The sequence below is a fragment of the Triticum aestivum genome, chromosome 3B (genome assembly GCF_018294505.1).
Source record: "Triticum aestivum cultivar Chinese Spring chromosome 3B, IWGSC CS RefSeq v2.1, whole genome shotgun sequence".
Taxonomy (NCBI): Eukaryota; Viridiplantae; Streptophyta; class Magnoliopsida; order Poales; family Poaceae; genus Triticum; species Triticum aestivum.
Genome location: NC_057801.1, coordinates 2,520,536 through 2,591,153, shown reverse-complemented (window position 1 = coordinate 2,591,153; position 70,618 = coordinate 2,520,536). Strand labels below are relative to the sequence as shown.

At 48.8% G+C, this 70,618-nt stretch overlaps 4 protein-coding genes across 7 annotated transcripts; 1 reads left to right on the top strand and 3 right to left on the bottom strand.

Moving 5' to 3' along the window:
- The first annotated feature begins 32,764 nt into the window (after nt 1-32,764).
- On the top strand, nt 32,765-40,886 carry LOC123072941 (isoflavone reductase homolog IRL). The gene is made up of 6 exons (XM_044496605.1): nt 32,765-32,855; nt 34,412-34,632; nt 39,764-39,901; nt 39,991-40,234; nt 40,328-40,531; nt 40,631-40,886. Exons 1-6 carry the CDS (start codon nt 32,765-32,767, stop codon nt 40,795-40,797), a joined length of 1,065 nt encoding a protein of 354 aa, XP_044352540.1. The 3' UTR covers nt 40,798-40,886.
- On the bottom strand, nt 37,445-39,437 carry LOC123064214 (uncharacterized). Its single transcript, XM_044487741.1, has 2 exons — nt 38,021-39,437; nt 37,445-37,784 (listed from the first exon to the last, which is right to left on the bottom strand). Exon 1 carries the CDS (start codon nt 39,432-39,434, stop codon nt 38,064-38,066), a length of 1,371 nt encoding a protein of 456 aa, XP_044343676.1. The 5' UTR covers nt 39,435-39,437; the 3' UTR covers nt 37,445-37,784; nt 38,021-38,063.
- A 7,767-nt stretch (nt 40,887-48,653) lies between the features above and the next one.
- LOC123068161 (uncharacterized) lies at nt 48,654-51,271 on the bottom strand. Of its 4 annotated transcripts, none has more exons than XM_044490641.1 (6): nt 51,072-51,207; nt 50,885-50,968; nt 50,082-50,748; nt 49,800-49,979; nt 49,625-49,716; nt 48,654-49,508 (listed from the first exon to the last, which is right to left on the bottom strand). In XM_044490641.1, the coding sequence occupies exons 3-6, from the start codon at nt 50,724-50,726 to the stop codon at nt 48,782-48,784; spliced, it is 1,644 nt and encodes a 547-aa protein (XP_044346576.1). In that variant the 5' UTR covers nt 50,727-50,748; nt 50,885-50,968; nt 51,072-51,207; the 3' UTR covers nt 48,654-48,781. The 4 variants fall into 4 exon arrangements, with proteins under 4 accessions (XP_044346576.1, XP_044346578.1, XP_044346575.1 ...); XM_044490643.1 differs by having other exon boundaries at nt 50,082-50,751; nt 51,072-51,089; XM_044490640.1 differs by lacking the exon at nt 50,885-50,968 and having other exon boundaries at nt 50,082-50,751; nt 51,072-51,271.
- A 7,655-nt stretch (nt 51,272-58,926) lies between these two features.
- LOC123068159 (transcription factor bHLH168) lies at nt 58,927-60,298 on the bottom strand. The gene is made up of 2 exons (XM_044490638.1): nt 59,898-60,298; nt 58,927-59,586 (listed from the first exon to the last, which is right to left on the bottom strand). Exons 1-2 carry the CDS (start codon nt 60,120-60,122, stop codon nt 59,140-59,142), a joined length of 672 nt encoding a protein of 223 aa, XP_044346573.1. The 5' UTR covers nt 60,123-60,298; the 3' UTR covers nt 58,927-59,139.
- Between the last annotated feature and the right edge of the window lie 10,320 nt (nt 60,299-70,618).

The window sequence follows — 70,618 nt, the reverse complement described above, 5'->3', positions numbered from 1 at the left end:
TCGGAGAGGTATCTCTGGGCCCTCTCGGTAATACTCATCACCTAAGCCTTGCAAGCATTGTAACTAATGAGTTAGTTATAAGATGATGTGTTACAGAACGAGTAAAGAGACTTGCCGGTAACGAGATTGAACTAGGTATTGGATACCGACGATCAAATCTCGGGCAAGTAACATACCGATGACAAAGGGAACAACGTATGTTGTTATGCGGTTTGACCGATAAAGATCTTCGTAGAATATGTAGGAACCAATATGGGCATCCAGGTCCCGCTATTGGTTATTGACCGAGAATGGTTCTAGGTCATGTCTACATAGTTCTCGAACCCGTAGGGTCCGCACGCTTAACGTTACGATGACAGTTTTATTATGAGTTTATAAGTTTTGATGTACCGAAGTTTGTTCGGAGTCCCGGATGTGATCACGGACATGACGAGGAGTCTCGAAATGGTCGAGACATAAAGATTGATATATTGGACGACTATATTCGGACACCGGAAGTGTTCCGGGTGATTTCGGAGAAAACCGGAGTGCCGGGGGGGTTACCGGAACCCCCCGGGAGAGTATTGGGCCTTATGGGCCTTAGGGGAAAGGAGAGAGGGGCGGCCAGCATGGGCCGTGCGCCCCCTTCCCCCTCTGGTCCGAATTGGACTAGGAGGGGGGGCGGCGCCCCCCCTTTCCTTCCCCCTCTCCCGCTTCCTCCCCCCTGCTAGTAGGAGTAGGAAAGGGGAGTCCTACTCCTACTAGGAGGAGGATTCCTCCTCCCTTGGCGCGCCCAAGGGGCCGGCCGGCATCCCCCCTTGCTCCTTTATATACGGGGGCAGGGGGCACCCCATAGACACACAAGTTGATCTACGGATCGTTCCTTAGCCGTGTGCGGTGCCCCCCTCCACCATATTCCACCTCGGTCATATCGTCGCGGAGTTTAGGCGAAGCCCTGTGCCGGTAGAGCATCATCATCGTCACCACGCCGTCGTGCTGACGGAACTCATCCCCGACACTTTGCTGGATCGGAGTCCGGGAATCGTCATCGAGCTGAACGTGTGCTGAACTCGGAGGTGCCGTACGTTCGGTACTTAGATCGGTCGGATCGTGAGGACGTACGACTACATCAACCACATTGTCATAACGCTTCCGCTTACGGTTTACGAGGGTACGTGGACTACACTCTCCCCTCTTGTTGCTATGCCATCACCATGATCTTGCGTGTGCGTAGGAATTTTTTTGAAATTACTACGTTCCCCAACACCCGCCCCATCGGCTTCTCAGCCCTATGAGCCTATAAGTAGGCGGGAGGAAGGGAGCGGCAAAGCACGCGCGCCCATCTCCCCTACCCCCCTTGCTTCCTTCTTGCTTCTTCTTCCTCTCGCCGCCGCCGCACCGAGCTATGCCACGCTTGCGACGATGAGCTCTTCCTCCGCCGCCGCACCTGCTGTCGTGCGCTCCGGCATGTGGGACGGCTCCGAGGTGGATGACGACATCATCGAGTTCCTCCGCAAGACGCGTCGCCTCCCCGGCGCAGACCTAGTGCGAGCCCGTGCCGCGCCAGAGAGGGAAATAAAGCCGGCGCCAGATGAGGGCGAGCTGGTCGTATTCCGCTCGCACCTCATGCGCGGCCTGGGGCTGCCGGCGAGTGGCTTCTTCCGCTCCTTCTTGGAGTTCCACGGGCTCCAGCCGCACCACCTCACCCCGAACACGATGGTGCTGCTGGCTGACTTCGCCACCTTGTGCGAAGGCTTCCTCGGCGTTCTCCCCACAATCGAACTGTGGAGAGAGTTTTTTCAGTCAAAGCTCGGCACGCACGTCGCCGGCGTGCCGGCCCAGTGCGGCGCCTTCATCGTGATGCGGAGGTCGGTGGCCGACAATCCGTTCCCCGCCATCCCGCTGATCAAGTCGGTGAAGATGTGGCAGCGTTCTTACTTCTATGTGAAGAACGTCGCCGCAGACAGCGACTGGGTCAACCTGCCGCCTTTCAAAGCCGGCGTGCCGGCTGGGAGGCTCCCCAACTGGTCCCACCGGGTCAAGACGCTGACTCCCGCTGGTGCCACTGCCGTCGCGCGACTCCGAGTTCTGACGCAGTCGGAGGGCTTGACCGGGTCCGACTTGCTGGCCGCCTTCGTGGCGCGCCGAGTCCTCCCGCTTCAAGGCCGACCTCATCTGATCTGTCAGATGAGCGGCCACCGGGATCCGACTCGGCTCTGCTCCAAGGACATGCCCCACGCGGAGGTGGCGGACATGGTGAACTATATCTCAAACTGTAACCTCGCGCTGACTTGGCAGTTCGGCAAGGAGCCGTACTCATGCGCCAACCCCCCGCCTGTCGTAAGTCGTCTTTCTTCTTCTTTTGTCTTCTTTGCAGCTGAATCCGACTTTTAATCTTTTTGGTTTCTCTTGAGTCAGAACCCCCTCATCCAACCTTCAGCCGGCACCGCGGGCTCGGCCCGCCAGTTCGTCCCCGATCGAGCGGAGAGCGACACCAACGACCCGGACTTGGGAGCCGCGGCGATGGAGGCCGACGCCGAAGGAGGAGGAGGAGGAGGCTTCAGGCCGTCGGCTGAAGGAAATATGCCCTAGAGGCAATAATAAAGTTATTATTTATTTCCTCATATCATGATAAATGTTTATTATTCATGCTAGAATTGTATTAACCGAAAACATGATACATGTGTGAATACATAGACAAACATATAGTCACTAGTATGCCTCTACTTGACTAGCTCATTAATCAAAGATGGTTATGTTTCCTAACCATAGACATGTGTTGTCATTTGATTAATGGGATCACATCGTTAGAAGAATGATGTGATTGACATGACCCATTCCGTTAGCCTAGCACTTGATCGTTTAGTATATTGCTATTGCTTTCTTCATGACTTATACATGTTCCTGTAACTATGAGAAATATGCAACTCCCGTTTACCGGAGGAACACTTTGGGTACTACCAAACGTCACAACGTAACTGGGTGATTATAAAGGAGTACTATAGGTGTCTCCGAAGGTACATGTTGAGTTGGCGTATTTCGAGATTAGGTTTTGTCACTCTGATTGTCGGAGTGGTATCTCTGGGCCCTCTCGGTAATGCACATCTTTATAAGCCTTGCAAGCAATGTGACCAAATGAGTTGGTTACGGAATGATGCATTGCGGAACGAGTAAAGAGACTTGCCGGTAACGAGATTGAACTAGGTATTGGATACCGACGATCAAATCTCGGGCAAGTAACATACCGATGACAAAGGGAACAACGTATGTTGTTATGCGGTTTGACCGATAAAGATCTTCGTAGAATATGTAGGAACCAATATGGCATCCAGGTTCCGCTATTGTTTATTGACCAAGAATAGTTCTAGGTCATGTCTACATAGTTCCCGAACCTGTCGGGTCCGCACGCTTAACGTTACGATGATAGTTTTATTATGAGTTTATAAGTTTTGATGTACCGAAGTTTGTTCGGAGTCCCGGATGTGATCACGGACGTAACGAGGAGTCTCGAAATGGTCGAGACATAAAGATCGATATATTGGAAGCCTATATTTGGACATCGGAATCGTTCCGGGTGAAATCGGCATTTTACCGGAACACCGGGAGGTTACCAGAACCCCCCCGAGGGGTTATTGGGCCTACATGGGCCTCGAGGGAGAAGAGGGAAGTAGGAAGGAGGGGGCCAAGCGCCCCTCCCCTTCCTAGTCCGAATAGGACAAGGGAAGGGTGGCGGCGCCCCCCCCCCTTTCCTTCCCCTCTTCATCCTCTTTCCCCCCTTCTCCTATTCCAACTAGGAAAGAAGGGAGTCCTACTCCCGGTGGGAGTAGGACCCCCCCCCCCTTGGCGCGCCCTCCTTGGCCGGCCGCCTCCTCCCCCCTGGCTCCTTTATATACAGGGGCGGGGGGCACCCCATAGACACACAAGTTTGATCTACGGATCGTTCCTTAGCCGTCTGCGGTGCCCCCCTCCACCATATTCCACCTCGGTCATATCGTCGCGGAGTTTAGGCGAAGCCCTGCGCTGGTAGAGCATCATCATCGTCACCACGCCGTCGTGCTGACGGAACTCATCCCCGAAGCTTTGCTGGATCGGAGCCCGGGGATCGTCATCGAGCTGAACGTGTGCTGAACTCGGAGGTGCTGTACGTTCGGTACTTGGATCGGTCGGATCGTGAAGACGTACGACTACATCAACCGTGTTGTCATAACGCTTCCGCTTACAGTCTACGAGGGTACGTGGACAACACTCTCCTCTCTCGTTGCTATGCCATCACCATGATCTTGCATGTACGTAGGAATTTTTTTGAAATTACTACGTTCCCAACAGTGGTATCAGAGCCAGGTTTTATGCGTTGATGTTATATGCACGAGTAGAACACAAGTGAGTTGTGGGCAATACAAGTCATACTGCTTACCAGCATGTCATACTTTGGTTCGGCGGTATTGTGAGATGAAGCGGCCCGGACCGACATTACGCGTACGCTTACGCGAGACTGGTTTCACCGTTGCGAGCACTCGTGCTTAAAGGTGGCTGGCAGGTGTCTGTCTCTCTCACTTTAGCTGAATCGAGTGTGGCTACGCCCGGTCCTTGTGAAGGTTAAAACAACACCAAGTTGACGAACTATCGTTGTGGTTTTTATGCGTAGGTAAGAACGGTTCTTGCTAAAGCCCGTAGCAGCCACGTAAAATTTGCAACAACAAAGTAGAGGACGTATAACTTGTTTTTGCAGGGCATGTTGTGATGTGATATGGTCAAGACGTGATGCTATATTTTATTGTATGAGATGATCATGTTTTGTAACCGAAGTTATCGGCAACTGGCAGGAGCCATATGGTTGTCGCTTTATTGTATGAAATGCAAACGCCCTGTAATTGCTTTACTTTATCTCTAAGCGGTAGCGATAGTCGTAGAAGCAATAGATGGCATAACGACAACGATGCTACGATGGAGATCAAGGTGTCGCGCCGGTGACGATGGTGATCACGACGGTGCTTCGAAGATGGAGATCACAAGCACAAGATGATGATGGCCATATCATATCCCTTATATTGATTGCATGTGATGTTTATCCTTTATGCATCTTATCTTGCTTTGATTGACGGTAGCATTTTAAGATGATCTCTCACTAATAATCAAGAAGTGTTCTCCCTGAGTATGCACCGTTGCGAAAGTTCTTCGTGCTGAGACACCACGTGATGATCGGGTGTGATAGGCTCTACGTTCAAATACAACGGGTGCAAAACAGTTGCACACGCGGAATACTCAGGTCATACTTGACGAGCCTAGCATATACAGATATGGCCTCGGAACATAGAGACCGAAAGGTCGAACGTGAATCATATAGTAGATATGATCAACATAGTGATGTTCACCATTGAAACTACTCCATCTCACGTGATGATCGGACATGGTTTAGTTGATTTGGATCACGTGATCACTTAGATGACTAGAGAGATGTCTGTCTAAGTGGGAGTTCTTAAGTAATATGATTAATTGAACTTAAATTTATCATGAACTTAGTACCTGATAGTATTTTGCTTGTCTATGTTTGTTTGTAGATAGATGGCTCGTGCTGTTGTTCCGTTGAATTTTAATGCGTTCCTTGAGAAAGCAAAGTTGAAAGATGATGGTAGCAATTACACGGACTGGGTCCGTAACCTGAGGATTATCCTCATTGCTGCATAGAAAAGTTACGTCCTGGAAGCACCGCTGGATGCCAGGCCTACTACTGATGCAACTGATGACGTTAAGAACATCTGGCAGAGCAAAGCTGATGACTACTTGATAGTTCAGTGTGCCATGCTTTACGGCTTAAAACCGGGTCTTCAACGATGTTTTGAAAGTCATGGAGCATATGAGATGTTCCAGGAGTTGAAGTTAATATTTCAAGCAAATGCCCGGATTGAGAGATATGAAGTCTCCAATAAGTTCTGTAGCTGCAAGATGGAGGAGAATAGTTCTGTCAGTGAACATATACTCAAAATGTCTGGGTATAATAATTACTTGATTCAACTAGGAGTTAATCTTCCTGATGATAGTGTCATTGACAGAATTCTTCAATCACTGCCACCAAGCTACAAGAGCTTCATGATGAACTATAATATGCAAGGGATGAACAAGACTATTCCCGAGCTCTTCACGATGCTAAAAGCCGCGGAGGTAGAAATCAAGAAGGAGCATCAAGTGTTGATGGTTAACAAGACCACCAGTTTCAAGAAAAAAGGCAAAGGGAAGAAGAAGGGGAACTTCAAAAAGAACAGCAAGCAAGTTGCTGCTCAAGAGAAGAAACCCAAGTCTGGACCTAAGCCTGAAACTGAGTGCTTCTACTGCAAGCAGACTGGACACTGGAAGCGGAACTGCCCCAAGTATTTGGCGGATAAGAAGGATGGCAAAGTGAACAAAGGTATATGTGATATACATGTTATTGATGTGTACCTTACTAATGCTCGCAGTAGCACCTGGGTATTTGATACTGGTTCTGTTGCTAATATTTGCAACTCGAAACAGGGACTACGAATTAAGCGAAGATTGGCTAAGGACGAGGTGACGATGCGCGTGGGAAATGGTTCCAAAGTCGATGTGATCGCCGTCGGCACGCTACCTCTACATCTACCATCGGGATTAGTTTTAGACCTAAATAATTGTTATTTGGTGCCAGCGTTGAGCATGAACATTATATCTGGATCTTGTTTGATGCGAGACGGTTATTCATTTAAATCAGAGAATAATGGTTGTTCTATTTATATGAGTAATATCTTTTATGGTCATGCACCCTTGAAGATGGTCTATTTTTATTGAATCTCGATAGTAGTGATACACATATTCATAGTGTTGAAACCAAAAGATGCAGAGTTGATAACGGTAGTGCAACTTATTTGTGGCACTGCCTTTTAGGTCATATCAGTGTAAAGCGCATGAAGAAACTCCATACTGATGGGCTTTTGGAATCACTTGATTATGAATCACTTGGTACTTGCGAACCGTGCCTCATGGGCAAGATGACTAAAACGCCGTTCTCCGGAACTATGGAGCGAGCAACTGATTTGTTGGAAATCATACATACTGATGTTTGTGGTCCAATGAATGTTGAGGCTCGCAGCGGGTATCGTTATTTTCTCACCTTCACAGATGATTTGAGCAGATATGGGTATATCTACTTGATGAAACACAAGTCTGAAACATTTGAAAAGTTCAAAGAATTTCAGAGTGAAGTGGAAAATCATCATAACAAGAAAATAAAATTTCTACGATCTGATCGTGGAGGAGAATATTTGAGTTACGAGTTTTGTCTACACTTGAAACAATGCGGAATAGTTTCACAACTCACGCCACCCGGAACACCACAACGAAATGGTGTGTCCGAACGTCGTAATCGTACTTTACTAGATATGGTGCGATCTATGATGTCTCTTACTGATTTACCGCTATCGTTTTGGGGTTATGCTTTAGAGACGGCCGCATTCACGTTAAATAGGGCACCATCAAAATCCGTTGAGACGACGCCTTATGAACTGTGGTTTGGCAAGAAACCAAAGTTGTCGTTTCTTAAAGTTTGGGGCTGCGATGCTTATGTGAAGAAACTTCAACCAGATAAGCTCGAACCCAAATCGGAGAAATGTGTCTTCATAGGATACCCAAAGAGACTATTGGGTACACCTTCTATCACAGATCTGAGGGCAAGATTTTCGTTGCTAAAATCGGATCCTTTCTAGAGAAGGAGTTTCTCTCAAAAGAAGTGAGTGGGATGAAAGTAGAACTTGATGAGATAACTGTATCTGCTCCCTTATTGGAAAGTAGTTCATCACAAGAACCGGTTCCTGTGACAACTACACCAATTAGTAAGGAAGCTAATGATATTGATCATGAAACTTCAGATCAAGTTTCTACTGAACCTCGTAGGTCTACCAGAGTAAGATCCGCACCAGAGTGGTACGGTAATCGAATTCTGGAAGTTATGTTGCTTGACCATGATGAACCTACGAACTATGAGGAAGTGATGATGAGCCCAGATTCCGCAAAATGGCTAGAGGCCATGAAATCTGAGATGGGATCCATGTATGAAAACAAAGTATGGACTTTGGTTGACTTGCCCGATGATCGGCAAGCAATTGAGAATAAATGGATCTTTAAGAAGAAGACTGACGCTGATGGTAATGTAACTGTCTATAAAGCTCGACTTGTTGCAAAAGGTTTTCGACAAGTTCAAGGAGTTGACTACGATGAGACTTTCTCACCCGTAGCGATGCTTAAGTCTGTCCGAATCATGTTAGCTATTGCTGCATTTCATAATTATGAAATTTGGCAAATGGATGTCAAAACTGCATTCTTGAATGGATTTCTGGAAGAAGAGTTGTATATGATGCAGCCAGAAGGTTTTGTAGATCCAAAAGGTGCTAACAAAGTGTGCAAGCTCCAGCGTTCCATTTATGGACTGGTGCGAGCATCTCGGAGTTGGAATAAACGCTTTGATAGTGTGATCAAAGCATATGGTTTTATACAGACTTTTGGAGAAGCTTGTATTTACAAGAAAGTGAGTGGGAGCTCTGTAGCCTTTCTGATATTATATGTAGATGACATATTATTAATTGGAAATGATATAGAATTTCTGGATAGCATAAAGGGATACTTGAATAAAAGTTTTTCAATGAAAGACCTCGGTGAAGCTGCTTACATATTGGGCATCAAGATCTATAGAGATAGATCAACACGCTTAATAGGACTTTCACAAAGCACATACCTTGATAAAATTTTGAAAAAGTTCAAAGTGGATCAGGCAAAGAAAGGGTTCTTGCCCGTACTACAAGGTGTGAAGTTGAGTCAAACTCAATGCCCGACCACAGCAGAAGATAGAGAGAAAATGAAAGATGTTCCCTATGCTTCAGCCATAGGCTCTATCATGTATGCAATGCTGTGTACAAGACCTGACGTATGCTTAGCAATAAGCTTGGCAGGAAGGTACCAAAGTAATCCAGGAATGGATCACTGGACAGCGGTCAAGAACATCCTGAAATACCTGAAAAGGACTAAGGATATGTTTCTCGTATATGGAGGTGACAAAGAGCTAGTCGTAAATGGTTACGTCGATGCAAGCTTTGACACTGATCCGGACGATTCTAAATCGCAAACCGGATACGTGTTTTTATTAAACGGTGGAGCTGTAAGTTGGTGCAGTTCTAAACAAAGTGTCGTGGCGGGATCTACATGTGAAGCGGAGTACATAGCTGCTTCGGAAGCAGCAAATGAAGGAGTCTGGATGAAGGAGTTCATTTCTGATCTAGGTGTCATACCTAGTGCATCGGGACCAATGAAAATCTTCTGTGACAATACTGGTGCAATTGCCTCGGCAAAGGAATCCAGATTTCACAAGAGGACCAAGCACATCAAGAGACGCTTCAATTCCATTCGGGACCAAGTCCAAGTGGGAGACATAGAGATTTGCAAGATACATACGGATCTGAATGTTGCAGACCCGTTGACTAAGCCACTCTCACGAGCAAAACATGATCAACACCAAGACTCCATGGGTGTTAGAATCATTACTATGTAATCTAGATTATTGTCTCTAGTGCAAGTGGGAGACTGAAGGAAATATGCCCTAGAGGCAATAATAAAGTTATTATTTATTTCCTCATATCATGATAAATGTTTATTATTCATGCTAGAATTGTATTAACCGGAAACATGATACATGTGTGAATACATAGACAAACATAGAGTCACTAGTATGCCTCTACTTGACTAGCTCATTAATCAAAGATGGTTATGTTTCCTAACCATAGACATGTGTTGTCATTTTATTAATGGGATCACATCATTAGAAGAATGATGTGATTGACATGACCCATTCCGTTAGCCTAGCACTTGATCATTTAGTATATTGCTATTGCTTTCTTCATGACTTATACATGTTCCTGTAACTATGAGAAATATGCAACTCCCGTTTATCGGAGGAACACTTTGGGTACTACCAAACGTCACAACGTAACTGGGTGATTATAAAGGAGTACTACAGGTGTCTCCGAAGGTACATGTTGAGTTGGCATATTTCGAGATTAGGTTTTGTCACTCTGATTGTCAGAGAGGTATCTCTGGGCCCTCTCGGTAATGCACATCTTTATAAGCCTTGCAAGCAATGTGACCAAATGAGTTGGTTACGGAATGATGCATTACGGAACGAGTAAAGAGACTTGCCGGTAACGAGATTGAACTAGGTATTGGATACGGACGATCAAATCTCGGGCAAGTAACATACCGATGACAAAGGGAACAACGTATGTTGTTATGCGGTTTGACCGATAAAGATCTTCGTAGAATATGTAGGAACCAATATGGGCATCCAGGTTCCGCTATTGGTTATTGACCAAGAAAAGTTCCAGGTCATGTCTACATAGTTCTCGAACCCGTAGGGTCCGCACGCTTAACATTACGATGATAGTTTTATTATGAGTTTATAAGTTTTGATGTACCAAAGTTTGTTCGGAGTCCCGGATGTCATCACGGACGTAACGAGGAGTCTCGAAATGGTCGAGACATAAAGATCGATATATTGGAAGCCTATATTTGGACATTGGAATCGTTCCGGGTGAAATCGGCATTTTACCGGAGCACCGGGAGGTTACCGGAACCCCCCGGGGGGTTATTGGGCCTACATGGGCCTCGAGGGAGAAGAGGGAAGGAGGCAGGAGGGGGCCGCGCGCCCCTCCCCTTCCTAGTCCGAATAGGACAAGGGAAGGGGGGCGGCGCCCCCCCTTTCCTTCCCCTCTTCCTCCTCTTTCCCGCATTCTCCTATTCCAACTAGGAAAGAAGGGAGTCCTACTCCCGGTGGGAGTAGGACTCCCCCCTTGGCGCGCCCTCCTTGGCCGGCCGCCTCCTCCCCCCTGGCTCCTTTATATACGGGGGCGGGGGGCACCCCATAGACACACAAGTTGATCTACGGATCATTCCTTAGCCGTGTGCGGTGCCCCCCTCCACCATATTCCACCTCGGTCATATCGTCGCGGAGTTTAGGCGAAGCCCTGCGCCGGTAGAGCATCATCATCGTCACCACGCCGTCGTGCTGACGGAACTCATCCCCGAAGCTTTGCTGGATCGGAGCCCGGGGATCGTCATCAAGCTGAACGTGTGCTGAACTCGGAGGTGCCGTACGTTCGGTACTTGGATCGGTCGGATCGTGAAGACGTACGACTACATCAACCGCGTTGTCATAACGCTTCCGCTTACGGTCTACGAGGGTACGTGGACAACACTCTCCTCTCTCGTTGCTATGCCATCACCATGATCTTGCCTGTACGTAGGAATTTTTTTGAAATTACTACGTTCCCCAACATTGGCCACTTTTGCTGACTGGCCTAATGACGATGCCGAGGGGGAAGCCACCCCACGCCACCCATCGAGGGCCGGCCAGCCGAGCGCGAGTTCTGCCGCCGGCTTGGGTGGTCAAGGCGGCGCGAAGAGGCGCCGGGCCGGGCCGAGCTTTCTTGGTGGCCGGCCGAAGAAGCTCAAGGGGGCAGCTGTCGTGACCCAGAGGGAGGAGGCGATCGCGAAGGCCAACCGCTTCCGCAAGGAAGTGAAGAAGCCGCCACTGGTCTCCGTGTAAGTGCCTCCGTTCTTGACTTGTTTTGCTCTTGGTGGATTTTTGTCCAAATCTTTTACATGCTTTCTTCGCCTCATGGCTCCCCTCACCTTCGAGAGGGTCGCCACCGCCTCCGTCATGGGGTCGGCAGAGACTTCCGCTAGTACTCGGCGGATTGATCCCGCCGCCGACCTTCGGGAGGCGACAGAGTGGAATGCGCGGGAGAAGCGCGATGAGGACGAAGCCGCCCGTCTGGAGAAGGCGGTTGCCTCCACCCAGAGGAAGCTGGACGAGGCCGAAGCCACCGTTGCATCAAGGCGGCTAGCTGAGGAGGCCGCGCACCGCTAGTCGGCGCTGCTTGTCGTTCCGCTAAACTCCACGCCGCCGCCCCTGGAGTTCACGGGGCAGACTGTGGAAGCCGGCGGCGAGCACCCCGTCATGGAGAGGGAGAGCGGCGATGGATCCATGTCGGACACAATCGTGCCGCCACCGCCGCCTCCACTGCCGTCTGGGGGTGCGCAAGGTAAATAGCCGACAGGTCCGCCGGTGCCGCCGACTGAGGACAAGTCTGTGGCGAGGCTGCTCCTTCAAGTCGCCTAGCCAGTGCGCCGCCGCCTCGAGAAGGTGACTTCGGCGCCACGCCCGTTGTAGACCGGCGCCGCCATCTCGGCCATCCCAGACGCCAAGGCGACGAGCGCCGCGCCCGTTGGGTGGGTGCGAGGAGGCGGCACGGGCCCGCTGAATCAGGCGCTTCTGGATGTCCAGGCGGCGCCATCCAGAGCTGCACCAAGGCGCATCTGGCGTCGCGAGTAGCCGTCCGGGTATGCTTCATTTTTTCTTTGTTCTTCTCTGTGGGGGCGCGCCAGCGCACCCACTGGGTGTAGTCCCCGAGTTTCGGGCCGGCTGCTGAGCAGGCGGCTCGGAACTCCTTTTGGCGAGTTCCGATACTTATCTTCGTCTAAAATTTCTTATTGCAGGAGTACCACAACCTCCGCATCACTGCCTTCAACCGCAATGTTGAGGAGCTGAGCAAGCGGACTGCCAACTTGTCAGAGAGTCGGAGTGAGTCTTCCTTCTTCTTCGCGGGGGCGCGCTGGCACACCCGCAGGCTGTAGTCCCTGAGATTCGGGCCGACTGCTGCGCAGTCGGGCCGGATCTTCTCAGCGACTTTCTTGTTGACGACTTAATGTCTTTCTTTTTTATTCTTCAGAGGCCAACGCCACTCTTCAGCAGCAGCTGGGCGAGGCCAATACCGCCTTGCACGCCAAGGGGGAGGAGTGCGGCAAGCTTGCCGCGGAGCGTGACCTGCTGGCCGCGCAGCTGGCGGAGCAGAAGGAGCTGCTCAAGAAGGCGCAGGAGGAGGCAGAGAAGAAAGAGGATGCGCTCCTGGCCGAGTTCGAGAGTGAGCGCTCCTCTTGGACCGACAAGGAGGCGCAGCTGACTTCCGGCTTTCATGAGATTGAGGACATCATCGACGGTGAGTTTCTTTACTTTCTTTGAGCCACCGACTATGGGTCGGGCGACTCCTGATTCTGACTTGCTTCTTTTTTGTATTGGCAGACTTCTTCCCTGGCCACTCGTAGGCAGCCACTCAGGCCATCGAGGCAGATCGCGAGGCGCGGAGGGCAGATGGTGCGGAGATTGCCGCCAACGCCCCTCGGACCCTTGACGAGCAGCTTTTGAGCATCGAGGCTCGTCTGTGGCTGGCCCATCAGATGTTGCGCCGGCTTCAGCGTGTCGGCGCCCAGGCCATTGCCGCCCTGTGGCCGGACATGCTGGTTCTGCGCACTGCCAGTCGGACTACCGACTGGCTGGAGGTCGCAGCCGGTCGTCTTGAGGCTTGGAAGCGTTCCTCGGCCCGGGCTGGAGCGCACCGGGCCTTGGAATTCGTCAAGGCGTGGTATCCAGGGCTGGACCTGGACCGTCTGGCCGCGTTCCGGTCAGAGGCCCAGGCGGAGCTGGTAGCTGTGGAAGACGCCCTCGTCGCTCGTGCTGCGGCGATCGCCGACTACGCCGATACCAGCATCTTCGTCCCGGATCGGTCTGAAGACGGCAGGGAGGCGCCGTCGGAGTGGTTCGGGATGAACCCGGATTACGACGAAGACTCGGCGGAGGTGATTGATTCCAGCACCGAGGAAGAAGGCGAGGCGGAGGACGAAGGTGAGACGGAGGCGCCAGAAGACGGAACGGGCGACCAGCCTCAGCTCGACCGCGCCTCCAGCAACGAGCCGCATCCAGAGAAGGCGGCTGCTGCCGGAGACGATCAAGCCGAGACTACCCAGCCGGCCGCCCCGGCGCCTGACACCACCATCTCCTCCGACCCTCCGAACCCGGATGCCGCCTCCTAGGCTGCCGTCTCTGCCTTCATTTTATCTGCCTTAGTAGTTTTTGAAGAACTTTGTTAATTCGAACAATTCCACCCGCGGGGTGTATTTTGAACTTCTACTTGAAGATTCGGCCAAGGGCCTATGTTATGTAAATATTTATCCGAGTTCTATCTTTCCTTGCTCATTGCTCTTTTGGATTTTTCCTTTGCTGCCTTCCCTTAGTCGCCGCCTTGCCAGTCAGACAACCGCTCTGCGGACTGCCACTGGATCAAACGCTTGGCTACTTTGGGAAGGCAAGTACTTGGCCATTTTAGAGTCTTTTTAACAAGTCGGATAGAAAACGGCAAGCCAACTACTTACGAGTCGGCTTCACTTAGGAGAAGCTAGAAGAAAGCGGCAAGTCGACTAGTCATGAGTCGGCTTTGCTTGATAGAGGCTGGAAGCCGTCTTAGGCTATGTTTGTGCTTTGGGTCCTTAGCCATTTTTCGTGTGGGTGCCCATTCTTCCTTACTCCTGCCTACCAAACAGTCGCTCTGCGAGTTGCGGCTTCTGACAGGAGACGGCTTAGGCGCCACACACTACTTGTCTGACTGCGGGAAGCATTTCATAGCGCGAGGCGGTGAGTCCCCGGGCCGACTAGTCGAGCCCGGTGCCAAGCGGCATAACAAAGAGTAATATACTCGAAGGCATAATTCTTATCATACAGATAACAAAAAAGGGCAGTCCCCGAGCTCGTCTCGGGCGGCCCGAAGTCTTGGTACTTTAATACAAAGGGTAGCGTGATACATACTGCGTCAACTGTAAAATCTTCGGAGAAGATTTGCATTCCATGGGCGCTCCGTCTCTTTGCCAGAGTCGTCCCTCTTGCATGCTCGGGGCTTCTGAGCGTCGATCAGGTAGTAGGAGTCGTTTCCCAGCACCTTGCTGATAATGAAGGGGCCTTCCCAAGGCGCCGACAGCTTGTGCTGGTCGGCTGTTTGCTGGATTAGCCGGAGCACAAGGTCGCCCTCTTGGAAAGATCTCGGCCTGACCTTCTTGTTGTAGTATCGGCGCAGGCTCTGCTGGTAGATGCTGGACCGGCTGAGTGCCAACAGCCAGCCCTCTTCCAGCAGATCGACACCATCTTGACATGCTTCTTCTGCTTCTTCCTCGGTGTACATGGTGACTCGCGGAGAGTCGAACTCTATGTCCATTGGGATGACGGCTTTAGCTCCGTAGACGAGGAAGAAGGGTGTGAAGCCGGTTGACTTGTTTGGAGTCGTGCGCAGACTCCAGAGGACGACTGACAACTCGTCAAGCCAACTGCCGGTCGAACGCTCCAATGGCTCGACTAGTCGAGGCTTGATGCCAGACAGGATGAGGCCGTTTGCTCGCTCTACCTGGCCGTTTGACTGCGGATGGGCAACGGATGCTAAGTCCAGTCGGATGCCCTGAGTCGCGCAGAAACGGGCCAAGGCACCTTTGGCAAAGTTTGTGCCATTGTCGGTGATGATGTTGTGCGGTATGCCATACCGAGTCATGATGTCGGCGATGAAAGTCACCGCAGTCGGACCATTCAACTTCTTGATGGGCTTTACTTCTATCCACTTGGTGAACTTGTCCACCGCGACGAGTAAGTGAGTTAGTCTGCCTCAGGCTGTTTTGAATGGTCCCACCATATCCAGGCCCCAAACCGCAAAGGGCTAGGCGATGGGGATAGTCTTGAGTGCTGAAGCCGGCTGATGTGGCTTGGAGCGGAACTTCTGGCACCCTTTGCACTTTTGAACCAATTCTTTGGCCTCTTCTAGGGCAGTCGGCCAGAAGAAATCGTGTCGAAATGCTTTGGCGACGAGTGCTCTTGAAGCCGCATGGTGGCCGCACTCGCCCTGATGGATATCTTTGAGAAACGCTTGGCCTTGCTCTGGCTCGACGCAACGCTGGTAGACACCAGTGACGCTGCGCCTGACCAACTCTCTGTTGACTATGGTGTAGGCTACCGCTCGGCATTGTACTTGCCGAGCCAAGGTTTCATCAATTGGCAGTTCTTTGCTCACCAGGAACTTGAGGATGGGCTGTGCCCATGAGGGTGCTGCTATTTCTTCGACTACTAGTACTACGACTTGGACGAGGGCGGCTGGGCTGGGAGGCGGCGGGTTGGAGTCCGAAGCCGCTTGCTGGATTGATGAAGTCCCCGGGCCGACTGGAGCAGTCCCCGGGCCGAGTTCTGGAGTCATCGGTTTGGTCGCCACAGTCCCCAGGCCGGGTTCTGAAGTCCCCGGGCCGGCTTCGACTGGAGCGCTCTTGGAGTCGGATCCGACTTCTTCGGGTGGAGCCGGCCCAAAGATGGAGTCTGATTCTGGTGAAGGCTTGACAGATGGCTTGAGGAGGCGCCGAAGGGCGATGCCGGATTGTATTGCTTGGCGGGTGGGGCCGATTCGTGCCAAGTCATCTGCTTGGTCGTTGTCATTCCTTGGAACGTGGAGGAACTCGCACCCCTCGAAGTATCCGCTGAGTTGCTGCACAAGGAAACGGTAGCTCGCCATGTTTGCATCCTTGGCGTCCCAATCGCCAGATGACTGCTGGACCACCAAGTCAGAGTCGCCATAACACAGGATCCGGCGAATGCCGAGTTCTTTGGCAAGCCGGAGCCCGTGAATGAGCGCCTCGTACTCAGCGACGTTGTTGGAGGCGGCAAAATGGATCTGCAGCGCATATCTGAGCTTGTCGCCTTTGGGGGAAGTGAGGATGACGCCGGCTCCCAAGCCGGTACGCATCTTGGAACCGTCGAAATGCATCCGCCAATGGGTGGAGTCGGGCGCAGGTGGCAGATACTGGGTCTCGGCCCAGTCGACGAGGAAGTCGGCCAGTGCTTGCGACTTGATGGCGGTGCGGGGCTGGTAGTAGATGATGTAGGGAGCCAGATTGATGGCCCACTTGGCCACTCGGCCAGAAGCATCTCGGCTTCCGATGATTTCGGCAATTGGGGCTGTGCAGACCACAGTGATTGGATGCTCCCGGAAGTAAGGCTTCAATTTCTTGGCGGCAAAGTGCACGCCGTAGCACATCTTCTGGTAGTAGGGGTAGTTCCTCTTGGAGGCTGACAGTACCTCGCTCAGGTAATATACCGGTCTCTGGACAGGTAGCGCCTTGCCTTCCTCCTTGCGTTCGACTACAATGACTGTGCTGACTACCCGGCTGGTGGCGGCAATGTACAGGAGCATGGGCTCTTTGGGAGTCGGGGCCGCCAGCACAGGGGGCGTAGTCAACATTTTCTTCAGTTGGAGAAAAGCTTTGTCCACCTTGGGAGTCCACTCAAAAAAGGTCGTCTTCTTCATGAGCTGATATAAGGGGAGAGCCTTCTCGCCCAGCCGACTGATGAATCGGCTGATGGACGCCAAACAACCGGTGAATTTTTGCACATCTAGCAGTCGTCTGGGTGCTTCCATCCTCTCGATGGCCTTGATCTTCACAGGGTTGCACTCTATGCCGCGTTCAGAGACCAGGAAGCTAAGGAGTTGGCCGGCTGGTACTCCGAAGACGCACTTCTCGGGGTTGAGCTTGATCTGGAATCGGCGCAGATTCTCAAAGGTTTCCTTGAGGTCTTCCAACAGTGTTCCACGCTTTTCCGTCTTCACCACCACATCATCCACGTATACGTGGGCATTTCTGCCGAGTTGCTTGAGGAGGCACTTCTGCATGCAACGCTAAAAGGTGGCGCCGGCATTCCTCAAGCCGAACGTCATGGTCAGGTAGCAGAAGGCACCAAACGGCGTGATGAAGGCGGTCTTCAATCTGTCAGCCGGGTTCAGCTTGATCTGGTGATATCCAGAATATGCATCTAAGAAACTCAACAGCTCGCATCCGGCTGTGGAGTCTATCACCTGATCAATTCTCGGCAGAGCGAATGGATCCTTGGGGCAGGCTTTGTTGAGGCTTGTGTAATCGATACACATCTGCCACTGCTTGTTCTTCTTTAGCACTAGGACTGGGTTGGCTAGCCACTCTGGGAAAAACACTTCCATAATGAAGCCGGCTGCCAGGAGCCGAGCTATCTCTTCTCCAACAACTCTTCTCTTCTCTTCTGACAGGCGGCGCAAGGGCTGCCTGACGGGCTTCACATCAGACTGGACATGTAACTTGTGCTCGGCGAATTCCGTCGGTACACCTGGCATGTCTCTAGGGGACCATGCGAAGATGTATCGATTCTCACGGAGGAAATCAACGAGCTCGCCTTCCTATTTGCTGTCAAGGTTTGTACCCATAACAGCGTACCTCTCCGGGTGCTCCGGGTCCAAGGGTATCTTCTTCGTTTCTCTGGCCGACTTGAACGATCCTTCTGCTTCCAACTCCTTGGGGTCGGGCGACATCTCGGGCTGCTTGCCGGCCATCGCCACAACCCGATCAAGAAGCCGCTTCTCGGCTGCGATCACCAAGGACTCAGCCAGCCGACTGCTTTCAGCCATGCAAGCGGACGGCATCTTCATCTTGAGATAGGCGTAGTGGGGGACCGCCATGAATTTGGCCAAAGCAGGTCGGCCAAGCAACGCATGGTACGGGCTTTTGAGGTCCACCACTTCAAACCAAACTGACTCTCGGCGGAAATGATCTCTGTCCCCAAAGAGGACATCTATCAGGATTTTGCCAATTGGCGAGCAGGAAAGGCCAGGAACAATGCCGTGGAACATAGTCCGGCTACTCTGAAGCTGTCTCTGCTTGATTCCTAACTTCTCCATGGTATCCTTGTACAGGATGTTGATACTGTTGCCTCCGTCTATCAGCACTCGCGAGAAACGAGCGGCCCGCCTATCTGTGGCGAGTGTGGCGCCTAAGACCAGGGCGTAGGAGCCCGGACTCGGCATCACCTCTGGGTGATCAGCTCTGCTCCAACTGATAGGCTTTTCGGACCAGTGCATGAACTCTGGAGTGCTTGACGCGACTGCGTTCACCTCTTGCTGCTGCAGCCGCCTGCTGCGTCGATCGCCAGCCACACTGGTGAACACCACATAGGCTCCGTGCTTATCTGGGTACTCGTCTTGTATCGCACCGACTGGCCTGACAGCCGGCTGCTGGGGCGGCGGTGGAGGCGGCGGCCCAGCAGGCGGGGGTGGGAGTAAGCCGTCTCCCTTGGCGATTCTGGTGAGCCAGTGGCATTCCCGGTTAGTGTGATTTGATGGCTTCGCGCCGCTGTGGAACTTGCAAGGGCCATCTAGAGTCTGCTCGTAGGAGAAGGCCGGCAACCAGTTGGACTTGCCGCCTTTCTGTTGCTTGGTCGGAGGCTGTCCCTTTGGCTATTGGTCTTCGACTGTCGCCACTTGCCGGCTGTTGGAAGCCGGCCGTGGGGCTTTGCGCTTGTGGTCGCTTTGCTGCTGCCGCCGACTGGTGTCCCCAGCCGGAGTTCTTGGAGCCTGAGGGGCTACTTTGCCAGTCGCACTAACTTAAATCTCCACCTTCATGGAGGAGTCGGCCGTGGCGTACTTGTCTGCTGTGACCAGCAGCTCGTCGAGGGTCTCTAGCTCGTCGCGGAGGAGCTTGTGCTTGAGGAGGGTGCCTTCTCTGCACCCGGCAGTAAAGTACTCGATAGCTCAGCCCAACGCGTGAGGTAGTCGCGAGTGGACTCGTCGGGGCCTTGCACACACAAGGAGAGTTGGCGGGGCTTGGGAGGTTGCTTGTACGTGCTCGTGAAGTTGCGGACGAAGGCCTCGGTGAAGTCGACCCAGCTGTTGATGCTGCGGGGCTTCAGGCTGTTCAACCATGTCCGGGACGTGCCCTGGAGCATGAGAGGAACATATCTTAAGGCAACACGTTTGTTGCCCTTCGCTATATTGACGGCCGTGGAGTAATCAATCAGCCAGTCCTCCGGCTTCACGATGCCGGTGTACTTGGGCGTGTCTCGGGGGAGCGTGAACCCTTTGGGAAAAGGCTCATCTCGGATACGGGGTCCGAAACAGGGAGGACCCAACTCGTCTTCTTCTTCCAGCGCCAGGGATCGGTGGAGTCGGTCGATCCGGTGGCGGGCGTCATTCTCTCCGACTCCCTCTCGGCGGCCAAGGCGGTCACCGAGAATCGGATGCTCTACGGGTGGCGGGGAGGCTCGCCTTTCTCTGCGAGGAGGGGGAGGCAGATAGTCGTCCCGCCGTTCCACCGCTTTGGGGCGGCCGTCTTGGTCGCGCTCGATGGTGATGCGAGTCTGACTGTGGCTGACAGCCGGCTCCTTATCTTTCTTTTCGCGGACTCCGCCAGTCGGCGTCCGAGACGTCGCGCCTTGATCTCGGCGGAGTGGCGGGTCGTCATTTTGTCGTCGCGGCGCCTCCGTGCGGCAGCCGGCTTCGTTCTGCACGGCAGCTGCGTCCAGGAGCTGCTGAACTCGCTCCGTCATCAGGCGGCGCTCTTCGCCCTCGAAGTTGTCGAGCTCGTCCGCCGCCGCCTAGGCGGCGTGGATGTTCTCCGCAGGCGTGGCATACACAGGGCGATCGGCCCCAAACAGATTGGCGATTGCCACGCCGTGTTGCCGAACCGCGCCTAGGCGGCTAGGCCCAGTCAAAGCCGGTGAGCCGCCCACGGCGCGATCCATCTCACGTTGGTAGGCTTCTGACAAGCGTCTCATGCTTGCCAGCTTCTTCGCACCCTCGATGAGCTGAAGGCGACGCGCCTCCAGCGTCTCGACGTCAGCGTCTCCCGGAATCGGTGCGGATAGGTCTTGCAGAGCCGCGTCGAGCGGGTCGCGAGCGCCTTCGCTGGAGCGCTCGCCATGGTCGAGGACAAGAACCTCCGTGACGGTGCTTCCGCCGCTCCCTGCGCAAGGGAGCGGCTCGTCGTAGACCACCACGTTGGTGGGGAACGCGTCGAGCGACGCGGTGTTGGAGTCGACCAGCATTGGGTCGGTGGAGCCTATGGACTCCAGGTCTACAGCAGGCTCGCTGGCGACGTGGAGTTGGTCGAGGAGGCCCGCGAGGAGTCTCTCGGGGTCGCCCGTGCCTACGTCGGATGCAGGCTCGTCGGAGAGGTGAACCTCGCCGATAAGTTCGGCGAGGCAGCTGGCTGCGCAGGCGATCTCAGCACCATGCAGCGCGTCGGTGCAGACTATGTCTGGCATGCCGGGCTGGCTGTGCTCGCCAGGGAGGAACAGGGTTCCCGTCCAGAGCAGGTCTCCGGACGACGGTGCACCTCGCCCCACGGTGGGCGCCAAATGTCGAGGGTTGGGTACGACATATGCCAAAGGATGGATTATCATGGTGGGAGCGAGTAGAACGTCGCCGGTGCCTGGAAGCGGGATGAGGTGAAGACATGCACGCCGACGGATCTTACCCAGGTTCAGGGTTCTCCGAGGAGATAACACCCCTACTGCTGCTTTGCGGGGTCTCCACATGATCACTATGGCAAAGTGAATACAAGGTTGCTCCTAGAGCTGTTTCTGGAGGTAGGAGAGGGCAAGGCTAGCTCCCTCCTTCCTATATGATCGGGTCTAATACTAGAGAAGCTATCCCCCTTGCATGGGTGCCCCGGGGGGCTTATATAGGCCTGCCCCTCAGGGATACAATGGTAATTCGGCTGGGCGCGGGTCCCAGCCGTCTGTCTCTCAGGCCGCCATCTTCTCCGCCGACTACTGGGGCCCGCTGACTGGCGGGCCCCGCTGACAGGCCTGGTACTGTAGCAGTGCTTCTGATGACGCTGGCTTGGTCATGGGGTCATGGCAACAGTGCCGCCGTCTGGCAGACGATCACTGTCGCCATTCCCCGTCTTGTCTGATTAATGGCGTGCGGGGCCCGTGGGAGGGGCCGGCCGACTCTAGGGGGCCGATTCCCATGGGTCCGCCTTCGGGGCGCTCTCGCCGTCTTCTGCTCTCCCGCTGACGGGCGGTCCCGCCGTCTCCGAGCCGTACAGGTAGGCCGTCGTGGGCACAATGCGCCGCCCACTGAGGCTGAGGTCAGGGCAGGCATGGCAACAGTGTCGCGCCACGATGGAGATCTCCAGCGATACGGCGCACTGTAGCCATGCCAGCCCCTCGTAGGCAGGGTAGATACGGCCACGCAATGACCGTACCCCGCCCCGCCATCGTGGCGGAGGCAGTAGATGGTTGGAGTCGCGGGCCGACTCCCATAGTCGTCTTATCTTGAAGTCGCTTACCAAGAGTCGGCTCGTCTCGAAGTCGCCAGCCAAGAGTCGGCTTAACTCGAAGCCGTCCCTAGGACTCGGCCGTGAGGGACAGTCGCCGCCGCCTATTAGGAGGCGGCTCTTCATCGTGGGGTCTTGAGGGGCGCAGTCGGCCCCGATGTTTTGAAAGGTTTTGGGGCTCGGGTTAGCCTACCCGTGGCCCATTACTCCGACACAAGGACATCCACTTTCCACTCAAAGTACGGGTCATATGCTACCACACACTCCCGAATACGATTGAACACATGTCTCGCCATCCGGAACCGGCCACGGAAATGATGTTGTTTGAGGAGTGCGTCATTCTCCAAGCAGTCGGCATACAACATAGCCCGGCCGCTCTCCCTATTGCGGTTCAAGGTGGGAGCATGGCCCGGGATTGACCCCATGTACCGAGGACGCTGCCTACCAATGTGGTCATTCACGACCAATGCAGCCACCACAAGCTCTTCATCATCTAGGAATAAATCGTTCAATGAACAAATGAAGTTGTGAAAAATATATTCATCCCCACTGTTCATGGTACCTTGTGAGCAACGTGTCGAACACCTTGCGGTTGTGGTGGAGACGCGGCCAAGAATACCACAGATTGGAGAAGTTCAGTGCGGATTTTTGGAACCTGGGACTAGGCGAACCTGCTTAGGAGAAACAAATTGTAAAGAAATTAAAAAAGAAATTGAAGCTTTCTCGGAACAAGCATTGTCTAGTGTAAAATTTCATGACAAAATGACTTTTGTGGTATTGTTGGCGGAAAAGGATAAAATTGCAAGTACAAAACCACTGTGATATAGTAGCATCAGTTTTGTTTCTATTCGTTCAGGATGCCACTGATGTCATTTCGTCGCCAAACTTTACACATGAATAGACAAAACTTGTTGAAAAAAAGTCTTTTGGTCTCTTTTGCTGAAAGAAGTAACGGAAACAAATCAATCGGCTGTTGGTTTCTGAATCATGCGTCCTTAGGAACGCTCTTATATTACGGGACCGAGGGAGTAACACACTAACTAAAGTTCAGTGTTAAAGTTCAGAATGCCACGAAGCTCTTCTTCTGTTACACACTAACAAAAACAGAAGAAGAGCTTCAGTGTCCTTCGGTGCACACGAGCAGAGCTCACTCTGCTCACTGATGAGCAGTTGATCAAGGAAAGAGGGCCTCAGCTTAGGGGTTCTTGGCCTTGATCCTCAGCTTCCTCGCGATGGCGGCCGACCTGGGGTGCCCGGCCTTCCGGTCGCCGCCGCTCTGCTCCATCTCCACCCAGTTGATCACCCGGAGCACCAGCCAAGGTGAGATCCCCTCCTTCCTCTGCTCATCGCCTCTTGTTGCTCGAGCTCATGGCTGTCGAGCCATGGATATGTCTGGTAGGCTGCTACAGTCCTTGCGTAATGATGATGGTACTATCTGTTTGGTGATTATGATGCTGGCACTAGCCTAATAGGCTTGGCATGATGATTTTGAATGGGTTGGTTGCTTTATAAAGGAATGAACTCGAGTACATGAATAATGCTTTTTTTTGGCTGATGCATCATTGCATGATTGTAGAGTACACTACATTAGACTCCACAACTTTGTATGTGAAGGGGATGGGAAAAGATGGGAGCAGTAGCCTGACATGGTTTCTAGAAAGAACGAAAGTCATTCACTTTTACAAGTAATGGAAAATAGTTGTCTTTTAGGAACATAGATAGATAGAGATCATGGAGCTTTGGATTGGTTTTTTTTTGGGTTGTTGTTAAGAATGGATGGTGACTTCCTTATTGTGGCCATTTCTTTTTTCAAGATTTTGTATATTGGGCGATTATATTGACCTACTGTTTGTTTACTTCATGCTTGCCTTTTGTTTAGACCAACAAGATCAACTAGTACTTTTATTTTTTGCCCATAGATTTGTTTGTCTAGTACGCTCAGAATTGGATACATATTGATAACTTGCATCAGCCAACTCACCGACTGATATGATGTTTCATTCAGACTTGGTGTTTGCCAGAGTAAAAAACACTTGGGGTACTATGCCCCCGTTCTAGAATTAATCCTTCTGATGATAAAATTACTTCCATGCAGTGTTGGACTTTATCTCTGAAGTGCTTGATATGCACTGCACCTTTGTGGATGTGTGTGTGCACGTGCCCATACTATGCACATCCCATGAGAATGCCCTGCTAGTTAGTTTGTTCGTTAAGTTTTCAATTTGTCATGTGACATGATAAATGCCATATGCCTTTTAAGACTACCCAGTTCATGACATATTTGGATCTTCCCATAAATGTAATGGTTTTGTCGTTCCGTCGAACATCACATGTATTTGTTTACACTCTTTATACTTGGGGTACTGTGTTAGTTCACTAGTTTTGATCTTAGACTTCTGGATATGTTGGTTGGGGTACTTGTCGAACATCACAAGCAGGTTGCAAAACTACTTGCCCTGCAGATTATTGTGAAACCGCCAGATCATACTTCCATATTTGTTTCTTCCCTGTCATGTTTACTGAAGTCCTTGCCTTGATTTGATTTATTTTTCAAGAAAGTGGAACCAAGGAACCTTACATGTGCTCCTCTTTGTCCTCAACCCCCCAAGGACGCAGGCCCCCAGCCTTGGCTTCTTCCACGACTACCACACCAACCTCGGCGCCCAACCCCCTACAGCCCCCGCCAGCGCCGACTCCCAAGGTCCGGTCTGCCACACATCATTCCTGCTTTGATTCTCTCGAGGTTTTATTAATACTAAAAAAGTCTTGTCCAGAACTTGTGTTTTTTTTCTTTAGATTAAGACTGAAAAGAAACAAGTATGTGCAAGCAACAGTCAGTAGGTTCTTGGCTATGTTCCACTATTACAAATTTTGCTTTTTCGTGGTTCACTTTGTCATTGAAAGTCCATTTCACACAAACGATGATGGTGGTACCAAGTCAGGCTCATGAACAACCTTGGTACCATCACAATGATGATGAGCAGTATGTGTGGGAGTCCCAGGCTGGTGGCTCCTTCGCTATGGCACATATTTGTAATACGATAATATTACTAGAGAGCCCATTGGAAGGGGTAATACAAGTGCATATGTATAATTCCTGTTTATCCCGCCTGACTTTGGAAGTTCCTATTTTTTGTCCCTTTTTTTTATCTCCATGCATTATGTCATTGCAAAGTTTTGGATGAGCTGAAATAGTCTATCTTGCTTGGTTAATGAAGGCATTACTATGAAGTTGTAGCAATAGACTTGTTGTTTCGCTTCAAGAGTATATTTGACTTGTATGGTTCAACTTGATCTAGTGGTGGAGTATATTTGACTTGTATGGTTCAACTTGCTAGCATCCTAATGTTCGACTTACATAGTTTTAGAGGACTGGCCTTCCTTTTGGAAGTACACTAGGTGTGTGTGGGCTCCTCTGATATTATTTGTTTTGTTTGCAAGCGCAACACTTGCAAGTTTGGAGGGAGCTTGTCAAAGACGAGATGCTGTGATCGTGTGTCCTTGCTTGCGCAAAGAGTGTTTCTGTTCTCGTAGTCTCCTGCTAGTACAAGTCGACACTCACTTGGTTTTGTTGATGAGCACAATCATCTCTATTAATTCAGTTGCTGAAGAAAAGTACCAGGATGGATGGATTCATTGGCATAGTTAATTAGGTTCTTAGATTCTTTTTTTTTTTCAGAATAGATAGAAGACATATAGTTCTACCATGTGTCCTTTTGTTTTATTTATTTTGTTGTGGAACAAACAAAGATATCAATTGTGTTGGTATAATAAAATTTCAGAATTCCCAAGAGCAGATTGATTCTTTGTTGATTTGGAGGTGCATGGATGGATGAATGAATGAGAATTGCCATGCCTCGTTATCCTTGTGAAATGCTACTACTTGTTATTCAGATGGTGAAATAAGAGAAAAGATGAGGTTGCTCATGCCCATGAACATGAGAGAAGAGTAGGCTTGGACATTAGAAAGAAAGATGAGATGTTGTTAGAACAATTAACAACAATTACTGTATCTATGAATGAACTGGAAACAAATTGGCAAACAAAAACCGTCTTGAGATGAGCGGTTCTAGGTCCAGCACAAGCCTTTTTCATTTTATTTTGAAGGAATGGATCCACCAGAAGCTGAAAGTCAAAGAGTTCAAAAGGGGTACTTGCTCGGTTCTTAAGTTTGTCTGTTTGCCATATAGATATATTCCTATAGAGGAGGCGCAGAGACAACATTAATTGCGAGCAGTTATGTCACCGTCCACTATTGGCTGCATGCATGCACTTTCCACTTACCTCCTCCTCCCAAGTAATTAATCTTTCCCGAGGCCACGAGGGAGAAACGCATCCATCAGCCAGCCATCCATCCATCCATCCACCTAGGGCCTGGATCGCGCCACCTCATCGATCCACGGCATGGCCACGCCCTTTTCTCCCTCCTCCTCTCCACCATGACACCCCATTCTCGCTCTCTATATATACTAGAGAGGGTAGTCTGTCCGCGTGCGGGGTGCGCGTGTCACTTGGACTTTGGGGCTTGGGCGACGGCGAGAGGCAGGAGCATAGACAGGGCAGACAGACGAATCGGAAAGGATGCAGTAGTTAGCGCATCCGGCACTCCACTTGATCTACTAGCTTAGCTAGGCACAGCCTCCTGCCGTGTGAATTCGCCGGCGTCGACGAGCGAGCGAGTAGATCCACGCGTGGCCGGAACAGCACGACCTGGAATCAAATACGTACGCCGTGCGCTTGCATCAGGTTTGATTTACCACCGTAATCTATCTATCTATCTGATTTGTTGTGAGTTTTGCCATTGATGAGGCGCGTGGCCGGCACAGCACTGCTTGGACTCGTTGTCTGATACTGTTTTCGATCGCTCGCTCGCTCGCGCGGAAGAAGGAAAAGAAAACCCCCACGAGAACAACCACACGCACGCATAGATATATGAAGATGGCGAAGAGACGTCCGTGTGCTGCGCGGAAGGAATTAACAGATTAAAAAAAGGTTCGCTGGATCCTACTTGATCGCACCACTTGAAATTGCAGCCAAGGCCTTGTAGTTGTAGCACACCGAAGCTAGCAGAGCATTTGGTATTTGAATCGGGAGGAAAGGTCACATTGGGAAGATTTTTTTTCAAAACTATCACCTTTTTTATAGCATTTTCGGAAACTATAGGACGTAATGCAAAAAAAACCAAAACTAATAGCCCGTCGGCCATCTTCTGGCTGAAGTAGTAGTTTTCGGCTACAGTTAGGCCGAAGTAGGGTTCTCGGCCAACACTTGACCGAAAAGTGGGGCACCTGGCCGAAAAGATAATTTTCGGTCAACTCTTGGCCGAAATAGACTTTTTGGTCAAGTCTAGGCCGAAAAGTACTACTTCGGTCTCGTGTAGGCCGAAGTTGCATGGCTCATGCTGAAATGTATTTTCTCGCCACCCATTTCCCGCCAACCCCTTCCCACCACTCGTTTCTCGCCAACCCCTTCCCGCCATATGTTCCCGCCACCCATGTCCCGCCAATCCCTTCCCGCCTTATTTTCCCGCCAATCCCTTCCCGCCTTATTTTCCCGCCAATCCCTTCCCGCCTTATTTTCCCGCCAATCCCTTCTCGCCTTATTTCCCCGCCAACCCTTTCCCGCCATAACGCAGTTATTGTTTCCCGCCATTTTCTCCTCTGTATCTATAAAACCCCCTTCAGCCGAAGGTGGATAAGCATTCCAGTATAGTGTAGTCGAGATGTCCCATTATCCGTTCGATCGTAGTTTTCACCCTGGGATGAGCAGCACTCTTCTGAGTCTAGTTACCGATTTCAGGATGGACAATAGGATAGTTCCATGGGACGAACTCATCTGTAGTGACACCATAATGAATGAGTTGGCTCACCAATTACGTAGGTCTGGGTGGCCTGAAAGGACCTATGAGGAGGTACGTCAAGAACTTCTTAGGTTGCATGAAAGGTGGAAGAAGGTAGTGGAGCCGAAGAGTGAAACTTTTAGAAGGACTGCAGCAAAGAATACATTTTTATGGACTGAGGAGAGCGAGGACGACGAAGATATCTTCATGTCGCCGCTTCCGGGTTCTGCATCGTCGAAGGGCAAGAGTTCTGCATCGTCCAAAGGCAAGACTTTTGCATCCTCGAAGGGCAAGAGTTCTGCATCCAGCAAGGGCAAGAGTTCTGCATCGACGGAGGGCAAGAGGACCGCATCGTCGAAGGGCAAGAAGGCTGCATCAACGGAGGATGACGATGATGACTTCATGTAGTATGTAAGATGTATTCCAGTTGTACCATTTCATTCAGATGTATTTGCATTATTAGTTTGTATTGTATTATTGTAGGGCATTATGTTCTATCTGAATTTCATTTTGTAGTATGTAAGATGTATTGCACAAGTTCAACTGGAATAAGAATGTGAATTAATAGTAATATATCTCTCGCATACATAAAACAATATATGTCTCCTGATCAGATAGAAGGAAGTGCGATAGTAACACATACATGAAGCATGTCTCATACATAAATACTGACACACATATGCGAATAGTCTGAAACTAAAATAGATAATGAGTCATACATAGATAGATAAGCATATCACTGCGGGGGATGGCGACGAGTCTGGGTCTTCCTCGGGCGAGGACCAGAAGGCGATAAGCGCTGAGGCGGTGGTCTTCCACGACCATAGTTAACCTCGTCTGTCACGGTTTGTGTCTCCTGCGTCGGTGGTGGTGGTGGAGTGTGAAACACTGTCTGCGAGAAGCCATAAATGTTTGTAGCATGGTCATCATCCTCGCGGTCGCCCTCAAAGTAATCAGCACCACCACTAAGGATGGGTGACTGCTCTGAATGCATGAACGGTTGCGACTGGTTGCCGCCTGCGGTAAAGTAAAACATGTAAAATTGATACAAATGCATGAACGATTACTACTCTGTTGAAAAGAATGTAGTGAGTAGGGTTACCTAGTTCCATCTGCTGATGCCAGTAAGCGCTCCCTAGCTGTGAAGGAGGTGGCTCATGCCAGGAAGAGCTCCCTGGCTGTGAAGGAGGTGGCTCATGCCAGGAAGAGCTCCCTGGCTGTGAAGGAGGTGGCTCATGCCAGGAAGAGCTCCCTGGCTATGAAGGAGGTGGCTCATGCCAGGAAGAGCTCCCTGGCTGTGAAGGATGGGGTTCTTCACGGTGCACAGAAGGTCGTGGTTGTGAACGGTGCACAGAGGGTCGTGGTTCTGAATATTGTACAGAGGGACGTGGCGGACGATGTGCTGGAGGAGGAAGTGCAACATCCGAAGACCGTCTACACGTAACAGCTGCGTAAATCCCGCGTAGCTTGTCATCAAGACGCCTCAACCATGAGACGCCCTCTCGCGGTGGGATAGTTTCTCCCCTCTGATAGCGCCGCATTAAAGCGGAAACCTCCTCTCGCGCCTGTACTGTAAAGTCACCCTGTAGATGAAGAGTTAACCAATTATATCCTCGTTGTATGATAGACACCACGAATAGACATCCCAGTTTAACAAAAGACTCAACATATAAGAACCAAGGCATTTACCGCGTGGTGTCTGGTTCCCACAACAGAGGAAGTTGGGTACATATCGCTGGTGAGAGGGGCTTCGATCTAATCAGGAGCAGCTGATGGAACCAAGTAGATCCTCGTTGTATGCCGGTAACGCTGCAGATACAACCCGAACATTTCCCAGTTATAGGCCTGAACCTCACCCCAGATATTTGTCGCAGCGGTAGTCCATTCGTCAACGTAAGGGGTAACGCTCTTAAGCCAGTAATCCATCGACTTGTTTCCTCCTAGGCGACTGTCCCTGATATTGACATGCGCGATACATGATTAGGTATATTATGAATGTATAGCTGACAACTAAAATAGTATTAGTACTTACTTGTGCACGTGGTCTGGCAAGTGTGGAATATCTGGAATCTCAGGCTCTTGATATAGACCGAACTGTCTCATCACCCTATGAAGAGACATCTCCTCAACCGTCACATCGAACACCAACTTGCCCTTGGTCATCCAAAAGTGCCGATCTCTAGTGCATAATCCAGAAATCCCAACTGGGTACCTCGATGATATAGCCTGAGCCGAGTATGGCTCCCAGATAACTTGATCCTCGTGCAAACTATCAAACTGCACCGTGAAGGACGGGTAGCATCCCCTAACCTGACTATGCGCAAATTGTCTCTGTGCATGACAACAAATAAGCATTAGTAATACTATTGAATGGCAAGAAATAATTGAATTAAATATTACTTAATATAAAAGTACCTCTCGTCGTGCCCAAACAGATCCCATAGTAGGTAAATCGCCGATAGCAGGCACATAAGCCCCAGCTAAGTCCTCCAAACCAAAAGGTTTATCAACATAGACATAGGGTCGTCCAATAGGGAATCTCTCGTATGACCAGAGCTGCAACAATAATGGACATCCAACAACACCAGATTTTCTAGACTTCAACAAGCAAGCTTTGCACAGGCCTCTGTACGTAGCAGCTAACACAGCAGAACCAAAACTCCTCTGTAGAATATCCGCAGGGCAACGTGCGTCAGCTATCTCTCGTGCAATACCGATGAGTCGTGCATCGACAGTGGTCACGTGGTTCTCCGTAAACATCGTCTTGCCGAACAGCCAAAGAATATATGCCTCTAGGGACCGGTCAATCTGTGCCTCCGACAACTGAACATCGGGATATCCTAACGAGACAATCTACATAGAAACGTAATAATTGTATGAAAATCGGGCAACTAAAAAACAACATTTGTTCAAGTGGCCTGTGATGGTTACCTGAAACTGGCTCAACCATCTAAAAAGAGGTCCATGAGGATCGTTGTCTATGGCCCTAGCAGTCGGGACCGCAGCCAAAAAATGGGTCTGCATCGCTGTTTGCCACCTAGATTCTGCCTCTAAGGGACCTATGGCAGCACCGGCCAGAGGTAATCCCAACAAGTAAGACACATCCTGTAAAGTAGGCGCCATCTCTCCCCATGGAAAGTGAAACGTATGTGTCTCTGGCCTCCATCTATCTACTAAGCAGGTAAGGAGTGACTTGTCATAAGAGAAACGTTTCACTTGCCTCTTTGTGTAACTGCACTGGTTCACCTGCCTCATCTAAGTCCGGACCATCAATCCACTCATCTAATGTACCCTCAACCAGCCGTGCCAAGGGTAGAAGTCCAGCCCAACTTAACCTACAAAATAACAAGATTCTTAGCGGCTATGAAAAGTATGTCAAACATAGTAAGTCATTATATGGACTCCATTATATGCACACATACCTATCAACCCATGAATCGTGTATCAGCCAGTTAGTCTTTGGGGTACGAGTGACCAACACGTCTAAGTTGTTGCCCGCTTCCAATAGGGCGCCCCGGTGCTTTCTATCGATGTTACCATTAAGCAACGGATACAAAGACATATCTGCAATTCAAACAACAAATCTCAGGTGCAAATACAAACATAGTCCTGACATATTACAAATTAAAACATAGTCCTGACATATTACAAATTAAAACATAGTCCTGACATATTACAAATTAAAACATAGTCCTGACATATTACAAATTAAAACATAGTCCTGTGAGTTATTTCTTCCTCGTTCGCCCTACGACACATTATATAGCTTGTGAGTTATTTCTTCCTCGTCCGCCCCTTCGGCCTCGACTGCCACGACCACGTCCGCCTCTTGCTCTTGTTGTCGCACCCGTCGATGTGGAAGCACTCGTCGATGCGGAAGCACCATCTTTGTTCAGGTCGGGACAATATTACATCCTATGCCCATAAGCCGCGCATAACAAACATTGCCTGGTTGCTCCACCAGCTTCAGACTGGTCCATATCGTTCCGGATGCGACGGGCCTTTCGTCTGCCCCTACTTGTTCGCCGAAGGTCTGGATGCAGGATGTATACTCTCTCACCGTCGTTTACCTTGTTAAAATTGCCGACGACTCTAAACCCTGTCATCTCGCCTGTCCAGGTGTTGAGCACTGCCTCTTTTAAAAAGTATGGGGACACGAAGGAGATAGCATCCAATTCAATCTGGCCACAGGCAGCCAACACATGAGAGCAAGGTAGGTGCAACAACTTTGGTTTGTTGCATGTACACTCACACGTTGGATAAAATTCCGTTCCAATTTTTACCTCGTGTGTCTTCACCTCATTTCCAGAACCAAAACCATCGGTAGGAAGCTGAACCTCATACCTCCTTTCTTGATTCCCTATGAGTTTGACAGTGTGCTTCTTTGCTTTCTCTATCTTCTTTGCCATGTATTCCATGACACGGCTACAATAAGGTGTGTTCTGATTATCTTCAATATGCTTCTTTGCTAACTCGTGCCTTTCTCTGAAATATCTCAAAGTGTCGTGGAATACAGCCTCCACAATAGCTGTGAGTGGCAATGCTCTATTCCCTCTCAGCACAAAGTTATACCCCTCTGCAAGATTGGTTGTCATGTGGCCATACCTAGCTCCATGTGTGTCATGCAGCAAAGACCAATTCACTGGAGGCTCTTTCTCTATCCACTCAGAAAAATTCTTTATTGCCCTTCCCTTCTTTCTCTTAGTATTAGGAGGGTCAATTGCTGGCAAGTCACAAAGACCTACTGGCTCCTCTAGCTCCGTGATGAGTGCTGCTAATTTAACTTGATCTTCTTCCATTTTCTTCCTCGCACGGACCTGCTTCTTAGTAAACTCATCTAGTTTTGACCAAATAAATTCGTATTTTCGTTGTTGGCTCTGCTTGCATAATTTTTTGAACAAGTTCATCAACCGCTTGTTCTTGAACTGTGAGAAAAAATTAGCCCCAAGATGGCGCATGCACCACCGGCTCTGCAAGTCCCTCCAAGGTGTTGGTTCGTCATCTGTTGGATTACGAAGTGTCTTCACGGCCTTCAATATACCAGCATGTCTGTCATGAATGACACACACGTTTGGTCAGTCCTTCACGATGGCAATTTTCACTTGGCGGAAGAACCATACCCAGCTGAGAAAGTTCTCACCCTCCACAAATTCCATGGCAAGTGGGATGATTTGATTGTTCCCGTCCACACCAATAGCAGTCAAAATTTGCCCTCTATACTGACCGGTCAGGAATGTACCATCAACAAACATAACAGGAGGACAATGCCGGAAAGCTTCGATGCACATACCAAAAGAGAAGAACACTCGTTTCAACACCTTGAAATCTGGTATACTCAGCAACCGCATGTGTTGTACATTCACATAAGTGCCGGGATTCCTCTCCTTCAGTATGCCCAGGAGACGGACAACATTATCATATGAGTCGAAGAACGTCCCAAACCTTTCCTCCATAGCCTTCTGCTTAGCCCTCCAAGCCTTCCCATCAGGAATGACATAATTCCATCTGACCTTCACTGCTGTCTGGATGTGTTTTGCTTCCATATCTTTCTTCTCTACTATCTCAGTATACATGAGTTGCGCAATGAGACTTGAAGTCAGGTTCGGATGCTTCACCAACAGGTTCTTCCTCACACAATTATGTGGGACGACAATGGTGACAACCCAGTGGATGTCATACTTCGGCACATGCCCGTGCACCTTCCCAGGACAACTTGTTTCAACACATTTCACGGTATAGTTTGTTGGACTTGATATGTGTATCCGGAAAACCCTCTGCGTAGACATAGCCCACTTTATCACCGCATACTTCAATTTTTTCTTTGTATCAAACATAGCCCCTATCTGTACTTGGTTCAGATTATACTGCCATGGAGTCTCATGGCCATCGTTGACCGTAAGGCCAGTGGATATGTCCTGCTCCCATGCAGAAGGAATCGGTACCTCCACTTCATCCTCAGAATTTTCAGAATCCAGTTCCTCCACCAATCCATCCTCGTCCTCTTGCTCCATCACCCTCTGCATTTCATCCCCTTTCTCATCCCCGTCAGCAAAACCAGAACCAGCTAATATTATCGACTGGCTACTCTGCCCAGTATCAGGACCACAAACATTGTGTGGCACGTACTCCGACTCTTTCTCGGGTTGGCTAGCATACACATCTTGTGGTTGTGACCCGGATAAAACAATCTCGGTCGCCACTTCACTGCCCTGACCGGTTTCATACCCCCTGTGGAGTTGTACGGCATTCTCCTCCTTCGGCACAGGTTGCACAAGTACATATGGGTGGATTCTTCGGTCTCGGCAGCGTCTTAACAGGGACAACCAATGTTGGCTCCTATCTACCGGCATCAACTCCCACTTGACATTTTTACAAGATTTGGTCCACAATGCGTGAATACTGACGGAACATACTTCAGGATCAAGCCCGAAACTAGTTGTCAACCAGTACTTCAATTGTCTAATGTCCAGTCTGTCCGGGTCTGCTAGTGTCATGACGCCATTTTTAAACTCGCTAAGATCAACTCCCAACTCATTATATCGAACGTTACCAGCGCCGTAGTAAACAGTCAAATTTACTGATTCAGACATTTTCACCTGTCAGACATTGTCATCTTCTCATTAATCACAACGAACACTAATATTACCCGCTACACTGACTACGCGCTAAAATGCCACCACAAACATATTAACACTAATATCATTGCTGCGAGTGTCCGCCGCGGCCACCCGACCTCTGTCCTCATCAGGGATGCTGCACCGGCTGATCTGGCCAAGGCGCAGCTCCTCAAGAGCTTCATTGGTTCCGGTGTTGCTCTCATCAATGTCGTATAAGATTCATATCATTTGGTGTTGTCTGCCTTCCTTTCCGTAGAATGTATTTAGTGTGCATAAAGAAGAAGTAATCAGCGCGTTGTATTCATCATCAAGGGGTACAATATATAGAGTTACAGGAAGGATGAGGAGAAGAAGATACACACTCACGCACACACTGTAACCAATTACAGTTAGAGATCCTATCTAGTAGGACTGGCCGACGTTGCATGCTGCATGGATAGATGCAGTCGTTGAGTAGCCTGTAGAAGCGGTATTCAGTCTAACACCCCCCCCCCCCCCGCAGTGGCAGCGGGAGGCTCGCCGACGGTGAGACTGTTGCGGAAGTCCAAGAACGCCGTAGAGGAGAGGCCCTTTGTAAACACATCGGCGAACTGCATAGACGTGGGCTCATGGAGAACACGAATGTCGCCAACCTGAACCTTGTCTCGAACAAAGTGAATATCGATCTCAATGTGTTTGGTACGGCGGTGCTGCACGGGGTTGGCACTGAGGTACACTGCAGAAATGTTATCGCAATAAACAACGGAAGCTTTGTCGAGCGGCCGGTGAAGTTCCTGTAGGAGCTGTCGGATCCAACATGTCTCAGCCACGACATGGGCGACCGCGCGGTATTCCGCTTCAGCACTAGACCTGGACATGGTTAGTTGGCGTTTGGACGACCACGAAATAAGATTGTCACCGAGATAAACACAGAAACCGGTGGTCGATCGGCGGGTGTCGGGACACCCGGCCCAATCGGCGTCCGAGTAAGCGGTGAGGGAAGTGCTGGAGGAGGGAGTGATTAAGGTGCCAAAGTGGAGTGTACCTTTGACATACCGGAGGATACGTCGGACAAGATTTAGGTGCGCGGAGCGGGGAGCATGCATGAACAAACATGCCTGCTGAGCGGCGTAGGTAATGTCGGGACGGGTAAGAGTTAGATAGAGAAGGGCGCCGGTGAGACTACGGTAGTCGGAAGGGTTGTCTAAAAGATCGCCGTCGTTGATGGAAATTTTTGAACCGGAGTCGATGGGAGTAGTGACAGGGTTACATTCAGACATGCCCGCGCGCTGGACGAGTTCAAGGGCATATTGGCGTTGAGATAGATGAAGGCCGTCGGGAGAGCGAGAGACAGCGATGCCGAGGAAATGACTAAGAGGCCCAAGATCTGTCATGGAGAATTCTGAGCTGAGAGTAGAAATGACCTGCTGAAGAAATTCAGTGGAAGATGCTGTGAGGACTATGTCGTTGACATAAAGAAGAATATAGGCAGTGGCTGTAGAAGAGTGGAAAGTAAATAGGGAGGAATCGGATTTAGAAGCAGAGAAACCGATGGTAGAAATAAAGGAAGAAAACCTGGTGAACCACGCGCGAGGAGCTTGTTTGAGGCCGTATAAGGATTTTTGAAGAAGGCAAACGTGGTGGGGACGAGAGGGGTCTTCGAATACCTGTGGCTGCTGGCAATATACAGTCTCTGCTAAAGTGCCGTGAAGAAACGCATTTTTAACATCGAGTTGATGAATTGGCCAATGAGATGAGACGGCGAGGGACAAAACGATACGAATTGTGGCTGGTTTGACGACAGGGGAGAATGTTTCATCATAGTCGATGCCGTGTTCTTGAGAGAAGCCGCGAACAACCCATCTAGCTTTGTGACGAGCGAGGGAACCGTCAGAATGGAATTTGTGTCGATATACCCATTTACCAGAGACAATGTTGGCGCCGGGAGGTTTGGGAACAAGTGTCCAGGTGTGATTCTGAAGAAGGGCAGTGAACTCGGCATGCATGGCGTCGGACCAATTCTGGTCAAGGAGGGCGGCGCGATAGTTGCGGGGTATGGGGGAGGGAGGCGTGGTGATGGAGAGATCGAAGATCCGTTTGGGTCGGAAGACGCCGTGCTGTGATCTAGTTTGGATAGTAGATGGCGCCGGTGGCGGTTTAGTGGGGCGAGAGGGAGGGTTGCGGCGAGGGGGAGGGACGCTAGGCTCGGGAGAAGATGGACCAGAGCGAGAGGAAGAGGCGGTAGTCTGGGCTGGGCTAGGGGACGCTGGGCCAGGCTGCGGAGACGTAGGCGGTTCGGTGGGGCGTGCATGGCCACGGGAATCGAGGCCATGCAGAGGGGAAATCGCGGCGGGTAGGAGTAGGAGATCGCTGTGATCGTGGGCGAAATTGTAGGAGGGAGGATCGGGCGTGTGGGTTTCGGCGAACGGAAATTTATGCTCATCGAACGTGACATGTCGAGAGATGTGTACGCGATGTGTTTTTGGGTCGAGACAGCGGTAGCCTTTGTGCTCCGTGGCATAGCCAATGAAAACACACGCAAGAGATCGTGGTGCAAGTTTGTGCGGGGTTTGGGCGCTGATGTTTGGAAAACAGAGGCAACCATATACGCGTAGATGATCATACGATGAAGGGACACGAAATAGGGCTTCATGCGGTGTGGAGAGAGAGAGGGGTTTTGTGGGGCGAATATTAAGAAGATGAGTGGCGGTGGTGAGGGCTTCAGCCCAATAGGGCGGTGGCATGGAAGCTTGGATTAGGATGGTGCGAATAACGTCATTAGTGGTTCGGATAGCTCGCTCCGCTTTGCCGTTTTGTGGTGAAGTGTAGGGACAAGAAAAGCAGAGAGAAGTCCCGAATGGAGCGAGAAGGGTGCAATTGGCGATGTTGTCAAACTCCTTGCCGTTGTCGCATTGGATCGTGCCGATGGAGCAATGGAAGTGAGTGCGAACAAAGGCATGAAAGTTTGAGAGAACGGGGTGTACATCAGATTTGAAACGCATGGGAAAACTCCACATGAAGTGTGTGAAATCGTCAACAATAATCAAATAATACTTGCAACCAGATATACTAGGAATCGGTGCTGTCCATAGATCACAGTGTACAAGCTCAAATGCAGCGGAAGTCAAACTGGTTGACGAGCTAAAGGGCAATCTCGTGTGTTTTCCTAATTGACAAGCATGGCATAGGCCGTCGGTTTTATTACAAGGGAAAGATTTATTAAAATTGGAAGAAACGCCGGGATGGCCTAATCGACGATGCCATAGGTCGGAGGTGGCGGCGACGAGCGCGACGGGCGGGTCGGTAGATGTTGACGGAAAGATCGGGTAGAGGTCGCCGCTGCTGTTACATCTGAGAAGAAGAGCCCGGGTTCGCAGGTCCTTCACAGAAACACCGAAAGGATCAAATTCCATAAAAACGAGATTATCAGTAGTAAAGCGACGGACAGATAATAAATTGTGGATGACGTTTGGGGCAACAAGGACATGTTGTAAATACAGGGGACGGGAGAGGGAAGGAAGAAATGAGTAACCGAGGTGGGTGACAGGAAGGTGATCGCCATTACCAACAATAACTGGTGCATGATGAGCAACAGGGCTAGCGTGAGAGAGAATACCTTGCGTTGCCGAGAGGTGGGCAGAGGCACCAGAGTCCGCGTACTAGCCGCCGGACTGGGCGAGCGACATGTCCTGCAGCGCCCCAATCAAAGCGGACTGCTCGAAGCTGGGTGCAGTCGGCGGGGCGAAGGCGGGTTGGGGAAGACCATGCTGGAACGTGGGCGGTGGTGGAGGCTGGCCGTACTGGAATGGCGCAAAGCCCACCGGACCACCATAAGGCGCAGGAGGATGGAGCGGCGCGTACATGGTGTACGCCTGGGGTGGCACGGGCCGAGGTCCAAGGAGCCCAGGAGCACCGCCACTGCCTGGACGAGGTGGAGGAACAAGCTGCTGCGGCCATGCTTGGACGACACCAGTCCAAGGACGGACGCCGGTCGGTGGAGACCAGCCATAGCCACCGTGGTTGCTGAACCGTTTGCGCTTCGGTTTACCTTGATTGGGCGATGGAGTACCGGGCGGGAGGCCACTTCCGCCGTAGCTGCCGGGGTTGGGGGCGCCGCTAGAAGAGCCACCGGAGACACCAGAGGACCCCTGGCCGCCGGAGACACCATAGGACCCCTGGCCGCCGTGACCACCGGAGGGCGCCGACCGATTGACGGAGAGGAGCGCGGTGTTGGAGGTGAGCCGGTCGGCGGACTTCTCCATCGTCTCGTCCTGGACGAGCATGTTCTGAGCCTCCGCAAAGGAGATCGTGGCCGCCTCCCGCTGGATGATTTTGGCCGTCATCTTGTGACGGGCGTGGAGGCCGCGGATGAGGGCGACGATGAGCGCGTCGTCGGACTGGGGCAGCGCGACGTCGGCGAGCGCGTCGCCGATGGCCTTGATACGGCCGCAGTAGGAGGCGACGGGCTGGTTCCCTTGGACCTGGTGGAGGAGCTCCGTGGTCAGCTGCATCTGGCGAGCGCGTTGGTTGCCGGTGAAGATCGCCTCGATGGCGGCCCACACATCGCGCGCGGAGGGCTTGCCCTTCACCATGGCCTTGAGCTCGTCGGAGATCGTGGCCAGGATCCACGATTTGATGTCGAGGTCGAGGAGGCGCCAGGTCGGATCACCGGGCGGGGCAGCGGCATCAGGTTCAAGGTGATGGAGAAGGCCGAACTTGGCAACCTGCAGCTCCATATCATCGTGCCAGGTGGAGTACGGACCGGTGTGGAGGTCGAGCTTGTAGTCGATCACGGAGCGGATGCCGAAGAGGCCGAGTGCGTACGGGTTGGGGCCGGACGAAGTAGAGCCAGCCAACTCGGACGAGGAGGTTGAGGAAGTGGAAAAGGATGCAGTAGTGCCGGCGGCCGTGGAGGCGCTGGTGCCATCGGAGAGAGCACCGAGGGTGGCCGCGCCGGTGGCAGGTGTGGTAGGAGCCATGGAGGCCGAAGGATCTAATCTGATACCATGTAGAATGTATTTAGTGTGCATAAAGAAGAAGTAATCAGCGCGTTGTATTCATCCTCAAGGGGTACAATATATAGAGTTACAGGAAGGATGAGGAGAAGAAGATACACACGCACGCACACACTGTAACCAATTACAGTTAGAGATCCTATCTAGTAGGACTGGCCGACGTTGCATGCTGCATGGATAGATGCAGTCGTTGAGTAGCCTGTAGAAGCGGTATTCAGTCTAACACTTTCAGCTACTCTTTGTTTTTCACAGTTTTATGTGTGGATTCTAATTTTTTTTTTCTGTCAGCTGATGAGTAGGGAGATTTATTTATTTATTTATATTATTTTTTGCGAAAAGAGTAGGGAGATTTATTTGACCACGACAGCCTCGTAAATGCCATCAAGGGTGCAGATGTCGTGATCTCGGTTGTGGGGACCTGTCAGCTCGACGAGCAGACGAGGATTTTCATGGCCATCAAGGAGGCCGGCAACGTCATTAAGGTCAGTGAGATTATCATTTTGTCTTCTTTATTTGTTGATCGAACGATGGATGCAAATCGATCAATTGCTGAATCAGAGTTGCTGCACAGAGGTTCCTGCCGTCTGAGTTCGGCTCTGACCCAGAGCGGGTTCACACCGTGGATCCAGCAGCCACACTATACGCTGGTAAAATCAGCCTTCGCCGTCTGATCGAGGAGGAGGGTATACCTCATACATATGTCTGCTGCAACGGGTTTGCCGAAACCTACCTTGTGAGCATCGGCGATGTTACGGCTCTTGGCGTTGGTCCTCCGTCCGACAAGATCACTGTCCTAGGCGATGGAGATGCAAAAGGTAATCACGCATCATATCCTTTTTCCTGCCACTGTAAATCCGCGCTGTCAGTTACATCATGTGTTGATCTGTACTATTGATGCACGCATGCAGGGGTGTTTGTGGTGGAAGAGGACATAGCTGCCTACACGGTGAGAGCGATCGAGGATACGAGGACCCTGAACAAGATCCTGTACATGAGGCCGCCGGCGAACATCGTGTCCCACAACGAGCTCATCGCACTGTGGGAGAAGAAAGCAGGAAGGACTTTCCAGATCGCACGCATCCCAGAGGCGGATCTCCTCATGTTGATCAAGGGTAGGGTACATCCATCCCATCATTGTGCCTCCCTTGAGAATGTACTCGTAGCATCTCTGACTGACCATTCTTTGTTGACATGCATGTGTGACTATGCAGAGGCGGCATACCCTCTCAACATGATGTTGTCCCACTCGCTCTCCGTCTTGGTGAGGGGCGACCAGGCCAACTTCGACATCGAGCCGTCCTTTGGCGTCGAGGCCACCGAGCTGTACCCTGACGTGAAGTACACCACCGTCGACGAGTACCTGGACCGCCTCCTCTGACACTTCTTGGCTGGATGGAGCAATAAAGATGATGGAGCAGTGGCCTCTCCAAATCCAATCATGTGTGTGGTCTTATGTGTAAATTCACCAGAAAGAAAAAAGAACCTATGCGTGCCTTGCTAAAAAAAACATGATTTGTGGCCGTGTATAGGCTAGTTTATATATCCTTCCCCAATAATAAAACGATTATCGCTTCTGCCCGCCCGCTCACCGTCATCGCGCTTTTGCTAAAACCCCTCTGTATTTTTCAGTAATACAACCCGCAGTCCTTTTAAATTAAGAAAACGTTTCGAGGCCAGATCTTGCCCACCCAGGCCCAAGTGCCGCCGCTGCCTGTACGATGCCACCACCAGCGCCCGACCCCGAGCTCCTCCTCCCGGCCTCCCTCGTGCGGCGTCTGGCTCTGTGCTGGTCATGACTGCAACCAAACGATGGTGATAGTTCATGCAGCGTAGGATGAGGTCTTTCGATAGTGGTTGAAAGTAGATTGTGATGCCGCCATAATTTGTGCATTGCCCAGTGGAGAACCTAGAGAGGATGGAAAGCACATCAACTTACCTAGAGAGGATGTTAAAATGGGAGTGACCGGCTCGGTCTGACTAGGAAATAATTAGAGCACTTAGTCCTAGCGGGTCATTGAATCAATATTATAGTTATCTCCCGGAGTCCCGGTCCTCTAAAATGTGCTAGCAAAATTCAATTGAAACACACGTGCGACATATTTTTGCATGTCATATAGAGATGCGAGGCAGTTCACTCAATTGCTCACTACGTACAAAGGCAGGCAGTGGTAACTAAATATCGACCGGTGTCAACCACTCCAATGATCGCATCCTACGTAGTACAAAGTTGGATCATCTATTTTAGAACGAAGGGAGTACGTACGAAGCAGACAGTGGTTCTAACCCACTGCCAGCCAGAAAGATTAACTAGTGTGGCTCGGACATTTCATCGAACACCTCATGTGCATAGGAGGTGAGCTAGAGCACCCAAATGCCCTCCCCTCGCCGGCCAGAAAAAACAGAGCACTGTGAAGTGCTCTGCTGTGTCGATGGGGTATATATAGGCAACTCATTTGTTCCGGTTCGTGACAGAAACCGGGACTAAAGCCCAGCATTCTGTTCCGGTTCCAGGCACGAACCAGGACCAATGGTTGTGGGCCAGGAGCGAGGACCATTGGTCCCGGTTCATGCCTGGAACCGGAACAAATGGGTCCATACGAATCGGGACCAATGCCCACGAGGCCCCGGCCGGCCCCCGGGCTCACGAACCGGGAAGAATTCCCCATGGGTCCCGGTTCGTGACTGAACCGGGACTAATGGGCTGGCCAGGCCCGAACGAAAGCCATGTTTTCTACTAGTGCGCCTGCCCGAAAATACTCAATGTTGTGAGCGCAACTTGATCACCTGGCAATGGTAAGCAGACAAGGATTATCCCTATTACGTCCATGCCATTAAGTACATCAGCAGTACACCTAAAAGTGCAAAGTGAAGTTAGCTTTGGAATTGCCCCTACATAAAAAACAAATAAACAGGTAGCTGAATTAACATACGGCTGGTTAGTAAATTCAAGATCTGTGAAACTACTCCCGGATAAGTTCTTGGCTTGGTAATAGAGGGATTGTCCCTGCAAAACAGAACGGCGAGAGTTAGTTTGCTGAAGAATTTTAATGTATACACTCCCTTGTGGTTCTTTAGATATGTTCATGTTTCCACCATCAATTATGTAGGTACGTACCACTACTTGTTGCTTGTTTCTGAGCGTGATCACTGTGGGAAATGACCGATCAACCTTGCTCGTCGCCATGGTGATGACCCATGGCGAAGTATTCATAACCGTCTGTGGTTTCGGACCGTCGTTGCCACCTCCATACACCACCGTTATCCTCTTTTGAACCGCATGCAAAGCGCCAAATGAGTTCTTGTCTATGGAAATGAGGGAGATACACTGTTAGGAAAAAGTCTATACACAGAATCTTACCAGCAGTGTGTTTTAAAATAAGGCGCTGCTGCTATGTAGCAGTAGCGCGCTCCTCTATCCGATCCACTCACACTCACATTCACTCGATCTCCCGCTCAACCCCCCACGCCGGTCCTCCCCCGCCGGCCGCCCTCGACCTCGCCGGCCGTCGTCGCCTACCCCTCCTCCCTCTGCGCCGCCGTCACCTCCTCCTCCTCGCTGGACTCGGTACCGCCCTCCTCCTCCGTCCTCCCTCCACTCGCCGCCGGCCGGCCCCTCCTCGCTCCGCCTTCCTCCTCCGTTCTACTCTCTCCTCCCTCCTCCAGTCGCCCCTCCTTCTCCCTCCTCCCCCCTCCATCCACAACCCCTCCTCCCTGCTACATTTTGATTTAGTAGGCTATTTCATATGCAACATTTTGATTTAGTTCATATGATTTAGTTGATTTAGTTGATTTAGAATATTTTGATTTAGTTGATTTAGTAGCCTAGTTGATTTAGTTGATTTATAGAACATTTTGATTTAGTTGATTTAGTGCTAGTTGATAGCTCTGAAGATTTGGCACCACCTAGCTAGATCTTAGGATTATAATTGTCCATCAAATTGCTTCTCGCGGAAGAATAATCAAATTGCTTCTCGCGGAAGAAGAACCAAATCTTACTAGGAAAGATTTGGCATTTGCCTGCTAGCTGTTGGTTCTATTCTAGAAGGTGTTAGTAAGCTATGAAAATGTAACTGAAGAAGAACCAAAAATATCACATGCTACTGTTTTTCTTTCCTGTGAAATGGGTCGTTAATACTTTGCTCATATTGCTTTAGAAAAATGGCATCACCACCACCACCACCATGTCGACTGTGCAAGTCAAGGTGCGCCAACAGCCTTACAAGTGGCAAGTTGTTCGACATCTACTTCCAGCCGACTTTTCGTCATGCGGCGGTAAGAAATTATATGAAATGTGACAACTATTTTATTTTTAGTGTTGGCAATACTGCATTGTGTCATTTTGCTTTTTTTTACACAGATCGTCCCATGCAATGTGAGGTTAAAATTCAACAAGCTGACAGGAGACACTGTGACATTTGAGGCTCCTAGGGGGGTCGTACACTATGGAGGTCGAGAAAGGACGCAATATGTCACAGATTGGAGGAGATGGATGGGCCCGTTTCCTCGCCCGCATGCGTCTTACTGGTGGTGAGTTGATCAGCTTCTCCTTCAGAGCAGAACACCCAAGCTGGCTGTCATTTATATGACCCTGGTCGAAGATGATGAAGATGACGAAGATGATAAAGATAATGAGGACCCACTCAATGAAGATGATGAGGACCCACTTCATGAAGCCATCGTAGCTCAAATAATGAGGCTGAGCGAGGAGGAGGTGTGCAATCTATGGGACATAATTCCGCCACGTGATGACTTTGTCGGGGTGCCATTCGTGACCCGCCTGACAAGTACCATGGTCGATTGACATGATATGGTATGTTATACTTACAAATGCAAATTATACGATGATATGCTTAGTGTAGAGTCCAATGATATGCTGTGTGAAATCTAGTTGATGATATGCTTTAGTGTAGAGTCCGATCACATGCTTATTAGTGTAGAATCTAAGGAACTATTAATAGTGTAGATAATCAATATATACTTATTAGTAGAATTCGTGCTTAGTACAAATGTGTAGTACTGTGTCTTTTGATAGTGTAGAAATCCATACTTAATAGAAATATATTTGCAAGAGTATGTGCGAGGGTATTTATTAATTGATATGTTTCTGTTATTCAAAAATTGCCAAAGAGTCTATCTGTGAGTTGTGGTATCGAGCCCGATGAAGAAGGCTCGGCTGGACTACGCCTTATCGCAAGGGGCTCCGTCACAACCTGTACTTACCGCATGGACACGGACGGTCGCATACACTTAAACTCGGTTGGTTGGAAGAGATTCCTCATTGGCAATAATCTTCATGTTGCACAGGTCATCCTAATTACTATCAGGAACACCCACCGCCCAGGCTTGAGGATGATGATCGTCGTCGATATCATCTAGAACTACATATGTGTGTGTGTGGCTATATCATCTAGAACTACATATGATGATCGTCGTTGATATCATCTAGAACTACATATGATGATCGTCGTCGATATCATCTAGTACTTCTTGAGGATGCATGTTGACTATATATGAAATTGTTATCTAGTAATACTATCTAGTACCTATAATGCTTTATGAAATTGATATCTAGTAGTATCTAGTATCTGGAAGTTGCAGTTTATTGAAACAGAAACGGGGTAGGAAGCGGGGGGAAATGGCAAAAGATATAGCAGTAGCGAGGGGCTAGGAAACCGCTACAGCTAATTAATAGTAGCGCATTCCAGAAAAGCACTGCTGATATAGTCAACAGTAGTAGCGTGAGTGCGGACAGCGCTACTACTAACAGTTAGCTGTAGCGCCGTAGTAGTAGCGCGGCTGCCCGCGCTGCTGATAGCCTCAAAACCCGCGCTACTACTAGGGCTTTCCCTAGTAGTGAGACAAGACGTCCGCTCCATCGTAGATCACGTCGTCGATGGCCGCGAGAATGGCCACCGTGCTACCAATGGTGGTGCCGGCCGCGGTGGTCCAGAGGGACTTGTACACCGCAATGCGAGCGCGCGGGGCACCTCCCCGTGCTAGCCCCTCGCCGAGGCCGCGGAAGCTGGCCGCCTCCACAGCCGGTCCCGCAGCCGCTGCCATGGAGGACTCCCCTGTTGATCTCTGCTTCTTCACCCATAGCAGAGCATGGAGGCCAGCAGCAGCCGCCGCCATGTCGGTGGTTTCGATTTGGCCCGATGCAGCATGGATGGACGTCAGCACCACCTCCGAGTCTGCTCCGACTCTGCAAGGTCTCCCTCTCCCTCTCATGCTCTACGCTTGTGTTCTTGATCTGGCTGAATTAGTTAGTTAATTATCTGTGTCAAAAAAAACTGAACCTTTCTTCAGAGACAAGTGATGCATCTTTATGTATGATTTTCTGCACGTTCTGATTGTTCATCCTTTCCATGTCATGTAGTCCCTAATTGGATCCCTGCCGCCTTGTTGCCCATCACGTTCTAATTCTCTTGTTACCAGTTCTGCAGTATGCTTATGTCCCTTTGCTGTCTGCAGCCAAGTGGTGAGACTGAGGACACATTCTTTGCTGATTTGGCCATTGGTTTGTCCACGGTATGATTCTGTAATATCCGCGCATTTTACTCATAACACTCGCTACCTTCTCCTTTGGATTGATGACTGAGCAGTGTTTCTTCGTCTGCAACAGGGGCAGATTAAGACCGAGAGTGTCTTGCCAAGTACTACAACCATGCAAATAGCTCTCCTCTAATTCTTTATTCTTGTATGTGGTGCTGAAGCAATGCTGGATACTTTGTTGGCCAAAACCTTCTTGCAAATGATTAAATAAATTATTTAATCCCATGGTTCATTAGCGTAATCTGTCCATTCAAGCCTCGTCGTGTTCATGTTTTGTTTCAGCAGCATTTTTTTTAGTTTAAAAAAAGTCACACTAACCGTTTTTTCTTTTTCCAATCGGAACAGCTTCTGAGGATCGAGGAGGAGCTGGGCGATGCTGCGCTGTATTCAACATGACACAAAAAAATACAGATGCTACGAAGCATTCAACATGACACAAAAAAAATACAAGGAATGATCTAAAGAAAACAAATGGGTTTAGTCATAACAGAGGGACTTATTCTCCCATTCTAGAACTGTTCCTTTGTGAACCAAACAACAACCACAAAGTGCGGTGTTTAATTCAGTACTATTTGTGCATACCCTGTGTAAGAGATTATTGATTTCAGGCAAAGAACAGCAAATATGTTGAACAAAAAACAACAATCATAAATTTTTAAATGGTTCATATTTTTGAACAAAAAATCACAAATCTGAAAAAGGTTTCAAAACTTCACTAATATCGAAAAATTAAACAAAAACTAAGATGAAATTTGAAAAAAGTTCATAGATTTTTGAAAACAAATTCATGATTTTGAAAGATTTTCATTGATTTTAATATAAAGTTCATGGATTAAAAAAAATCATGGATCTGAAAAGTGGTTCACATGTTTGAGGGAAAAAGTTCATAGCGTTGAAAAAAGTTCAACAAATTTTAAAAAAATCTTACGAATTTGTGAAAAAGTTCTAAATTTGAAAAATAAAAATAAAAGTAAAAAAGGAAAAAATAAAAATAAAATTTAGAAAGTAGAACAGAAAATAGAAAAGCAAACAAAACCGTTCTAAAACAAACAAACAAAAAAGAAAAAGATAACTGACTAGAAGCTCCCTCAATTGTATTTGGGCGCACCGTCTGGACCTAATACCCAGCATTCGGTAGCAACAGGGTGCATGCCTGTTATTTTCTCTTCGCATGTGGGTAACTACTTATTTTCTTTCTGTTGTGCTTTATGTAAAATGTTCTTGAACTGTCTTTAGTGTAGATAAAATGCATGAGCTTACGCTTTTGAACGAACACATAAACTGAGCAATAGCAGCCGATCTTCATCATGATGATTATTGAGCCAGCCAATTGTTGATATGTTTTTTTGTTAAATTATATTCTAGTGTGCAGCGGTAGAGCTAGACGAAATCTGCCGAGGAGGGCCAAAGACAAAATATGAGTTGCAAAATCAAACTTATTGATACATTTTTTCATAAATTGTATACTAGTATGCAGTGCCGGGGCTAGACGAAATCTATCGACGGAAGGCCAAAGACAGAATACGAGTGTTGGGGTGAGGAGGGGCGCCAAATATATTCTCATCTATGCTCTCCTATAAAAGGAATTCTTCATAAAATTTGTTCAAACCTTGGGGGGGGGGGGGCATTTGCCCCCTTCGAAGACTTCTTCCCCATTCCGCTGCCCGCCTCTTCCACTGGCTCTTCGGGACGGACATGTGCCTACAATCACAGAGTCCGGCACTGACCTGGTGCCTGCTGCTCCGGTGCCTGTGACCGTCACTCCTGCCCGCGGGCCTTGCAGAACCGCCGCCACTGCCCATCACCATGCCGCCGCCACGCGCCGCCAGCGATCCAGATCTGGGCAGGTGCCCCCACGCCCATGGATGCCCCGCATACAAATTTAGATAAAGTTGAGACATCCTGTTCGGGACGGAGGGAGTACATTTTTTAGATCTCTCTTTCAAACATAATGTGCCCACGTGCAGTTATTAACACTAAATTAAGAACACACGGCGGCGACGGAAAAGACGGTGACAAAATACAATCATTTGGACGCGCATGAATGGATCATACGTTCGTTCACCCACCGCGATTGGATTAAACTAATTTGAGCAAATCTGAATAATATACATATTTTTATTCAAATTAAGTCACATCACGTGAAAGCACTTTTCATACATCTCTTGCGTACATGAATCTATATCAACCAACTCTCACGCGTCTCTTGTTTCAATGCCCCTTCAAGACACGGGTCAACAAAGAGTGAGAACTCTGTGCGGGTGGGAATCCAGCTAGCGATATCCTCAGACATGCTTATTTTTCTTTGGATTCTTGATGCACTAGATGATCAACGGCATATGTAAAGTAGCATTGTTCCAAACTTAGCAATATGTTTGTTTTGAGTCAAACTTTCTTGTGCCCAAGTTGTTTTAAGTCACACTCCTAGGATGGATTCCTGTGCCTAATCACCATGGAATTTTGTCAAGTTTCAGACATTTCTACTGACTTACTCTAATCATAAAAAAATCAAGAATTTCTACTGACTTGCTCTTAGGAACACCAAACTGTTTTGATGTTAAAAACGCTCTTATACTACGGGACGGAGGGAGTAACACTCAACTTTAGTTGGTATGTTGTGACAACTCGTCGAATTTTGGCTCATTCATACAACAAAAAACAACGCACAAGCACAAAATTAGCTGTGGAAAGAATAACGAATTTTGATTTGATTGATTCATACATACTCCAAAGAACCGAACAAGAGCTTCAGTGTTCCTTCTTGAGTGCTCACTGATGAGCAATTGTGATCAAGGAAAGAGGGCCTCAGCTCAGGGGTTCTTGGCCTTGATCCTAAGCTTCCTGGCGATGGCGGCCGCCCTGGGGTGCCCGGCCTTCCGGCTCTCGCCGCCGCTCTGCTCCATCTCCACCCAGTTGATCACGCGCAGCACCAGCGACTGCGGGCAGCTCTGCGCCCCCGTCGCCCCCGGCTTCCCACTGCTGCTCGTGCGCTTCTTCTTCAGCCCGGCCTCCAGCGCCGCCTCCAGGAACTCCATGAACCAGCCCCCGGCCTCCGCCTGCATCTGCCTCGCCATCCTCAGCGACGACCCCAGAGGCGACTGCGCCACCGCCACCACTGCTACTCCGGCAGGAGCGGACGACCTCTTGCTCTTGTCGTCGCCGCCGTCGACGGGCGTCCCGAGGCACTTCCTGCTGGCGCTGGAGCTCCGGGCGCCGCCGCCGTCCTGCCGCGACGAAGGGTCCTGGAGCGTGCCCGGCGCGAAGGACACCGACTTGGACACGCCGCCGAACCCGAGCAGGCCCCGCCGCCTCGCCGGCGTCGTGGCCCTGTTCTGCGCGATCTCCTGCAGCACGTTCGGCGCCGGCGTCGCCTCGGCGAGCACGTCGCTGGTGGCCGCAGCGGCCATGGAGGTGGCCGCCTGGATGGACTCGATGTCGGCCACGGCCTGCGCGGCCTCCTGGTGGAAGCTGAGGAAGCCGTCGAAGCAGGCCGCGGGCGCGTCCGGCCTCGCCGCCTTGCTCACGTCGGCGAACATCCTGGCAACAAAACGAGACCAAACACATTCATTCATTCTGGTGAGCTCAGCTCGTGGCAGACAGACAGACAGACAGTGTCACTCAAGATCGCAATGAGGAATTGATGGAGGACATACTTGTAGATCCTGACGACGTTGTCCGTCGCCGACGCGTTGCGCAGCGCCTCCAGCGCCGCCTTCTGCGCCTGCTCCCGCTGCTCCATGGCCTCCTGACATGACAAAATTTCAGTTCAGAGTTCAGAGTTGAGATAGAACAACTGACAGAAATTCTGAATATCTGACGATCGCACACCTTGCCGAGGGAGCTGAGCTTCACCGGCACGGGCACGCGGGCGGCCGACGACGAGGGCCGCCGCTTGGAGGACGTGGCGGTGCTGCCGGCGTCGTCGTCGGAGACCGGCGAGGAGGGCTCCTCCTCCCTGGGCCTCCTGCTCATCGTGCGCACGGCCGTGCAGCTCATGGAGCTCTTCTCCTGCACACACACACAGCTTATCTTCAGTTAACTTCAGCAGCTTCAGAAGCCATGGAAAAAATGTTCAGTTCAGTTCAGGTGTGCAGAGCAGGAGGAACATACGGGTGCCAAGGGGCTCTTGGGGATCTTGTTGGGCGGCGGAGGGGGGTCGCCGCGGTCGGCGACGAAGCTCCGGCTGCGTGTCACCAACCTCGGCATGACGCTGGTGCTCTTCCTGACGGAAGACACCGAGCTGCGCGCCGGCGAGGGGCGCTCCTTGACGGGCGTCCTCTCCTCGAAGCAGAGCGCGATGGGCCTGACGACCTTGGGCGACGCCACCGTGGCGCCACCATGGTTCTCGGGGCCCCAGGAGCCCCTGCGCGGCGCGGCGGGCTTCCTGGCGAGGGGCTCGGGGGTGCCGACGACGAGCGGGTGGCGCCCGGGGATGGGCCTGGCGCCGACGACGACGGGGACGGGGGAGCCCGGGTCGAGGCGGTCGACGTGGAGGAACTGGCCGAGGCTGAGCTTGTTGGCGAGCACGAGGTCGGCCTGCGCGGGGGGTAGCGTGGCGTAGATGGAGTGGGAGGAGTCGGAGACCTTGACGTAGAAGCGGCCGTGCTTGGGGAAGAGGTCCACCTCGTCCATCTCCGCCGGCACGATGTCCGTCACCTGCAGCACCGCCGTCCGGTGCTCGCCCACCGGCTTCGCCGCGCCCGTCTTCATCCCGTCCAGCAGCTTCAGGAGCACGCCCGCCGACAGCGTCGCCATGGCCGGCCGCCGACGATGTGATCTGCTGAGATCGGAAAACTATTGGTGAGGGGATCGCAAGAAAGAAAGAAAGAATGAAATGCTCTGTTCTTGGACAGGAAACAGCAACGCGTTCTTGATCCAGGCTGAATTTTACTGCGGGGCGCATGAATTCGCACCCGATCTTGCCCCTGAACGACGCGGATCGGAGGAAACCCCGGCCGATTCGGGGAAAGGGAAGCCTTGGGCGGTTCAATTCTTGCCTTTTTCAAGAAGAGGGCAGATCAGAAATCTTCTTGCAGGAAAGGAAATCGATCAATCATGGCGGCGTCGAGCGGGGCAGACAGGGGATGGACTGGTCAGTACCTTGGAGAGGAGACGGGGTGGCTGCTTGATCTCCTCGCCGGTGAGCCGTCCGCCGACGAATTGACAGCCGGAGAGAGCCTCTGACGGGAGCTTTCCGCCGACGGGGAGGGGACGGACGGAGAAGCTGGTGGCGGGGGGTGGGGGAGGGAGCTGGAGAGAAAGATTGGAGCTGCTCGGGGGAGGGAGCAACGAACGGTAAAGAAGAATGAGGCGGGGCGTGCGGCGGCGACTGGAGAGGGGAGAAGAAGAGGAAAACGAAATTGGAACGTTGCTCAACGGTCGGCTCTGAGCTCGGGCCGAAATGACGGCGCTGCCCCTGCCACCTGTCACGTGACCTGTGCTCTGTTTTTTTCCCTATAAAAATGCAACAATATATGTTTAGATGCTTCTTTTTGATATTTCATACACGTTGCACATTTTTGTATACGTATATAACATCTTTATATATCCCCTTAAAATATGAAATACATGATAAACATGTTTTTCAAACATATATTCTGATGTAAACTTTTTTCATACACGTGCACATTTTTCTTACATACAGGAACATTTTTTTGTATACACAATACTATTTTTAAATGCATGGTCAACATTGTTTGAAATATTAATTTCGATATCTACTTGTTTCCATATACCTTGTACTTTGTTTTATACACCGGGAACTTTTTTTTATACATGTTTAACATTTTTCTAAATCACATTTTCAAATACACTGTACACAAAGCCAGGCAGAGGCGCACCCGTGAAGTAGCAGGTATTCCACCCAGCCTACGGGCTTTCTTATTTTGATTTCTTTCCCTTTTAATGGGGCTTTCACGGTTTTTTTTCTATGGGCGACTCGCCTTGAGGGCTCTAGAACCGAGTCGGCTAGTAGCGCTCACTACATGGAAGGCTCCGTTGATTTCCTAATTGGCGCTTCACAGCCACCTGGTCCTGGGCTGGCCCATGTGGCGAGTGCCCGATCGCTTCACCGGTCGCCCCCACCTGGTTGCCCACACAAGAGTTGTTTGATTGGTTGCTGTTGACCAATTGAGTGGTCAACCGTTGACTTTAGAGAAATGAAATAAAATAGAAAAACGCAAAAAGAAAAGAAAATGAGAATTCAAAAAGATTCACGAACTTTTGAAAACCATGCATTAAAGAAAACAAAAAAGAAATAGAAAAAAATAAGGGGAAAGAAAAAGAACAAACCGAACTGAAGAAAAAAATGAAGTAGGTGTGCATAAGCAGAAGACTGGGCTGGTCGGCTGCACTTCCCTTAGAATGGTAAGGTCGGCAGTTCGATCCAATCGCCACCTTTTTTGGAGGTTTAAACGACCAAATAACAGAAATGAGCCAGCGCAGAGCGGATTGCGTGGAGGGGGGGGGGGGGGGGGGGGAGGGGGTGTGCCCGTTTGCACTCACTAAAAAAAGTTTCTAGGTCGCTCGATTTCCTAGTTCAATTGCTTCGGTTGGTTCCAAGCTTGACCGATCGCTGCTGGTGTTGACTAGGCTCATGTAGACCATTGACTTTTTAGAAACAAAGTTAAGAAATTCAGAAAAAACTTAGTAGAAAGAAAAATAATCATAAATTTTTAAATGGTTCATATTTTTGAAAAAAAATCAAAACCTGAAAAGGTTTCAAAATTTCAAAAAAAAAATATCGTGAATTTGAAAAAAGTTCACTAATTTGAAGAAAAAAAGTAAGAAAAATTTCACAAAATTTCAAGAAAGTTTATGAATTTTTAAAAAGCAAATCACTAAATTGGAAATAGTTCATGAAATAAAAACTTCGTGGATATAAAAAAGTTCACTAATTTCGAAAAAGTAAACAAAAACTAAGATAAAATTTGAAAAAAGTTCATGGATTTTTGAAAACAAATTCATGATTTTGATAGATTTTTATTGATTTTAATATAAAGTTCATGGATTAAAAAATCATGGATCTAAAAAGTGGTTCACATGTTTGAGGGAAAAAGTTCATAGCGTTGAAAAATGTTCAACAAATTTTAAAACAATCTCACGAATTTGTGAAAAAGTTCTAAATTTGAAAAATAAAAATAGAAGTAAAAAAGGAAAAAATTAAAAAATTAAAAAGTATAACAGAAAAGAGAAAACCAAACAAAACCGTTCTAAAACAAACAAACAAAAAAGAAAAAGAAAACTGACTGGAGGCTCCCTCAATTGTATTTGGGTGCACCGTCTGGACCTAATACCCAGCATTCGGTAGCAACAGGGTGCATGCCTGTTATTTTCTCTTCGCATGTGGGTAATTACTTATTTTCTTTCTATTGTGCTTTATGTAAAATGTTCTTGAACTGTCTTTAGTGTAGGTAATGAGCTTACGCTTTTGAACGAATACATAAACTTGGCAATAGCAACTGGTCTTCATCATGATGATTATTGAGCCAGCCAATTGTTGATATGTTTTTTTGTTAAATTATATTCTAGTGTGCAGTGGTAGAGCTAGACGAAATCTGCCGAGGAGGGCCAAAGACAAAATATGAGTTGCAAAATCAAACTTATTGATACGTTCTTCCATAAATTGTATACTAGTATGCAGTGACGGGGCTAGACGATATCTATCCACGGAAGGCCAAAGACAGAATACGAGTGTTGGGGTGAGGAGGGGCGCCAAATATATTCTCATCTATGCTCTCCTATAAAAAGAATTCTTCATAAAATTGGTTCAAACCTTTGGGGGGGGGGGGGCATTTGCCCCCTTAGTTTAACACATAGCTCCGATTGTCCACGGTGCCGAGGAGGACCACTTCAAGCTTCTCCATGGTACGATCAACATCGTGGGCTGCTTTAGCTTCGAAGATTTCTCCCCCAATTCCGCCGCCCGCCTCTTCCACCGGCTCTTCGGGAGGCCCGTTGCGCCGCCGCCGGCGGTGCCTGCTGCACCGGTGGCTCGACAACGACGATGATGTCGTCATCGTCCTCGGCCGCCGCGTCCAGGACGACGGCGTCCTCCTCCTCGCCGTTCTCCGATGCGTCATCGTCCTCCTCGCCGTGCGCGTCGACGACGACAACGACAGCATCGTCCTCCTCGCCGAGCGCGCCGCCATGGACGTGTGGGACTCCCACGACGAGGTGCGCGGCCACGCGGTCCATGCATTCGTCCGTCCTGACGACGCACCTAACCACGGTGTACTACGTACCAGTTGGTTGTTGAAACTTGCCCACAAGATCGATCACATCAAATCACGATAGAGACGTGCACACAATAATTTTTGCCAAATTAACCTACAACCTGACACGTACTAAACTATTCCTGTACAAGGACTAGCACCCGTACATGAACTAGTACTCGAATCGGACACAAGGACTCCTACTTGCTAATTACTAATCAAGATTACTCTAACATTCTCTTCCTAATCTTGACACACTTTGTCTTATGTGCTTCTTCGGTCTTGGCTCATTGATGATTCACCTCTTATCGATTCATCCGCTCGCACCACGACAAGTCAAATTGATGGTCTTGATTGCTCGCAACAACTTCTTCTCAATCTTGACTTGGCGAATTTACAGATCACCTCAAATATGCCTTGGACTACCCAGTCTTGCTAGTAACCTGTGGGAAACACCACCCGGTGGACTAGACCATCCACCCTAGCAAGATACATGCTGACTCATTGTGGATCACACCACCCTGTGCACTACACCATGCACTCTAGCCTCATGTAGAGACATGGCCTCATTGAAGAGACTTACCTTCACTGATTTACCGCCCCACATACTTGAACTTGATCCTCTCGTTGAGACACATAGACGACTTGGGCACGCTTCATCTTCAACGCCTCCTCACAGAGATGAGCACTTCAACATGACGACGACGACGGCAACTCACTGACACGAGCTAAAAATGTGCGAGCAAGCACTGTGAGCACAAAGCCCCAAGGATATTTTTCCACGATATAATTTGAATCATGCTGGTTTTGTGTGCCAAACAAGGGATAGTATTATTTAGAGATGGAGCTGGTCTGATTTATGTAGAACAAAAAAAAACATAGAAACGACGGTTTTCCCTGTTGAGTATGTTGCAAGCAATATTTCCAAAGGGAATTCTCCGCTCAATCTGATTTCACAACAAATGTCCTGATTGTTTCGAAAAGTTCTTTCGACTTCTTTGTGGTGTTACAACCAAAACTACCTTTTGTCATGCACTAGTCTATACATTTAAAATTCCTTTATTATCTCCTAATTGTCGGGAGAGCTCCTAATTGGCGCCTTATGCGCCTCTTGGGGAAACTTGCGCTCACGCACCCCCGCTGATGGGCCGGTAAAAAAAAAACGTTTCGAGCACTCGCTAAGAGAAAGTTTCTAGTTTGCTCGGCTTTTATTTCCCTGGTTCACATGATTCGGTCGGTTCCCAGCTTGATTGATCGCTATTGACGCTGACTAGGCTCATGTAGACCGTTCACTTTGTAGGAAAAAAATTCAACATTTTTAGACAATATTCTTTAAAAGAAAAGCAATATTTTTTTAAACTCATATATTTGAAAAAATTGACAAATCTGATTTTTCCCCATATTTTGAAAAAAACTTTGCGAATTTGAGAAAAGTACATGAATATGAAAATCTTCACTAATTTGAAAAAAACAAGAAATTACCAAAAAGTTCATGAAAATTTTTAAATCACAAAATTGGGAAACGTTTATGGAATAAAAACTTCATGGATCTGAATTTTTTCACTAATTTGGAAAAGTTCATGGACTTTCATAACCAAGGTTCATGATTTTGAAAAAACTTCACTGATTTTAATTAAAAGTTCATGGATTTGAAAAAGGGTTCGTATGTTTGAGGGAAAAAGTTCGTAACTTTCTAAAAAAGTCATGAATTTAATGAAAACATTCACAAACTTTCAGAACAATTTCATGAATTGGAGAAAAAGTTCCAAATTCAAAAAGGTAAAAGTAAACGTAAAACTAGAAAAATAAAAAGGTAAAGTAAAAAAAATGAAACTGTTCCAAAACAAACAAACAAAAAGAAAAAGAAAGCTGACTGGAAGCTCCCCAAAACCGGCTTGGATTTTTCTAGAGGCTTCCCAAGACCAGCGATTGAATCTATCGAGTACCTCTTAAATTGGCCGGCTCGTAGAGAATCAATTGGGAGGGTGGGGGTGTGCACCAGGGAACATATCTGGTGCACCAAGGCAATTGGTGCTACTGGTGCACCGGACCCTGTTGCACATTCAAAAATATTCAGAAAAATCCGCAAAAAATTTAGTGTATCAACACAACATCAATGTATGTTGTCGGAAAAATCTAAATCAAAATTCAAAACAATGCTCAAGATACAAAAATGACAAATTTGACCTCAATGTGCTAATGGGCCAAAAATGAAGCCCAACATGTGTTATGTACTACTCAGTGTCAAATTTGTTATTTTTGTATCTTGAGCAATGTTTCAAATATTGATTAAAATTTTTGTGACAACGTACATTGATGTTGTGTCAATGCACTAGATTTTTTTTCTGAATTTTTTCGAACATTTTTGAATGTGCAACGGGCGACTGGTGCACCGGTACCACAAATTGCCCCGGTGCACCAGATACATTCCAATGTGCGCCAGGTTGTCAAAACGCCCTTAAACGGCGCTTAAGGCGCCCCATAGGAATCGTGGGTTCAAAGTATCTTATTTTTTGGATTCAGAACACTGATTTTTTCGGTACTTTGGTTTCATTCTATTTTCTCATTTAATTTTCTCTTTGTTTTTTTTCTTTCCTTCTCCTTTTTTTAATGAAAGCATTAACATTTTAAAAAGGAGAGGAACGGAAATGAGAAAGTAATAGGATTACTCTGTGCATCCGTGCATGAAAACGGCGTAGAAATGGAGAGATATGCTAGAGCATGCGGATAATTGATCTAGCGGAAAAGAGGGTTGTGGGTTAGTTAGTTTGGTCTATTTCAGCTCGACGCCTCAGTGTATAAACAATTCTTTCTAGTTATGTATTAGCACCATAAGCATATGCTCGCTTATACGAAATGAAGGACAATATCACTCATTTAGACATGTATCGATGCCTAAAATGTTAGTTATATGCAGTGAATGGGTAAATAGCTCGTAAAAAATTGTATGCATAAGATAAGAAAGGTGATTAACTCTTTCAAAAAGGTAAAACGTGGTGCCCACCTTGCTAGTTTGAACAAAAGATGCATGTTTTGCATCACGATGATGTCGGATCAACCTCTTTTTCAGAAGAAATTTGCACATTTTGGTGAGACAGGACGGGACACGATGACCCATAAATTTGACTCGTCGAATGAACATTTAGCAGGTGGCAGAAGATTAAATAAATTCTGACTGAGTTTGTTCCAGAGAGAGAGAGAGGGGGGGGGGGGGGGGGGGGTTCACACATGATGGGTCAGTAGCTACCGTTAGGCTCCCCGCACCTGATCTCGGACAAGATCATCCATGGAAACGAGAAGCCCTAAATAATTGCTTGTGTGCTGCTTTGCTTGTCTATCGCAGTCACTTGTGTCATACGCGTAGTGTCAAAAAACGTCTTACATTATGGGACGGAGAAAGGGAGTACTATATAAGAAAAGAATCAGAGCAAATTTGTTTGGTAAGCAACAAGATAATAAAGCTCCGTACACACGACCAGACAAGATGCCGTGGAGCTTTGGCGGGATTCGTAGGGAATCGATCCCCTCCTCCAATGGCGGACACGGTCGAAAGAAGCTGGATGTAGGGTATTACTCTTTGAAGACCCAAACCTGGGTAACCTATGTGTGCAGACTCCGCCCCGATACTTTCGACCTAGTCATGAACCGTACCGAGGGATCTGACAGTATTTTACGCCGTCATCCGCTATTGCTCTCTTTCGCCATCCCAACTTTAGAAGAGATCAACGCATTCACCTTGCAAGAATGAACTCACCAGACTACGCCACCATCCTGCGCACTTCCATCAACACGCATCCGCCACCGAGAGCTCCATGATGACTACGAGACTAGCCGATGTTGATGCGGTAGAAGCCCCGCCGCTCCACCCTTGCCACCGCATGAGAACACGTCGAGACCAGGGCCCTCCATGAAGCCATCCATTAGTCACTCCGGCCAGTTTACAACTCCAAAGATGACACCCCAAGGGGTGGTGGGACGCAGGCACGCCACCATCATCCGATCCAGGAAGTACAAATCTGGTGTTTCCCCTGGAGCACATAGGAAGCAAACGCAGCCCCACAACGCCTCCAACGAGGTCATGACGCCCGCGGGCACTGTCCTCCAAGGGCAGTCCGGCAGCGGCGCGGAGATCGAACCCTAGATGAAGCAGGGGGTCACCGCCGCGAGCAGCGTAGAACCGCCTCGCGCTTTTGCCTTTTGACTCCTCTGGTGAAGTTTGAACATGTGGCAGAATCTATCTGTGGTAAATTATGACTGAATTTGTTGCCGGCCGCAATTTCTTCTTGTTGTTTTGCACTACAATAATAGAGAGATTGTTGACACACGGTGGGTGGGTGGGTAGCTACCTTACCCTCACGCTTTCTTGAGTTTGTTCGCTGTTGACGCACGCACGCAGCTCAGACTCCCTGACTGCAGGTGTGATATACATTATCATGCAGCTCAGACTGTCTGCACGTGGTGTGGTGTGGTGTGGTGTGGAACAAGATGATCCATGGAGAAAAGAAAAGAAAGAGAAGCCCTAATCCAGCACGTGTGGTAAAGCGACGCGGCTTTGGCTTTGCTTGCTTAAATTATCACAGTCGTTTTCACATAGCCAAACCTTCTTGTGTCATACTCATACAGTATGGAAAAACAGAAGCAGAGCGATTACTTGGCAAACAAATTTGTTTCACTAACATGCAGAGGAGCCATTAGTGAACCAACCTACTACTAAGCCTAACCCAGCCAGCCAGGAAGAACACTTGTACAAGGATCCTCTTTAAGCTGAAACAAACATCACATAGAACATTGCTGCCCCAATCGATGAAAAAAAGATCAACTACCCCCCTTGCAGCACAACTGCAAAATCAGTAATCAATCTACCAGCTCCATCCACCCTCCTTGCATCCGCGCGTCAGCTAGCCTCCGATAAGTCGGTACGGTCGCCATGGCAAAAAAAAGCTAGAGAGAGGATATCATGTCAGCAGCGTCGAGACGGTGGCTGCGGCTGCGGCGGCGAGGCCGCGCAGCCTCTGGGCGACCCGACCGATGCGTGGGCAGAGCGCCTGGGAGTGGAGCGTGTAGAAGATCTTGTCCCCCACCACGGAGAAGCTGGCGCTGACCACCTCCGCGCCCTCTTGCTCCAGCATCGCCATCACCTCGTGCAGCCGGAAGGGACGCCCGGCCTCGCTCGCCAGCGCCACGTCCAGCGTCCCGTCCTGATGCCTAACCTCGATCACCGGCAGCGACGTCGTAGTGTGTGCCTTGTAGTCGCCGGCGGAGACGGAGGATGAGCAGCCGCCGGTGCCGCCGGAGAGAGAGAGGGCGGCCTGCTTGCGGCGTTTCAGGTCGTGGATGCGGCCCCGGAGCTGCTTGATGTAGGCCGCGGCGCTGTCCAGCTGGTCCAGCTGCGTCGCCGCGTCCTGCACAGACACAACCAAAGCCGTCGTCGTCAGGCCATGCGAGAATTGATGAATTTGCATAGACACACACAAACAATCTTGTGTTTTTTAGTGTATAATAGTAGTAGTAAAATAAAGAAATGATCCACTGATAATATTGTACTTGTGATCAATAAGTGTAGTGATCCACGCACAATTAAAAAACGAATTCAGATTTTGTCAGGAAGAGAAAGGCATGTGCTTCGACTCAGAGAAGTGATCTGCAATCTTGTGTAGGTCAGTAGGTGGGTGAGAGGATTATTGTGAAGAGATCTTTTGACGATTTTGTTTACCTTGTTGCTGGACGGCGGCGAGGAAGAATAATGGCGGAGGTGGTGGTCGGAGGAGGAGGAGGAGGGGACGAGGGAGGAGAGCTTGAGGCAGAGTCCCTTCATGTGCAGCCGCCGGTTCTTCTCCACCTCCTTGCGCTCCATCTTGCAGCCGCTGCTTGTGGTGTGGGTGTGGCTCCCGTCCACCGCCATGGCTCCTCCGCGGCCGCTCTGCCTCCTGCTCTTCATTGCTGAGTGCCTGAGTGGAGTTGCGCTTGCTGTCTCTCTCTCTCTCAAGGTCAAGGTGGAGGAGGAGGAGGAAGCTACAAGGATTGGGTTGAAGCTGGTGTTGGTGTAGGGATGGATTTGATTATATTGAAGCTGGAAGCTAGCTCAGGTGAGGTGGGGATGAAGATGGGAGCTGGTGGTTGAGCTTATTTATACAGCCGGAGCGGCTTGCCGTGCTCTGTTCTGGAGGTGGAGGGAGGAGCAAGACGGACGGACGGCGACAGATTAATAATTAATAAAATGGAGCAACCTAAAAAGGAAAAAGAGAGCTATAAATAAAGAACGAATCAGTTGAGTGAGGGATGGACGGAGGGAGTAGCAAGTGGTCGTCCGAGGTCAACTCCCTCTCCTCCGGGTCCATCGGAACGTGTATGTTTGGCTGAGCAGCTGAGGTTGCTGACAGCCCACCCGAATTCGAGTCCTAACTCGGACGCGCGGTGCTCGTGGAGTTTCTCCTATAAAAAAATATCAACGCCTTGGGTTGGTCTCATTTATTTTTTTATGTTTCTGTGTGGGACCCATCCATGATCCTCGGCTTTCTTTCCACTACAGCCCGCCACGCGCAACCAGATTGTTGATTGTTGCTTTGCTCGGCCATGTGAAATGGAGTGTGGCGAGGGAAACGGTTCACCGCGGCTTCTGCAGAAAATCACAAAAAACCGCCAACTCGGCGTCAAGCGAGTAACACAACACGCTAATTCGGAAATGAGCCGTGTCCAACACCAGAGCTGACATGTGGGACCCGTCTAGCCAGTGGCGGAGCTTGAAAGAAATCTTTGGAGGGGCGAAGCTGTAAAAAAAAATACGAAATCATACGTATTCAACAAGTTAGATGTTGCAAATATCAAGTAACTTAGATAATTATATTGATCTTCTCCAGATTAGCTTACAAAATACATTTCTAATCAGTAGAGAATTCGGTTCACTACAAAGTGCTATTTAACCGTGGAACATTCAGTTTACTATTGACCAGCTCCAGAACAAAAGAAACTATACCCAAAATACTATTTAACCATGGAGCATCCAGTTCACTACAGATCAGCCCTTCGTTTCTTTACACCCTTAAAGTGCACAAGAACATCTTCATAGCTGTACTTCTCCACAATTTCACTCTCTATGTTTACTAGCAAGCTATTGGCTAGATAATCATCTTCCATAGTATTACGTAGCCTTGTCTTGATGATCTTCAAAGTAGAGAATGCTCGCTCGGCACTTGCTGTAGAAACTGGAAGAGTTAGAAGCAATCGCAACAATCGATCAACCAAATTGTAGATAGAATGCCTCCCTGACTCAAAGAGATATCGACAAAGATTTGTTAAGGTTGACACATTTTTCAACTCCTTATCATTGGAGGCGTCCACAACAAAGTGTTTTAGCTGTTGCTCCAATCCATAGATTTCCTGTTGAGTGAAATCTGCTGGATAATATTTCTTCACCAACTCGCAAATATCATCAGCTTTGAAAGATCTGAATTTATTTTTGGGGATCAGAGTAGCACTTGTGGTCAAAAGATCCAGTACCTTGTCATTGAACCTGAATTCTAATTCATGCAGCTGAATATCAAGTGTTGCACGAAATACTTCCACCCGGAAATAATGTTCCTTCGTAAAACGGTCTGGTTGGCGACGAGCACGACCACCACGCATAATGTAAGTTTCCCCCAGATCTGGAATATCAATGGAATGATTTACACAGAACTCAACAACCCTATCAAAAAAGGCTTCCCAACCATCATCTGATCTCATTTCATCAAGAAGAACCTTTGTTGTAAACACTAGGCGCATGGCATTTACTATGTCCTGTGATTTCTTTTGCAAAGCTTGACCAAGATCTTCAGTTATCTCCAATATTTCTTCCATCAGACATAAGATAAATATGAACTCAAAAGAGGACAAGTAGCTAAAAGCAGTGTCTCCATCTGCACGAATTGAGCCAGCTGACCCATCGGATGCTATATTTTGAAGTACTGAATTTACTGCATTAAACATTTTCTTTAGGCTTGATATAGAACCTAAGTGAGACCCCCATCTAGTGTCTCCAGGTCGTTTTAGTGTGCAGATTTGATTTCCCCCTTTTCCAGTTTCAATGTCATCAATAGCTAGTAACCGAGCTAGTTCCTCCAACTGGGCATCATGAAGCTCATCATGGCGCTTTGCGGAGGAGTCAACGGTGTTTACAATAAAAAGAAGTTTCTGGAAGAATTGCGCAATAGAGACCACTTCCTTTGATGCAGCCACTAGCGCAAGTTGCAAACGATGAGCATAGCAGTGGACATAGTACGCATACGGGCATTCTCTAAGAAAAAGAGCTTGCAAACCATTGAACTCCCCCCTCATATTACTAGCCCCATCGTACCCCTGTCCACGAAGGTTCTGAACATCAAAAGCATGTTTGGATAACAAAGAACTCAATACCTCTTTAAGTGTTGCGGCTTTGGTGTTCGTCACATGTATCAAGTCAAAGAACCGCTCTTGCAATATACGATCTTCATCAACGAATCTGAGAACCAATGCCATCTGCTCTCTTTTTGCTACATCACATGTCTCGTCCACTAGAATAGAAAACTTAGAATTCCCAATCTCTTCACGGATATGTTTCCTAACTTTAAATGCATAAATACCCAATATCTCTTGTTGGATTTCATGTGATGTGTACTTTGAACTGTATGGAGCATTCTCCAAAATAACTTCAGCAATCTCAGGATTGAATTCTGCAAGGAGCTTTAATAGTTCAATAAAGTTCCCTGTTTCCACTGTTTCCACTTTCCAGCGACCATCCTCTGTTTCCACTTTCCAGCGACCGAATCAGTTGGTACCAATGGTGCCGTTCGCTGTGGTGGCCGTTCTCCGCATCATCCCTTTGCCTTCAAACAGGATTGAGATTTTAAAGTTTGTGGAGGTCTTCATGTTAGAGGAATATCTGATGCAAAGTAAGTATCAAGGTTCAAGGAACTCAGTTTGACAACAGTCACTTTAGTCCTGCGGGATCTTCATTTTACAGTATTTTTCCTGAAGCTCACGCGAAAAAATACTGTAAAATACTATAATTATGATACTCTGCATGATAAATCTCTACCCTAACAAATTAATACTCTGCATCAAGATTATGCACAACTATAATTATGGAATTTGTAGTTTTCTTACTTTGTAAATTAAATTGGTTATCCCGAATTAACCATATAGATGGTTTTGGTAGGATATTATTTTTCGCTTATTGGCTAGTAGTATGCATGATGATGATGATGCGAAGTGTTGCTTTCCATCCGTTTCCTGGCGTCCGTCCCGTTCCACCACGCTTGATGATCCACTCGCAACTGAGAAAACCGCACGCGGTTTGAAATGGGTCAACGGAGCCCGGCGGTCGTCGTCTTGCTCCTGCCGTCCAAATTCCATTTTCTCACTCCAACGCTGGCTGCCGGCCAGATCGGGGACGACCGGTGCATTGTTGCTTCAAAAATTTACGCCATGGTTAAGTGGTGATCCAGGGTAAGATTAGCTGACCTTTTTGTTTATGGTCCCACGTGTTAGTTTCCCACACATCATCGAGAACATCCCTCGTCCTCTCGTCCTCTCGCGTCGCCCCCCTCGCGGGCGACACGGGGGGCCAGCCTCTGCCGCCGCCAGAGACCCTCCCCACGCCCCGTCCTCCCCTCCGCCGCCGCAGGTAGTCCGCGCCGGGCAAAGCCCGTGCGTGCGATGGGGTGGCGGAGGGCCTCTCCCCCGGATCCATGGGTGGCGCGGGCACCAAGATCCGCGGAGGTGCGACCCCCACTTCGGCCCACAACAGTGCGGCGTCCCAGCGGCGGCGGCTGTGGTGGTGCCGGTAGGAATCGACCGGATGCACAAGGAGCGGCGGCGGCCGGGGCGGCGGCGGCCGGGGCGGCGGCCCCATGGCTGGGTGGCGGCGCGCCCGTTGGTCCGACCGGTTCCGGCTCGTCCCGGATCTGGTGACCACCGGATGACGCGGGGGGTGGCGGCGGCCCGGCGTGGCCGGCGATCTGGACACGGTGGTGCTGGCAGCTCGCTGGTCTGCCGGAGATCCAAGAGTATCATCGTGTCTGACTCGATTTGCTCCGGTTCGTGCTAGCTCTGGTACAGGGAGACTGTCGTCATCTCCCGGTGTTGACTGCATGGATCTGGCGGCGGCTGGATCCTTTTGATCTAGTCTCCGACAGAGAAGGCGGCGGTCCGTGCACAAGAAGTTGGATGGAGTTCTTCGAACAGATCTAGGTGAAAACCTGCTCTTGGCTAGATGCCAAAGCCGGCGATGGTGGCATTCACGACGTCGTTTCCTTCTTGAAGGCATCGCAGTGGAGAAGTTCTAGACTACTATCTACTACCTCCGGAGGAAAGCCTAGATCGACAGATCAAAAGACGGTGGCGTGTTTGTGTCGTTTCCCCTTTGGGGCGTCTTTCTTGGAGGTGTACGCGGGCTCGAGGGACCAGTGGACGACGTCTTTGGTGGAGCGGTGCTTCATCATACACATGGATGGTGACAGATCTCGATGGCATGGCGCCCTGAAAATTAGGAGTCTGATGTGCGATGATGGACTCGTGCAGGAGGTCGACGCTGTCTGGCGTCGTGGTGGCGTCGGCGGCAGCTAGACCGAGCAAGGTCGATGCAGCAGTACAGCTCTAAAGATGGACTGGTGGCAAGTGGATGCGGCGGCCTCATACCCGGCAGGCGTCCTGGTTGAGGAACACGCCGGACTGGTGGGTGCCCATACCCGGCCGACGTCTTGGTTGGGACCTCAGCTCGTAGATGTTAGGTCTGGCTACGATGTCTGTTTGGTATTAGGCCCAGGCTATCAGCGCTCCTTTATCAATTGGATAGGTGTAGCGACAGTTGTTACTTAGACGGTGGCTTTAGTCTTACTGTTGTATGACTTTGTAAGGTCTTGTAAGAATAATTAATAAAGTGGTCGTATGCATCGTCCAGATGCAGAGGCCGGAGGTCCCCTTCCTTTTCTAAAAAAAAAAAGCTCTAGCTCCGCCCCTGTGTATACACACTACGTACACAAAACGCACAAACACTATCATTCACATAAAGGAAAAGAAAAAATAGTCACCGTCAATGTAGGTGTCCTATCGACCATAAGCGATCCAAGCAACTTTTAGCAGCTTTTATGTATTATTATAAAGGGGGTCTGTCTTTCACAATTATGCACCCACGCCTTCCAAACCCATCCTCCAATATATTGATCATATAGACAAGTAACAATGTTCAATTAATGATCACGTGATGATTTCGACGTCTGTCTCCACATAATACCATACTAATTTCTTTTTTGCGAATGACCAAACTAATTAGCCCATGGGAGTTCAGAAATAGATTTCCCATTACATCACTATTGGGCGAGGACCCTAAAACGGCATACTATAAGCAGTGCCAAAATAGATTAAAATGGCATGCATGTCCGTCGAATTAAGTCTTTTCTATTAAGTGTATTGTTAGCGCGTAGACTACATATGCACACTAATAATGTTAGCAGTCGTGTGGGCTACATATATACACTAATAATGTTGTTAGCAATCATGTGTACACTAATAATGTTGTTAGCGAGGTTGTTACACACGTGTATGTATAGACACCATTTAAACAAAAACATAATCATTTCATTCGCAAAAAGGAAAAAGAATAGTCGCTATCAATGACGTGTCCTATCGACCATAAGCGTTCCAAGCAGCCTTTAGCAACTTTTATCAAGGGGGGCTGTCTTTCACAATCATGTGGCCACACCTTCCAAACCCATCCTGTAATATATCGATCATATAGACAAGTAACAGTGCCCAATTAATGATCAAGTGATGATTTTGACGTCTGTCTCCACATAAGACCAAACTACTTACTCCATGGGAGTTGAGAAATATACTGACAGGGCAGTGAGACGACTATGTATATGCATGCAATAATTAATTGTGGGTTCAATGTAGAGCAACGTATTCCGTGACGCCCGGGATGATGTGACACAGGCCGTGTCTGGGCTTCCCGTCGATTAGTATAACCCGTTTTGTTCTGCTTGCTTTTATCTTTGTAATTTCAAATTCTCACGAATCTTTATTTTATGGAATCAGTTTCCATCGATATTTATTTTTCTATTTCTATTTAATTTCTTTTTGTCTCACTATGCTTATTATAACACTTTCTGGTATTGCAGTTAAGAGACCAAAATATATTGAGGAAACAAAATTGTGCCACATCACTAGTGGGCCAGCACCCTAAAACGGCATACTCTAAACACCGACGAAATAGCCTAAATTGGCATGTATGTCTTGTGGAATTAAGCCTTTTCTACAAAGAGATTAGTGTAGTTATTTTTTTTTGAAAAGTAGTAGCTTCGTTTATAAGCTAGTAAAGCGCGTACAGTACAGCTACACGATCACGGCCGGAAAATATTTTAATCGCACCTTGATCCTTGAATCTCCATTGCTAAGCTACCGATGCTGATATAGTTTAATAATGAGACATGCCGGATCCATGTTCGCGCGTTCAGTAGAGAGTTGACAGATTATAAAATTATCGTTTTGACGTTTGGTCGCCACGAGCTATACAAAATTATTCGTATCTCTACAGTCTACTTGCATTCACACTCTTCTAATGTATACCTGACTTGACGTGTATAGGAGTTGTTAATTCACCTAATTTAAGCACTTTAATTAATTGAAGATGTAGTTATGGCAATTAGTTAACTGAAAAGTAATGTGTTTATGGTTTCGTATGACGTAATTAAGATGACGAGAGTGACACAATAACAAATAAATTAAGCAAACAAATGTGGCATTTTGGTAGAGTTTATACTTATTCGTGCACCACACATTGGCCCATCAAAGATTAACTAAAGACTTAGTAATTTAAAGTTGTAATCAGGATATCATGTATATGTGCAACATAATGATGCAGTGGCCGGGCTTTAACCTCCTTTCCGAAAACAAATCATGTCAATTTCGACACTCGGTAAAAGTTAAGATCGTTATCAAAGTGCAATATTGCTCCATTTAAATCCATATGGGGGCTGATTCACATGTTGTTTTGCATAAAATTATTTTTTTTACCTTTTACAGAGCTATTGTGGTGAGAAACAATCACAATCGAAAAGATCAATAAAAGAATCGCTGATGTGAAAAAACAATATGACAGTCACTTCCACACGCCAAATAAAGTATGTACAAATGGACGTGTAGATTGATTCCTTGTTGGTGACTTTTCTGCCCCACCCAATCACCCTCTGGCGACGAGAAAGAAAGCGAAGTGGAGCATGGGTCCAAACGCCATCACATCTTCATTCGGCACGTTTACATGTATGTAACATCGGCCTAGCTCTCCCTTTCATGCATCACTTCTCCTATTCTTTTGGAACATAAACATCAACATATTGCTGAGTCAATGCGTAGTATATATTCATTCAATAGGCACGATTCATACTTCCCTCAATCTTCTGTTTTGTACAAAGTTTCAGTAGTTTAGAAACTAGAATTTGCTTTTTGTCAAAGAATTATCAACCTAACTGTCAATGTCCGGCCAAAGTCTTGATGTTGAAGGTATTTGTTCCTTTCCCCAATTAATTTGTTCTCAACGTGCAAGTGCAAAATATATGTAGTCTGAAAAAGGCCTGATGCATCCATGAGGTCGAATTTCTTTAATCGGGCTGGAACCAATAGCCACCTAATGAATTACGGGGAAATTGCAGCTGTTTAGTTATTTAACTAATTGCTCTTTTTCTTACGGCCGTGCAAACGATAACCCGTTATACATATTGCACAACTCGCGAAGTTGTTCAGACATCTCCACAATGCAATTACACAACCAAACATTTACCATAATCTACGACATCCTAACACAACAGCCACACAACCATACCATATTATTTCTTTTTGCGCGAAAGTTTCTGATCTATTCATCTTCAAATATGGTAGTACATCAAACAACAGAAAAAATAAAAAATTACATCTACATCCATAAACCACCTACCCACCACTACAAACAATAAAGCAAGCTGAAGGATTGGTTTGAGACGCCTATCACGCCCTCAAATACCACAAAAGGTATTGCTGTGAAAAGAGTACTGCAGTCACTTCCACGCGCCGAATAAATATGTACAAATATGAACAAACGCAATGTTCTTTTCGGCCCTTCCCAATCACTTGCACACCCTCGGTCCACCTGTTATCAACCTGCCTGTCGGGTTGCCAGGGTGCGTGCCTTCCGGGAAGATCGAAAGGCTTGCATCACCCCCAAGAGCCTGTCGCTGCAAGCCCCCCAGCAACAGATGGCTGGGAGGCACTGTTTGCCCTCGAGCTACCCAGTAAGACGGTACTCCACCATTCTTTATAGGAGTAATAGTTGAGGAGATCAAACAGTGCTATACATGCCTTCGGTTATCTTCTATCGTATGTGAACTAAAACATCAACAATGTTAAGTAGCAGACGAATTGTGCAATCGTGTGTGCTGCATATATACGGTACTGTGGTCATCTATCTCAAAATCCAATAATAACATTGTTAGCTTGCTTTTACACACTTGTATATACACACTATGTACACAAAAACCCAATCATTATCATTAGCAAGAAAAGAAAAAGAAATACAGTCACTATCAACATACGTGTCCTATCGACCATAAGTGCTCCAAGCAGCCTTTAGCAACTTTTATTAAAGGGGGTTTGCCTCTCACAAACATGCACCCCCATGCCTTGCACAAAATATATGGATGATAGAGAAGTCATAGTACTTAATTAAAGATCACGTGATGATTTTGACATCTGTCTCCACATAAAACCAAACTAGTTACTCCATTGGAATTGAGATATAGACTGACAGGGCATTGAGACGGCTATGTATGCAACACTGGATATGTTGATTAGCTTTAGATAATAATATATGTATGCATCAATTATGGGTTCAAGGCAAAGCAACATATTCCGTGATGCACCGGGTTGATGAGACACAGGCTGTGTCTGGACTTCATGTCGATTAGTATGACCCGGTTTGTTTTGCTTGCTTTTATTTTTGTATTCTCAAATTCCCATGAATCTTTATTTTATTGGAGTCAGTTTCCACCGACATTTATTTTTTCTATTTAATTTCTTTTTGTCTCACTATGCTCATTTTAACACTTTATGGTATTGGAGTTAAGAGACCGAAAAAAAAATTGAGGCAACAAAATTTTGTCACGTCACTATTGGGCCAGCACCCTAAAACGGCATACTCTAACCACGGGCGAAATAGCCTAAATTGGAAAAGCATGTCCTGTCGAATTAAGCTATTTATATCAAGAGATTAGTGTAGGTTTTTTTTTTGGGAAAAGTTGCTTCGTGTAAGCTAGCCAAGACAAAAAAGTAAAGCTAGAATAATTAGCTTTTTTGGAAAAGGAGGTTAAACCCCCGGCCTCTGCATCAATCGATGCATACAACCATTGATACGTCTCCAACGTATCTATAATTTTTGATTGTTCCATGCTATTATATTACCCCTTTTTGGATGTTTATGGGCTTTATTTTACACATTTATATCATTTTTGGGACTAACCTACTAACCGGAGGCCCAGCCCGTATTGCTATTTTTTTCCTATTTCAGTATTTCAAAGAAATGGAATATCAAACGGAGTCCAAATGGAACGAAACCTTCGGAGGCGTGATTTTTGAAACGGACGTGATCTAGAGGACTTGGAGTGCAAGTCAAGAAGCAGCCGAAGCCTCCACAAAATAGGAGGGTGCCCCCCTGTCTCGTGGGACCCTCGGGCGGCACCGACGTACTTCTTCCTCCTATATAAGCCTACGTACCCGAAAACATCCAGGGAGCACCCGAAACACAACTTCCACCGCCGTAACCTTCTGTATCCGCGAGATCCCATCTTGGATCCTTCGCCGGCGCTCCGCCGGAGGGGGAATCGACCATGGAGGGCTTCTACATCAACACCATAGCCCCTCCGATGAGTTGTGAGTAGTTTACCACAGACCTTCGGGTCCATATTAGCTAGATGGCTTCTTCTCTCTTTTTGGATCTCAATACAATGTTCTCCCCCTCTCTTGTGGAGATCTATTCGATGTAATCTCTTTTTTGCGGTGTGTTTGTCGAGATCCGATGAATTGTGGGTTTATGATCAAGTTTATCTATGAATAATATTTGCATCTCCTCTAAATTCTTTTATGTATGATTAAGTTATCTTTGCAAGTCTCTTCGAATTATCAGTTTGGTTTGGCCTACTAGATTGATCTTTCTTGCCATGGGAGAAGTGCTTAGCTTTGGGTTCAATCTTGCGGTGTCCTTACCCAGTGTCAGAAAGGGTTGCAAGGCACATATTGTATTGTTGCCATCGAGGATAAAAAGATGGGGTTTATATCATATTGCATGAGTTTATCCCTCTACATCATGTCATCTTGCTTAATGCGTTACTCTATTCTTTGTGAACTTAATACTCTAGATGCAGGCAGGAGTCGGTCGATGTGTGGAGTAATAGT

Excerpts from the sequence above, each read along its gene's own strand:
- LOC123072941 (XM_044496605.1), top strand. The coding sequence starts at position 32,765 with ATGCACCACCGGCTCTGCAAGTCCCTCCAAGGTGTTGGTTCGTCATCT. Across the intron at positions 34,633-39,763 it reads CCGGTGTTGCTCTCATCAAT|GGAGATTTATTTGACCACGA; the intron begins GTCGTATAAGAT and ends CGAAAAGAGTAG. Across the intron at positions 40,235-40,327 it reads AGGCGATGGAGATGCAAAAG|GGGTGTTTGTGGTGGAAGAG; the intron begins GTAATCACGCAT and ends GCACGCATGCAG.
- LOC123068159 (XM_044490638.1), bottom strand. The coding sequence starts at position 60,122 with ATGAAGAGCAGGAGGCAGAGCGGCCGCGGAGGAGCCATGGCGGTGGAC. Across the intron at positions 59,587-59,897 it reads CGCCGCCGTCCAGCAACAAG|GACGCGGCGACGCAGCTGGA; the intron begins GTAAACAAAATC and ends GTGTCTGTGCAG.
- LOC123064214 (XM_044487741.1), bottom strand. The coding sequence starts at position 39,434 with ATGCACACTAAATACATTCTACATGGTATCAGATTAGATCCTTCGGCC.
- LOC123068161 (XM_044490640.1), bottom strand. The coding sequence starts at position 50,726 with ATGGCGACGCTGTCGGCGGGCGTGCTCCTGAAGCTGCTGGACGGGATG. Across the intron at positions 49,717-49,799 it reads AGCTCAGCTCCCTCGGCAAG|GAGGCCATGGAGCAGCGGGA; the intron begins GTGTGCGATCGT and ends TTGTCATGTCAG. Across the intron at positions 49,509-49,624 it reads AACGTCGTCAGGATCTACAA|GATGTTCGCCGACGTGAGCA; the intron begins GTATGTCCTCCA and ends TTTTGTTGCCAG.